This window comes from Lethenteron reissneri, unplaced genomic scaffold (genome assembly GCF_015708825.2).
Source record: "Lethenteron reissneri isolate LAM-NWPU_2019-01 unplaced genomic scaffold, ASM1570882v1 scaffold_1864, whole genome shotgun sequence".
NCBI lineage: Eukaryota > Metazoa > Chordata > Hyperoartia > Petromyzontiformes > Petromyzontidae > Lethenteron > Lethenteron reissneri.
In genome coordinates this window covers 1,393,731-1,465,819 of record NW_026891624.1, presented here as the reverse complement: position 1 = coordinate 1,465,819, position 72,089 = coordinate 1,393,731, and the positions used below count along the sequence as shown (strand labels likewise).

Here is a 72,089-nt window from a genome sequence, read left to right as displayed (position 1 = left end):
TAGTGAGAGCAGAGGGTGGGGCCGGCCCGCGTCAGGTGACCGCCAAGGGCCAAGCAGAAGCCGTGACATCATCAACACCGGCCAGCGCGTCGACAACGGAGCGACCGGCGATGCCATACGCGCAGCCCGCCCCCACTGTACCGAGTGCCGGGAACGACGGAGCGCGATCCACAACCACGGACGTCGCGTTACAGCAGCGACTGCCGCCTCTCAAAGAGTTTGTGGGCGCGGACGGGGACTGGGGTGGCTTCAAGAGACGGTTCCTAGCTCATCAGGAGATGGCGAACTGGACGGACGGCGAAGCACTACGTGCGCTGCCGGCGATGCTGGACAACGACGCCCTGGCTACCCTCACCTCGGCGCCTAAGGAAAAGCGCGCCACGCTGCACTTGGCGCTGCAGCTGCTGTCCGCTGTCTACGGCCCGCCTTCGGACTGCAGGCAGCTGTTCCACGATCGCCATCGGGGTGCCAACGAATCGCCTCTGGCTTTCCGGACGGCTCTCCTGGCCCTGGCGAAGGCAGCTTTTCCACGGATGGACGAGGAGGGAGTGGACGCTATGGTGGCGGAAAAGCTGTTACTACTCGCGGACGAGCTGGACGTCGCCATCTTGACTCAAGATGACAGAGATGTCTTCCTTGCTGATCGCGCGCCACATCCACGGGGGCTTGCGGTCCCTGCGTCGCAAGGCCGCCAAGGGGGTGGCCGGCCATGCCATGGCGGCTCCCACCCTCCCATCGGAGGAGGTCTGCGGGGTGAAGTGGCGGGGGGAATGGAGATCTGCGGGACCACAGGCTCGGAACGGACCGAGCCGCCAGGAGCAGCCCAGGCCATCTGGGGCGCTCGCACGCTGCTACAACTATGGCCTTCAAGGCCACGTGGCTTCAGGATGCCGGGCTCCTCGTCAGCGCGGGGCAACACCTCGTCAGGACGCCGCGCCGCCTCCACCCAAGCTCCAGCAGAGAAATACGGCGAGTCGTGGCACCTCACACGTTTGGCCCGTGCACACATCTGTCACACACTCACTCGCTGAAACAAACAGGGCTCGAAAATCGCCGGGCGTTGCGTCGGAATATTCTGAAATGCGGCGAGCGCTCCAACCGGGCCAGTGGTCGGAGCTCGCCCATCGTGTCGTTGCAGCGTCGGCGGGGTCGTCGGTCGTGGTCGGTCACATTGATGGGGTTGAGGTGCGGATTTTAATTGACACGGGAGCATCGGCGACCATTATATCTGATTTGATTCATAACATCCTTCCCGTTCAAAGCCATCCTTTGCTCCCCGTTGACGTGCCATGCTATGCTGCTAACGGGGGCTCGCTGGGCATCATTGGGCAGATCCGCGCCAAAATTTGCATTGGGGATATCAAATTATCCGGCCCGGTATTGGTTTCCTCCTCGCTGGCGGTTCCGTGCCTGTTGGGGACGGATTTCTTGGCCAAAATGCCTATCCGTATATTGATCGACCAGGGGTGCATCGAACTCCCGTCGGGCCGACGTGTAACGTTTTTGTCTTCCCCCGCCTCGGAGCGTCGGGCATTTGCGACCGTGCAGGCGCTCGTGGCAAGGACTGTACGCGTACCCCTGGGAGCTCAGATACTCGTCCCTCTTAGGTTGCATCGACCGTTTGCTGAGGGGGTTGCTGATCGGGGGGTCTTGTTGGGACCATCTCGAGCCGGGGTCAATGGACCCGATTTGCTAGCGGCTCAGACCATGGTGAAAGGGGATGGGGACCCCTTCATTGCAGTCCTTAATGTGGGATCGCGAACAGCCGTGGTTCCTCAAGGGACCGTGTTTGCACACGCAACGCCGGCACCCTATGAGGAACCGCTCGTGGGTCAGGTGAGCACCGATCCTCCGTCGCGACCTGCATTCGGACTGTGATGACGGATGGCTGGATGCGCTTTGCGCGGGATCAGTGGACCTGTCCGACTCACAGCGTGAGAGGCTGCGAGTTCTCCTGAAAGAGTTTGCCGACGTTTTTAGTCAACACAAATTTGATATTGGTTGTACTAAATTGCTGCGACACCACATTGACACGGGTGACAGCGCGCCAATCCGCCAAAATCCCTTTCGGTTGAGTCCCGCCGAAAAGGATCATGTCAAATCGGCCGTTGACGACATGCTAGCCGCCGATATCATATCCCCTTCCAACAGCCCGTGGGGCGCACCGATCGTTTTGGTGAAAAAACACGATGGCTCACTGCGGTTTTGTGTCGACTTTCGGCGGTTGAACAAAATTTCAGTAGCCGACGCGTACCCGCTTCCTCGAATGGATGAGTCGCTTGATGCCTTGGCGGGGGCGCGATTCTTTTCCACCCTGGATTTACTTTCTGGATTCTGGCAGCTTCCTTTGGATGACGAATCTAAACCTAAGACTGCTTTCCGTACACCGCACGGCCTTTTCCAATTTAACCGCTTGCCGATGGGCTTACATTCCGCGCCGGCAACTTTTCAGCGGTTAATGGAACTGGTCTTGGCGGGCTTGCAATGGGATTCGTGTTTAATTTACTTGGACGATGTCATCGTCTTTAGCAAAACATTCGATGAACACCTCCAGAGGTTGCGTGCTGTTTTTCTCAAAATGCGGGCTGCCAATTTGAAATTTAAACCGCAGAAGTGCCATTTGCTCCCGCGAATCGGTGCAGTATTTGGGTCATATTGTTGGACGCTCGGGGATATCCACTGATCCCGCCAAAACGAAATGCGTCAGCTCCTGGCCGACTCCCACCTCGGTGGGGGAGGTCAGGAGTTTCATTGGGTTCGCGTCGTACTACCGACGGTTTGTGGCTGACTTCGCTACGATCGCAAAACCCTTGCATGCCTTGACGTCCAAGGGAGTCAGGTTTCGTTGGGGACCGGAGGAGGAGGCTGCTTTTCACTCCCTCTGGGATGCCCTGGTGGGGGCTCCGCCGTTGAATTATCCCGATTTCTCACAACCTTTCTTGCTCGATACAGACGCAAGTAACATGGGCATTGGGGGCATGCTGTCGCAGCTCATTGGTGGCGTAGAGCATGTGGTGGCTTACGGTAGTCGGGTGTTGTCTCCGGCGGAACAACGGTACTGCGTTACCCGTCGTGAACTATTGGCGATCGTTTATTTCATTTAGCAGTACCGCCCGTATCTGTACGGTCGGCGTTTCACTGTCCGTACAGATCATGCGGCGCTGCAGTACGCCTTGCGGATTCAACAACCATCGGGACAGTTATCTCGATGGTTGGAGATTCTCCAAGACTACGATTTTGTCACCACATATCGTAAGGGCGTCCGCCACACGAACGCTGACGCTCTGTCGCGGTTGCCGCCCACTTCAGAGTGCGCTTGCCTCTTGGGTTCGGGGTGTTGTAGGCCTCCGAACGTGACCACGGATTCGGTCCTTGTGGCCGCCGCCGATGCGCCTTCTACGTCGGGTCCTATCGAGCAAGAAGGGAGGGATTCCTTGCTGGGGTTGTCCGTTGCGGAGTGGGGACGCCTCCAAATGGAGGACACCTCCCTTCTCGCTTTGCGCCGTCGCATCGGGGGGGTTGGTCAGGGGGCGGCGAACGTTGACTCGTGGGGGTTGTTCCAGGGGCTTTTAATGCACTGGGACGGGAAATCCCGCCGCCAACGGCTGGTGGAGCCTTCAGCATTGAGGGGTAAAGTGGTGTGGGCTGCGCATGAGCGGCTCCTGCACTTGGGGACTCACAAGACCCTTGCCATGCTCCAGCTCGATTTCTTCTGGCCGGGCATGGCAAAGGACGTGGGGGATCTCCTGGGGTCGTGCACTTAATGCGCGCAGCGGAAGCCACCAGCGAGGGGGTCCAACCCTCCGCTGCAGTCGATAAAGGTTTCCCGGATTAACGAGCTCGTTGCTCTGGATATTCTCGGCCCATTTCCCGCTACACCCAGGGGAAATAGGTACTTGTTGACAGGGGTCGAATATTTCACGAGATGGCCCATGGCCTGGCCCCTGGCCAACCAGTCGGCAGCAGCCGTCGCGGAGGCCTTTGTCCAGGGCTACGTCCTCGACAAGGGTGCTCCGGAACGGCTTCTGACTGACCAGGGTAAAACATTTTCGGGGAAACTCCTCCGCGAGGTGTGCAACCTCTTGGGTACGGAGAAAATTCGGACCTCCCCATATCACCCACAAACTGACGGGATGGTGGAACGGCTGCATCGGACTATCACGTCCATACTGTCCCAGCAGGTATCGGAATCCCAGACCGATTGGGACCTTCACATTGCGGGGGTGTTGCAAGCCTACAGGATGGCTCCCCATGCGGCCACCGGATTTTCACCTTTCTTCTTAATGTATGGCCGCGAGGCTAACCCGCCTGTGACAACTCAGCTGAAGCTCTCTGCGCCTCGGACAAATTCTAAATTGTCCGACCACGTTAAATTTAACATCGGGAAATTAACAGAGGCGCGGGAAGCGGCCGTGCAAAATTCGGAACTCCGCCAAAGGGCGAATGAGAGGCTTAGGCTGGGGCGGGCACATGTGTTCCAATGGAAACCGGGGGACAGGGCATGGTTGCACTGTCCCCAGGTGCTACTGGCAACCTCGTCAAAGCTGGTGCGGCCGTGGCGGGGGCCCGTAGAGGTCATTCAGGTCTTGCGGCCGCAATGTGTACACGTCAAGTGGGGGAAGCGTCGGTGGTACGTGCACCCCTCCAGGTTGAAACCGTTCGTTGCGCCGCCCCGTGTTCCTCACACACACATGCGTGGCCAAACGTGTTAGCGGTCCGCCCACTCCCCGACTTCGCTGCTTTCCCCTAACCTGACACCGACTGTTCCATCTCCAGGTGCACCAGGAGTGACTGTGCTCACGACCGCCAACCCCTCCCGGGGGGGTCGGAGGTCACTCAGCAGCGAAGCCAGATACTCTCACACCCGGACTGTCGACACCCGCCACTGGGCGAGCCAGGGCGGCCCCTTGTGACGGGCCCGCCGCGAGAACGCGCGCCAAAACGCGCAGACTTTTGTGAGGTCGGCCGTTGGGGGGCCCTTGCGGAAGGAGGGGGGGGGGGCGTCCGGGGTATGTGTATATATGTTGGTTTTACGGAATGGGGTATTTATTCAGGGGGGTGCGTCGGGTTATTTTTCTTTTTTTCCTGTTATTGTTGTTGTTCTTGTTAAAATTACGCGAGGCACACACGGTTTTGCGGGGGGATGCACCTTTATTGTGATTTTGTTGCAGCCGGGGATGGCTGCGGGCTGTACAGGGGGGGGGGGTGATGTAGAGGTGTAATTGTAAAGATGTATGGGCACGGATGGGTAACAAACACAAGGGGCGTGGTTAGGGCCGTACACAGAGGAGGTGCTCACACCGACGTCCGCACCTGCATCCCCCACGGGCCCCTTCCGGGGGCCGAGTGCTATAAAAGGTGGTGAGCCGGAGCGCTCGAGGTCGAGTGTTAGCTTAAACCAGCGAAGAGTGAAGACCAGCTAGAATAGGCCCTGGAGCTCCCCTGGCTCGCTGTCCTTGTCAGGACCGACCAGGGAAAGCCGGTGGCGTGGCCCCGAGAGCCCAGACTGACGTTCTTATAAGAGCCGGTCTGGAGACTCAGGGTGCCGGGATCCCAGCTTGAGCAGGGCTGGGATAGGTAGCCTCCCCTAGCTCTGTAGTGGAGGACTCGGGCGTAGGTTAGCGGGGTTAGACGTGGTGTCTCCCTGTTAGACGAGTGAAGGGGACGATACCCCTTCAAGTGCTGTGTATTCCCGTTACTGTACACAAGTTGGTGTTAATAAATAAGTGTGCCTCCAACCACGTCGTCCAAGCCTCCTGCAACTTACTACACAGGTGACGAGCTGAGATTAGAAGCACACTCTTAAAGGGAGTGCTCCTAATCTCAGCTTGTTACCTGTATTACAGACACCTGGGAGCCAGAAATCTTTCTGATTTGAGAGGGGGTCAAATGCTTATTACCCTCATTAACATGCAAATCAGTTTATAAGATTTTTGACATGCGTTTTTCTGGATTTTTTTGTTATTCTGCCTCTCACTGTTCAAATAAACCTACCATTAAAATTATAGACTGATCATTTCTTTGTCAGTGGGCAAACATACAAAATCAGCAGGGGATCAAATACTTTTTTCCCTCACTGTATGAAGTTATTAAGTGTCGAAGTTAAATAGTCGATATGCAGAGCATTATGCTGCCTTATAAAACACGAATTAGGAATGTATTTTGATTGTTACGTATTAAATAAATATAGGCGTATCTCGTAATTGCTCCTTATGGACCAGAGCACTGCAATACACTGGAAATAGAAATAAAGTGAGTCACATGCTTTCTTTTCACTTGCGAATGCATATAAAAGCATTCAAACATGTATAAACTACACTATATTCAACGCACAATGCAGCTATAGTATTGTGATGTCGCCGCCACGAAGCCGTTTGGCAGGCGCCCCACCCCCGACCTCGCCACCACCAAGCAACGGAGCCAACCCCTCGTCCCCCTCACCTCACCTCACATGAACACACCCGCACGCATCCCCCCCCCCCCCCCCATAGAGCTGGAAGGGAAGGTCACCTGATCGACCGGTTTTTATCCGAGAAACCCTTATCGGGATTAACTCTCACGGTTTCCGGCGATCAGGGAATTGGACGACCTCCCCCGACACTACTTTGCACCGGCCTTAAGATGGTATGGCCGCGGCGAGGGGCATTCGGCCACCACGGTTGAAACGCATCCCCCCCACACACCCCCCCCCCACGGTTCGACGAGACAGGCAGAGGAGGGACGGGGCGGCATAGTTTAGGGTGCGCAATTGATAGGGCAGGTGGTGGGGACATGCGGAGGCTCCGCGCTTAACTTCCGCAGCGGGCCGTGGTGATGGACGCCGCTGCATGATGCGCAGAAGCACGGCGCCATGCATGAGAAAGGGATTAATTAGAATTTACGCCGCGCACGCCGCACATTGATTAGCATATCAAAGGCGCCCGGAACCGCCGTGCGCGTGCAAGCTGGCGCGAGCCCATTGTTAGGGAAGGGCTGAGGGCCGCCATCCCGCTCAGAGCCACATCCCTTTGATGTAGGGAGGATAAAAAGGGGGCGCAAACGAGAAATCGCTCTCTTACTCCAGCGCCTGAGGACCAGACGCGGCTCCAGCCAGCGACCCGGACGTCCGTGCGACGCATCGAGGTATGCTGTTAGCACAGGGAGCAGCAAACCGCCGTGGGCACCCAGCAGTGAGTAAGGAGGTGAAGTAGAGTCATAACCGATAAATAGGGAATAGGTACAGGTTTAGTGGAATTGGCCAGCCTCGTCGACTCAAACTGATTTAACATCAATTCGCGGGTAGCAAATAATAAATAATTAATAGCGAAGCGTGGCCTCGCGTGATCTTGTCGAGCAGTGTAAGCGTGTGGGTGCGCGTGTGTACACAGTGGTTCGCCACGTGAGTGAGCGCTGCGCGGAGCTGAGCGTGTGGGTGCGCGTGTGTACACAGTGGTTCGCCACGTGAGTGAGCGCTGCGCGGAGCTGAGCGTGTGGGTGCGCGTGTGTACACAGTGGTTCGCCACGTGAGTGAGCGCTGCGCGGAGCTGCGCGTGTGGGTGCGCGTGTGTTCAATACGTGTATGATACAGGTGCACGATCCCAACGTGAGTGCTCGGTGGTGAGTGAGTGCCGCGGGGAGCTGTGTACGTGAGTGCGCGTACGTTCACTACGTGTCGGATACGGGTGCGCATTGGTCACGTGGTTATTCGACGTGGAGGCGAGTGCCGCACAGGGCTATAGACGGGCACACGCTCGCAGCGTGCGAGAGCTGTATGTAGCTGTGTAAAGAGGGGGAGTATGGCACTTGATTGACGATGCGGTGCGCACGTATGCTCGCAGCGTGGGAGCGCGGCGCGAGGCTGTAACAGTAGGGGCGTCGCGTTCGAATGCCGGCGAAACCGTAGCGGGTAATAGGGCGGTGCGGCAACGCAACCGGAATAGGGGATGCAGGCGGAGGGGACCCCGGGGGCCAACGGCCCCCACAGTATGCCTAAATAACGATGTACGTAATTAAATCGCAAAGTTTAAATTTACCCGACTGATTCGCTAAATTCACATGCAAAAAGCGGGAGTTACAGATGATGATCAGCCAATCAGATTGTAAATGATGGATGTACGTATTTATTCATCTAATCTTCTCTTGCTCATTTGAGAATCTTGAGATCCGACATTTTAAAAAAGTGCAATTATAGCGAAGCGCAATAAAGCGAGGTACGCCTGTAAGTATGAATTGTAACTGTTGGACATTACTATTAAAGTGGCTGTCAGGTGTGACCATGCTTTTCTGCATGCTCCCAATCTGTTTTTGATTGCTTTTTAAATGTCCTTTATTTGAAAAAAAAGGTAAACATTGTTGTCACATTTACATTTGGCTTTATACACTAAATATATATGTTCATAATATCAAAACAATTTAATGTCAGGCCTACTCTATGCACTTGTTTTGCTTTTAATCCCTTTGGGTTTCATTTAATTGGTCTTAGCCTGATGTAACATTTTAAAGTGACTACATGCAACAGAAAAATCCAGGAAAAAACAGCAAAGTCTTCCAGAAAAAGCACCGTATATCAATGCTGTGTGCAAAAATCCCATTGGGATGCAAGTCAAACAATAACAACCATACGACAATTTAGATTCAAGTTATCAGTCTAACTCTACTACAACAAACAAATATGGCTAAACCAAAAGTTTTTTAAATCACAAATAAAGCTATAAAAACAATGTAACGGTGATCATAGGAACTGTGATTGAAATTTTATAATAAACGATGTACATAACATGTACTACCAAATTTTGCAGCCATAGCTGGCTGCTTGAGTCACTCCATAACAGCAGGAGTATCAGTAGGAGTATCACAATTTTGCAATGCACCTTTAAAGATCAGCACACTATAATCAAAACACAAGATCATACTTTGCAGTGGGGATCCGGAGCGATACATTTGATTTCAGGCCACTGAATAGCTGGTAGCTCGGGGTGTACAATTCCTCTAGAGCAGTTTTTGAGTGAAGCTCTCACAGGTAGTGATCCAAGTTGCAGTTTATTGGCGATAGCAATCCAGACCCTGGGGGCATCAATAGCAAAGGCCCTTCCTCCATTAGTACAGAAATAAGGATTGTGAAGCTGGTAAATGAGCGAAGACCTTAGATCACATTTGTTCTTCAAAACAGGAGATCCAGCAAGTAGTCTGCGGATTTTTTTTGTAAGTACATCGTGAATGAATAAGATCTGATGCACAAGCCGTCGATCATTAAGATATGTTAAGTTTGACCCAATGCAGAGATCACAGTGGTGGGTCCTATATGGGCAGTTCAATGCAAATCTTCAGGCCGAGTGATAAATTGAGTCAAGCTTCTTCAGTACGGTACTGGGGGCTGATTTATATACGATGTCACAGTAATCAAGTAGATGCAGTATGGTCGCTTTCATCAATTCCAAACGGAACATGGGGTGGAAGCAGTGCTTGTGTCGATACAGAAAACCAATTTTTGTATTTTTGCCAATATAATCAATGTCATCTTGAAAATTCAGTTTTGAATCAAGCATGACCTCAAGATACTTATAGATCTTGACTTGCTCTATTTGATAATTATTTTTAAGAAATGTAAATGGGAAAAAAAACTTCCTTCTTTAGTCCTGGTGAGAAACATAACACCTTGGTTTTGCAGGTATTCAGGACTAGTTTTAGAGCAACTAGCTGATGTAGTTTGTTGAAATCACCCTAGAGCTTAGCAATCACGTCATCCGGAGAGCGGCCAGCAGTAATCAGTGTCGTGTCATCTGCAAAAAGATTTACCCTGGAATGATCCAGGTCAGTGCCCAAGTCATTGACATAACCGGAAACGAGTGAACCCGGCCGGATACGGGTAGCCGGGTATCGGGTAGGGTACGGGTATCGGGTACCCGATTGCGACCTCTGATCTCTCCCCCCAGCTCTCCCGTCGCCGGTAAACAAAGTGCGCCCACTTCATACATTGTCGTTTCACTGTACAAACAATTATAATAATTTAAAACGTGATAACACGTGCAATTTTAGTGTGAGTGGTTTATTCGGCAGTGCTTTAGTCAAAGGTAAGTGTTGCATAGTGGATAGTCCTACCATGAAAAAAATTTACGAGTTATGACATGTCACACGTGTAAAATATTTTTGGGATAGCCCGCACCTCCATACACCCCGCAGGGTCTTGTTTTGTAAAAAGTGGTATACCCCACGGGTATACCACTTTTTTGCATGCCGTATTTTTTTATGCATATATTCACCTTAAAATCCTGTATTCTAGCCAGTCATTGACCAAATTACTTTTCTGAGCACATGCCCAAGCCTTGTCCCTTGTTTTCATGAGCTTAGTAATCAAAGGATCACACCATGGTGGGCGGTTGCCTTTAATTTTAAATCTAACAAATGGAGCATGTTTGTTAAGAATTTGGAGAAACGTGTACCTGAAGGTCTCCCAAACCGTAGTCAGGTTGGGGAGTTCACAGACCTTGTCAATATCCGAGTGAGGCACATCATTAGTAAATGCCTGTATGCTGAAGTGTCTCATTGAGTGCTTCTCAACCAATTTAGGGGGGCTTTGGGTCTGGCTGATGATCTCACCCCAAATATGAAGGAGTGATCACTAAGGTTATTATCCAGAACACCAGTCAGTGTGAAATTGTGAGGGGCATTTGTCAATAGGACGTCAATTAAGACGCCCACCTAAGGGCGCCTTACTTTAGCGCCTACGGAGGGCTTCTCGGTACTTGGCGTCTTGCCCGTGGCCCCCACTGATGTCCTTTTCTTTCCCCCCCACCCCATGTGTGCAGATACTACTGAGTTTAACACGTAGCCTTTTTTATCCAATATCTTCCATAATACAGATTTTTTTTGGGTTAGATCGCGTAAATATATAAGTATGTCGTGAAACCAGCCACCATCTGACACAGCCAATTAGTAAGGTTTGTCACGTCAACAGAACATGCCAATTCGTTACTAGTGCAGCAAAGTGTTGGAGAGCCAAGCCACAATATTTACTGAGTACGATGTTTTGGCAGTAATTACAACTAGCTTCTAGCTTCATGAGGCGACAGCCAAATTTATGGAGAAGTCCACCTGTTTCTTTAATTAGAGGGGTCAATGTGATGATAACACTTGTGTGCTCTTCATGCGCAAAGTGGGGGGGGAGGGGGGCACATACACCTACAAACATTTGAGGGGGGGTTAGGGTGTGTTGACAATTTTTGTGAACCTGTTTTTATCAACCTTTTACCCCCACAACTGGGGGTGGGGGTCCACTTTATATTACTTTTTGATTCAGTCCTTCTGAAAGGCGCTCATAATTTAGTTGGCAAACGGAACGCCGGGCTTTCATAACAGAGGGCACCGCCCTCGTGGTGATTGTTATTTTTTAAATAATATTTACAAGTGTTCATAACTTGCTTATTTTGAACCAATAGATATAGCATAATAGGAAGATGATTGGAATGTTTTGGTGATGATAATATAAGTTGGTATGTGACAGTTGATTACATTTAGTATTATTGTGTATTAAAAATGCACAAAATGGCCGGCATACGGTAAGGAGTCTAAGTTGTTTATTAATAAAGCAGCTGGATGACGAGTCGCCACGTGGTGGATGGAGCTGGCCGGGCGGCAGCGACGGGGTCCTCTTCAGTCTTCGACACACCAACCCCTTCGCATTGCTCCGTGTCCCCTTATATCCCCCTACCCAGGTCTAAGGCCCGCCTCTGGCCACGCCCCTTCTGAAACCTTCCCGACCATTCGCGAAGCCTCCCTGGTGGAACCGCCTCTCAACTTTCACCCCGATATAAACCCCACTATGGATAAGTATGGCTGTAGAATGAAATACATGCCCCCTGCATAATCCAGGCGATGGCGCTCTCATTACATCACCCCCCCCCCCCCCCCCATATATATTTTTTTAGCCGTCCTGGCTAAGGAAGGGCAACAACAAAAACGCCATCAGCGGCATAACACAACGAGAGAAGAGAATGAAAACAACTTCGGGACCCCCCCTCCCACCACACAACGCCGCGGAACTACGCAACCTGAGTAAAGAATGGTTTAAGAAAATGTTAACGACTTGGAGCGCGTCCGCATAGCTGGTCCGTCCGTCGGTAGCGAGACAGGAACACCGTTTGGTGGGGGTAGTGGTCCAACAATAAGCGGTCCCGCCGGAACTCCCGACGATGGGCACCGCGAAATGGCGACGTCCTCCGGACTCGCCGCGACCTTCAGGGGCGCTATGAACAGCAAAGAAATAGGTTGCGGAAGACCACTCTTGACAGGGATGACAGGTTTGTTGGCAACGTCAGGCACCGGGGGATTTGGAGATGATGATGGCAAAAGAGCAATGAACGTCTTTAACCGCGATGGGTGGACAAACCAACGCCGGCGAACGTGACGGACACGAACACTGCGGGCGCAAAACCTCAACAATCGTCACAGGGCCCTGCCATGGCCGGTGAAGTTTAGCAGAGGTGCCAACCGGCACCTGTGGGCAATGAAGCCACACAGCATCTCCAACCGACCATGGCATGTCCCCCTTTGACCGACGCGCAAAACGCTCATTCCGAGCTTGAGTCTGAGGTATTCGCCTTGGCGTCCTCACACGCCTCCAAAACCCGCCGAAGGGACTGTTGGATGTACTCAGGGAGAGTCTATTTAAGAGGTAGAACAGGGGAGCCCAACTGGGCATCCACCGGCGGCATATTCTCTCTTCCATATGTAATGTTCTCGAAGGAGACGGAGACTTCTTAGAGGCCACACGCTTTTATTCTCTAACAGTTACCACATCTTAACACACTGGGGAAGGGCCCCTTTACCTCAACTTAGGAAGGTACAGCCTTCGGGCTATTCTAACCACACTCCCTACTTAAGCCCTCCGGCTCTTTAGCCTAGGGGAGGCTAACCCACGCTGGCACCCCGCTCAGCCCAGCCCTGTCGGAGGACATTGGCGGCTTGGGGTCCAGGGTCTTCGGGCGGCTTCTTGCTTCAGCTTGAGATGAACTAACTCCCGCTCTCCAGGAGCCATCTTATATACTCCCTCTCTGAGGGGCGGGGGTTCTGGGGGCCCCCAGCTCTCGCCAGCCCCCTCCCCTCAGAGCGGTTCCAACCGCCTCTTGCCCGACCGGTTCAGACCAGTACCTACCCCTCCCCTAGGTTGTGGGGCGTGTGTCAATCCTGACCACCACACATAAAAAAAACTGTGAATAGCCCGTAGAGGCATGAGGTGCCATTCGATAGGCAGAAAGAATTTTGGGAATCTGGAGATCCCAGCCAACTGTCTGGAGCAACATAGTGGACAAGGTGCAGTTCAATCGTTCCACCATACCATCAGTTTGAGGGGGGTAAGGAGACGTAAATTTTTTCCTGGTACCCAAAGCAACACACACCTCCCAGAACAGTTTAGACGTAAAATTCCTCCCCTGATCGGTAAGTAACTTATCCGGCGCCACCTTATCCATGACATAGCCGTTCACAACAGCATTCACAATGGTCAAAGCAGATTTATCTGGCAGGGCCTACGCCACAGGCCAACGGGAGAGGTATTCGACCCCGACGAGATATTTATTCCCTCGACCCATGACAGAACGGCCCCAACAAATACAGCGCGACTAATTAATTTTTCCCACGTGACGGAAACCGACTGCAATGGTGGAACATACCGCTGCCGGGAAGACTTACGTCACACACATTCTGTGCACGACCGAAGTGACTTGACATTGGACCTCATGCCCTGCCAGTAATAATCCCTCTGAAGGGTAAGCTGAGTTTTCTGAACCCCCAGATGTACGAGGCGTTCACAATGCAAGATGCGGATCAGCCCTGCCTGAAGGGAAATTGGCACCACCAACTGTAGCCGAATTGGCATGGCATTCTGCCACATCAATAAGCCGTCGTGAACAAAAACACGACCGTCCTTACAGGGCCCTGCATGACCCTCGCCCCGTTCAGCTCGATCCCGCAAGAGGTCAACGAAGCATCCAATAATTGTTCCCGCATCCACGCAGAACGCGAAAGCCCCAACACACTATTGGCAGACGGAACGACCGTGTCGCCCGAATCCATGGCACCTGCGGCCGCAGCCACAGTGTGGGACAGGTTGGAAGGAGTGCAGCGGTTTATTCAGGATCGGCATGCACATGGAGACACAAGTGGCAACCGCAACAGCGCGCCAGCATTCGCGTGTCGAATCCCTTTCTGGTGAGTGACATCAAAAGCATACTCCTGCAAACACTCCAGCCAACGCGCCAACTGACCACCCGGCTGCTCAATCTTCAACGAGTATTGGAGGGCCGCGTGATCAGTACGTATGACAAATCGCCTGCCATACAAATAGGGCGGGAAAATTAGTACAAAAATGAACAAAATTTCTTTTGATATGCAAATTACTTTGTCAAGGCGCCCAGCTTATATATATGCTCCAAGCTCGTGTGCTGTTTCATTCAGACTCTGTCGCCTCGACGGACCTGGTTTTCACCTGAGGACGGCTGCTTGCGTTGTGGCCGAAACGTCGTGAGAATAATTTTATTATGTTTTATTTTTATTATTTTATTACTTCCCTTCTACGTGACTTTACCGAAAGAACCAAGAAGATGAACAAAAGCAAGCAACTGCCGACGAGTAACACAATATCGGGTCTCCGCCGGTGACAGTACCCGACTACCGTATGCCATGACGCATTCAAAGCACCCCTTCACCTGTGATAGGACAGCCCCGATCCCCTGTCGCTGGTGTCAGTGTCAAGGATGAAGGGGAATGAAAAATCTGGATAGTCAAGAGTAGGCGAGTCGGCCAAGCGTTCACAGAGGGTATTAAAAGCAGCATCCTCCTCCGGCCCCCAATGTAATCGCTGATTTTTCCCCGTAAGCATATGTAATGGCCTAGCGATAGGCGCGAACCCTGGGATGAAACAACGGTAATAAGAGGCGAAACCGACAAAGCTCCGAACATCCCCTACACTCACGGGAACTGGCCAATCACGTACGCAATCTGCACTTACGATGTGACCCAAATACTGTACCGAAGTTTGCAGAAGATGGCATTTTTTTGGTTTAAGTTTTAGATTTGCTGAACGCATTCGTTCAAAAACAGCACACAGGCGGAAGAGGTGATCGTCAAACGACCGGCTGAACACGATGACATCATCCAGATAGATAAGACAAGTATCCCATTGGAGACCCACCAAAACAAGTTCCATGAGCCTCTGGAACGTGACAGGAGCAGCATTTAATCCCATAGGCAAACAGTTAAATTGAAAAAGGCCTTGGGGAGTTCAGAACGCGGTCTTCTGCCTTGAGGAATCATTGCGAGGCAGCTGCCAAAACCCAGAAGACAAATCAAGCATGGAAAATAATCGAGCGCCAGACAACGCATCCAAGGAATCATCCATCGGGGGCAAAGTATATGCATCTGCCACGGAAACCAGAACTACTGGCGTGCCTCACGGACTGTGGACAGCGAAATAATGTCTGCAGCCAACATGTCATCTACAGCGCGGTGCATACTTTCCTTCTCAGATGGCCCCACACGATGTGGATTAAGCTGAATGGGGGCTGCATCGCCCGTCTCTCTATGATGAGACAGCAAGGATGTACGACTCAAGTCGTAATCGTCCTCGCTGAAAACGTCCACAAATTCCGATAACAAAAGGTGCAATTCCTCCCGCTGAGTCACTGACAATGAGGTATTTTCGGCACATATGTAGGGCTGTTACAGAGGGTCTGTTTGTGTAGGGCTGTTTGCATAAGGGCTAACGGAAAACAAACACAGTGGGCGGGGACTCCGTGAGCACACGGGGTGGTGCCCGCAACGACGTCCGTACTGGACGGCGTGAGGGGGGTTTCGATCCTCTAGGGGGGTATAAAAAGGGTTGAGCCAGAGAGCTCGGGGCTCAGTCTTAGAGTAGTTAAGGGAAGAGAGAAGACCGGCCAGATAGGCCCTGGACTCCCCCTGGGACACCGCCCTTGTAAGGGCAGTGCAGGCTGGAGCCAGTGGCGTGGTCCCGGAACCAGAGTCAGACCTCTGGGATTCCGGGTACCGTAGCCCGACTAACCAGTGTCGGGCCAGACAGCCTCCCCTAGCCCGTTAGCGGAGGACTCGGCTAGGAAGGCTAGCTAGGGGTGAATTCCCAGTTGTACGGGTGAGGGGGCCGATACATCCCTCCAGTACTGTAAAGACATTGTGTAATAAATACGTGTGCCTTACCCCGTTGTCCACGCGTCGTCAAGAACACTTCATCTGGCGTCAGAAGAACCAAGAACATGGACACGCGCCAATCAGCTCGAGCCAGGGAACAGCGGACGGAAGACGCCACCGAAATTGTCGAGCCCGAGATGGCTCAACAAGACGACGTGCAGCCGGGGCCGGACGCGTGCTTACCGGAGCGTCGCCATGAAGAGGAGCAGCGGTCAGACAACCTGAGGCTGGCTCACGAGAGGCTGGCGGAACTGCTCTACGCCGCTGCCGCTACGCTGGAGAACATCACACGGCTGGGGGCTGGTGGTCCACCGCGGGGCGAGGGGAACCGGCGTCTGGAGCGCCTTCCCGCCATTTCTGAAGATTCAAATTTTGAATTTCCCGCCATCGACGCAGCGACCGCTAGGGGCGTGGCCAACCTCAACCTGGGGTCCGACATCGGCCGCGCTGGGGCTGCCGCATCAACGACGGAGGAGGGCGCGTCATCAAAGCTGCGACAGGCGATGCCATCTGCCATTCGCGCCGAGACGCAGCCGAGTCGGGGAGGCAGCAGCCCACGGGACTCCACGGCAACCGCGGCACTACATCAAAGGCTGCCCCCGCTTAAAGAATTCGTGGGCGCAGAGGGCGACTGGAGCGGCTTCCGAAGACGCTTCCTCGCCCACCAAGAAATGGCTAAATGGACAGACGAAGAAGCTCTCAGCGCCCTGCCGGCGCTCCTGGACGGCGACGCGCTTGCCGCCCTAACATCGGCACCGAAGGAAAGGCGCTCTACGTTACCGATGGCGCTGCAGCTGCTGGGAGGGGTCTACGGACCATCGGCGGAATGCAGACAGGAGTTCTACGACCGCAAGCGGGGAGAAAAGGAGTCGCCCCTGGCGTACCGAACGAGCCTCCTGGCGATGGCCAAGTCGGCCTTCCCCCGTATGGATGACGACGGCATCGACGCTATGGTAACGGAGAAGATACTCCTCCTGGCCGACGATCTTGACATCGCTGTCGTCGCACAGGAGGACGCGGAAATGACATCGCTCCAGGCGGCGCGGCTCCTCCACGCAAACCTCCTGTCGATTCGGCGCAAAGCCAGCAGGGCATCGGCGGGGCGTGCGGTGGCTGCAGCCACCCTTCCGACGGAGGAACTCTACGCCGTCGACCACCGACGGCAACAGGCGACGAATGCACGGCCGGGCCAGGACGGGTCGGGCCGTGCCGACCATTCGTCACCTCCGACGTCGCTCCCGCGGTGTTTTAACTGCGGCGTCCGGGGCCACGTCGCCTCGGGGTGCCGCTCTCCTCGTCAGCGCGGGACGACACCTCACCGGGACGACGGGCCTCATCCCAAGCTCCACCATCAAAAACCGGCGAGTCGCGGCACCCCACACGTTTGGCCCACACACACACCCGTCACGCACTCAAACACCGCGACGAGAGGGGGGCCGGTATCACGCACCATCGCACCATCACGCACCACTCCGGGTTCCCATATCGAACCCGGCCAGTGGTCCGTGCTGGCCGATCGTGTGGTTGCCGCATCGTCGGGGTCGTCGGCCGTTGTAGGATATATCGACGGGGTGGAAGTGCGCATCCTGGTCGATACGGGGGCATCGGCGACTATTATTTCGGAATTAATTTATAACATTCTCCCTGTCCGGAGTCGTCCCTTGATGCCAGTTAACATACCATTCTATGCGGCTATCGGGGGCTCACTTGGCATCATCGGACAAATTCGTGCCCAAATTTGTATCGGGGAAATAAAATTGTCTGGGCCGATTTTTGTTTCTTCCTCGCTGGCGGTTCCGTGCCTGCTGGGGACGGACTTCCTGGCCAAAATGCCGATTGTAATTTTGATCGACCAGGGGTGCATAGAGCTTCCATCGGGCAGACGCATGGCGTTTCTGCCATCACCGGTTGCGACTCGGACGGCGTTCGCGACGGTGCCGGCGTTCGTGGAGAGAACGGTACGCGTTCCTCCGGGAACGCAAATGTTGGTACCCTTGAAACTTCGGCGGCCCCTCGTTAAGGGTGCTGGGGCACAAGGGGTACTGTTGGGACCGTCTAGGGCCGGGGTTAGTGGACCTGACTTACTACCGGCCCAGACCATAGTGAGAGGGGATGGTGAACCCTTCATCGCGGTCCTGAATGTGGGCTCGCGGACGGTGGTGCTCCCACAGGGGACCGTGCTTGCTCACGCAACGCCGGTGCCGTGTGAGGAACCCGCCGTAAATTCCGTCAACACTGTCCCTGCGTCGCGACCGCGTTCGGACAGCGATGAAGGGTGGCTCGAGGCGCTTTGTGCGGGATCGACGGACCTGTCCGATTCAGAGCGTCAACAACTTAAAACGCTACTGCGAGAATTTTCCGACGTTTTTAGTCGAAATAAATATGATTTGGGTTGCACTCACTTGCTGCGTCACCATATTGACACGGGTGACAGCGCGCCAATTCGCCAAAATCCGTTTCGGTTGAGTCCCGCCGAAAAGGACCATGTCAAATCGGCTGTTGATGACATGTTGGCCGCGGACATCATTTCTCCTTCCACCAGCCCTTGGGGAGCGCCGATCGTCCTGGTTAAAAAGCAGGACGGTTCGTTGCGGTTTTGCGTTGACTTCCGGCGTCTTAATAAAATTTCGGTTGCCGACGCATACCCGCTCCCTCGGATGGATGAATCGCTTGACGCCTTGGCGGGAGCGCGATTCTTTTCCACACTCGATTTACTTTCGGGATTCTGGCAGCTTCCTCTGGATGATGAGTCAAAGCCTAAAACTGCTTTTCGTACACCGCACGGCTTGTTTCAATTCAACAGGTTGCCGATGGGCTTACACTCAGCGCCGGCAACTTTCCAGCGTTTAATGGAATTGGTTTTGGCTGGACTGCAATGGGAGTCGTGCCTCATTTATTTGGATGACGTTATCGTCTTTGGTAAAACTTTTGATGAGCATCTCCAGAGGTTGCGGGCGGTTTTCCTAAAGATGAGGGCTGCTAATTTGAAATTTAAGCCCCAAAAATGCCATTTGTTGCGTGATTCGGTGCGTTATTTGGGGCACATCGTGGGACGCTCAGGTATTGCTACCGATCCCGCCAAAACGCAGTGTGTCAGCTCCTGGCCGACTCCCACCTCGGTGGGAGAGGTCAGGAGTTTCATTGGGTTCGCGTCGTATTATCGACGGTTTGTTGCTGATTTTGCAACAATTGCTAAACCCCTGCACGCTTTAACATCTAAAGGGGTTCGTTTCCACTGGGGTCAAGAGGAGGAGGCTGCGTTCCGCTCCCTTCGGGACGCCCTGGTGAAAGCCCCTCCCTTGATCTACCCTGATTTTTCGAAACCCTTTTTGCTCGACACCGATGTGAGCAACACGGGTATTGGGGGTGTGCTTTCCCAGGTGGTTGATGGCGTTGAACGGGTGGTCGCGTACGGTAGTCGGGTGTTGTCTCCTGCGGAGCAGAGATATTGTGTTACCCGTAGAGAACTGTTGGCAATTGTTTTTTTCATCCAACAGTACCGCCCATATCTGTACGGTCGGCATTTCACCGTCCGCACAGATCATGCGGCACTACAGTATGCCCTGCGGGTTCAACAACCATCGGGACAGTTGTCTCGATGGTTGGAGGTTCTCCAGGATTTTGATTTTGAGACCACTTACCGTAAGGGCGTTCGCCATACCAACGCGGACGCTCTGTCACGCATGCCAACCACCTCGGAATGTGCATGCCTCCTGGGGTCGGGACGTTGCAGACCTTCAGGGGACGCATCGGTTCCGATCCTGGCAGCCACCGACGACGACGAGCCACTGCCTGATAATTTGATCGAACAACAGGGAAGGGATTCCCTGTTGGGGTTGCCCGTCACTGAGTGGGGGCGCCTCCAAATGGAGGATACCTCCCTCCTCGGGTGGCGTCGTCGCGTCGGGGGTGCTGGCCGGGTGAAAGGTGATTCGGGTGCATGGGAAATGGTACAGGGTCTGCTCATGCATTGGGACGCAAAATCACAGCGACATCGGCTGGTCGTCCCTTCGGAGTTGCGAGGCAAAGTGGTGTGGGCCGCGCATGAGCGTCTGTTACATCTGGGGACTCTAAAGACCCTTGCACTGATACAACTAGATTTTTTTTGGCCTGGTATGACAAAGGATGTGGGGGATCTTTTGAGTTCATGCCCGCGGTGTGCGCAACGGAAACCGCCGGCGCGGGAGTCTAACCCGCCTTTACAATCAATCAAGGTGTCCAGAATAAATGAGCTTGTCGCACTGGACATCTTGGGCCCATTTCCCGCCACCCCCAGGGGCAATAGGTATTTGCTGACAGGAGTCGAGTATTTTACGCGCTGGCCCATGGCCTGGCCCCTTGCCAACCAGTCGGCAGCAGCCATCGTGGACGCCTTTGTTCAGGGATACGTCCTGGACAAAGGTGCTCCGGAACGGCTGCTGACCGACCAGGGTAAAAATTTTTCCAGCAAATTACTTAAACAAGTCTGTGACCTCTTAGGCACAAAGAAAATTCGGACCTCCCCGTATCACCCACAGACCGACGGAATGGTCGAGCGCCTGCATCGCACCATTTCGTCAATGATGGCACAGCAGGTCTCAGATTCTCAGACTGATTGGGACCTGCATATTCAGGGGGTCTTGGCGGCATACCGGATGGCACCCCATGCAGCTACGGGGTTTTCCCCCTTTTACCTTATGTACGGTCGCGAACCCGACCCGCCTGTTCGCGCCCAGCTGCAGATCCCCGACCCGCAAGGAAAAACTAAATTGGCTGACCACGTCAAATTTAATCTGGCTAAATTAACAGAGGCGCGGGATGCTGCGAGGTTGAACTCGGACCTCCGTCAAAAGGCGAACGAGCGCCTCAGGTTGGGTCGGGCGCATGTCATACAGTGGAAACCGGGGGACAGGGCATGGTTGCACTGTCCCCAAGTACCCCTGGCTACCTCCCCTAAGCTGGCGCGGCCGTGGCGGGGCCCTGTGGAAGTGGTCGAGGTCTTGCGACCACAGTGCGTGCGCATTCGTTGGGGGAAGCGGCGATGGTTCGTGCACCCCTCTCGGTTGAAACCTTTCGTCGCGGCACACAAACCCACTTCACACATGCGTGGCCAGACGTGTGGGGGGTCGACCGACTCACTAGGTCCGTCTCCACCGCGCTCACCTAATGCCTTGCCGGCCGTGCCACCTCCAGGTGCATCGAGACTGACGGGCTCACGCCCGACCACCCCTTCTGGGGATACCAACAGTCACGAGGCATCAGAGGAGGCCTCGCTCCCGGACGGACGATTACCACCTGACGGTCCGCCACCCGGGGTTTCCCCGTGTGAGGGGCCCGCCGCAAGGACACGCGCAAAAATGCGCAGACTGTTGTGAAACCGCAAGATGTGTATATATGTTGTGTTCATTGTGTGTTGTGTGGGGGGGGTGTGTTCCCTGCCCATTGAATTCACATACGTTGGGCTCACCTGCTGTTGTGTGTATGGTGGCTTCGCTACAAATTGTATATAGCTTGTTCTTACGGTATCCGTATTTATTCAGGGGGGGTGCGTCGGATTGTTCCCTTTCGGGGTTGAGGGTTTTGTTGTTGTCATTGTTGTTGTTGTCGTTGTTGCTGTTGTTCCTTCATGTTAGCGTTAAAAACGTTTTTTTAAGGCACACGCGGGGGGTCCAGGGGTTAAATAACCTTTATTGAAAGTTGTTGCAGCCGGGACGGCTGCGAGCTGTACAGGGGGGGGTGATGTAGGGCTGTTACAGAGGGTCTGTTTGTGTAGGGCTGTTTGCATAAGGGCTAACGGAAAACAAACACAGTGGGCGGGGACTCCGTGAGCACACGGGGTGGTGCCCGCAACGACGTCCGTACTGGACGGCGTGAGGGGGGTTTCGATCCTCTAGGGGGGTATAAAAAGGGTTGAGCCAGAGAGCTCGGGGCTCAGTCTTAGAGTAGTTAAGGGAAGAGAGAAGACCGGCCAGATAGGCCCTGGACTCCCCCTGGGACACCGCCCTTGTAAGGGCAGTGCAGGCTGGAGCCAGTGGCGTGGTCCCGGAACCAGAGTCAGACCTCTGGGATTCCGGGTACCGTAGCCCGACTAACCAGTGTCGGGCCAGACAGCCTCCCCTAGCCCGTTAGCGGAGGACTCGGCTAGGAAGGCTAGCTAGGGGTGAATTCCCAGTTGTACGGGTGAGGAGGCCGATACATCCCTCCAGTACTGTAAAGACATTGTGTAATAAATACGTGTGCCTTACCCCGTTGTCCACGCGTCGTCAAGAACACTTCACATAGATCAGCTATCCACCGATCAAACTTGATTTTAAGCTTTCGTGACTGCAGGAATTACTCTTCGGTTCTTTTGGTGAAGTCACGTAGAAAGAAACAGAGAGAGACAACACAGACACAGAGAGAGACACACACAACATAGACACACAGAGACCCAATGGGGGTTGGGCAGAGAGAGAGGTGGGTCTGCTGGTGGCTGCTGCTGGAGCAGAGAAATTAGCATGTCAATGAATCCACCCCGAAGCGACCGAGGGAAAGAAGAAGATCGAATGGCCGTATGAGAGCCTGGTAAATTTTTAGAGAGAGAAATAGTTTGAGAACACTAAAATTAGCAAATATTTTAGAAATGTAATGTTATGCAACACAGAGTCGGCTAACACAATTAATGCATAGCCTGGTTGATTGATCTCCAAAGATTGCCAAAATTAGAAGTTAAGTGTGAAATTTGACAAACAGAGACAGAGAGATGTGTGAAAATCCACCCCGAAGGGGCTGGGGGAGAGAAAGAGCGAATAGACCTATGAGAGCCTGGTAAATTTTAGAGAGAGAAATAGGCCGTTTGAGAAAACAAACTTCGAAAAAGTTTTGGAAATGTAATGCAATGCAGAGAGTTGGTTAACACACAGTTAACGCATATCCTGGTTGATTACGATCTCCAAAGATTGCAAAATTTGAAGTTGCGTGAAATTTAACAAACAGACACACAGAGAGAGAGAAAAAACAACTTACATCTTCCCCGTAGAGGTGGTTCAAACTTGATTTGAAGGTTTTGTGACTGCAGGAATTACTCTTTGGTTCTTTCGGTAAAGTCACGTAGAAAGAAAATAAATAAAATAATAGAGTACGACGTTTTGATTCCAACACAAGCAACCGTCGATCTTCTTTCCCTCGGTCGCTTCGGGGTGGATTCATTGACATGCTAATTTCTCTGCTCCAGCAACAGCCACCAGCATACCCACCTCTCTCTCTGCCCAACCCCCTCCCCCCTCTCTATTTAAGGCCTCGACACAGAGGCATTGGGTCTGTGTGTGTCTATGTTGTGTGTCTCTCTCTGTGTGTCAGTGTTGTCTCTCTCTGCTTGTGTGTGTCTGTGTGTCTCTGTGTCTGTGTTTTGTCTCTCTCTCAAATTTAGTTTTACCTGATGACGGTTGCTTGTGTTGCAATCGAAACGTCGTACTCTATTATTTAAATTATTTTCTATCCACCGATCGTCTGTCGAACCTCTCTGACCGACAGCACAGGCGATATGCGGTGGCAGTGCGCTCTACGCGATCGGTAAACACGATGGTAGCGTGAGCAAGGACAGTGCCTGCTGGCACGACAACATCACCTGGGCCCCCGTTCAAGACTTGCAAGAACGGGGCCTGACCTGCTCTCAGGATGGTCTGAGCACACACCAACGTCAGACCCCGCGTAGCAGCATTCAAGGGTGTCAAGCAACACCCTATTATCCCCAACAACGCAATTGATACGCTTATGATAACGGAGCGGAATCAACATCTACGAACCCGACGGGACAGTGACTGGTGGTGTCAACCAACACCTGACCCGTTTTTACGGACGCCGGCTGAGGCAAATGTGACTGACAAAAACCGCAATGTACGACCCGACAGGAGCTCCAAACAACCCTGGTCGACCACGATTTTAACCGACATCCGACACAAAAAATCAGTGCCCAACAGGCACAGCACGGCCAATGTGCGTGAAATCAACAGTGGTCCCGACGTGCAAACGTCTCCAATGGCGATACGCGCGTCAACCTGGCAAATAATACCCATACTACCCCCGTTAGCCGCGACGCACACATCATACACAGGCCGAACAAGCAACGCAGGAATATTCAATAACTAGGAAAACAACATCAGAGATAATCGTAGCCGAGTCCCTTGTGTCAACCAGAGCACGAACCTCAACACCCTGAATAGTGGCCGCAATCGTCAATGATCCCGCCGCTGCAGCAACAACCCGACGGGCCAACTTCTTCCACTGAGTCTGCAACGCCGGCCAACCATCGATAACAGTACTTGGCCGTGTACGCTGCAGCGACCCGTCCCGATGTGATGAACCCATCCCGGTGGCATGGGATGAGCGAGGTAGTGAACATGCCCGGGTGCCTGACGTGTGCTAACTCGCCTGTGTGGAGGGACGTGCAGTCGGATGGTCGGCAGCCGGGGACATCTGTGGCGATGTAGACGATGACGGAAGATGAACTGCAGGCACTCCCTGGAGTAATGGCCCACACGACCACATCAGAAACATGTGACAGGAGGCCAGCTGATGGAAGCAGATTGTCATCCCGGCGCGGTCGGAAGACACTTTGACGACACAGTCCATCCTTCCGACGCGGATGCCATGGAGTAACAGCTGCCGCTACGTCGGCCGCCGATGGCGCATCCTCAGGAATGACCACCACCTGCGAAGGACTCCAGCCGATCTGTTGACCATCTTTAGCCAAATCTCCCATCCACGCGGCCATCTGTGCCCAGCGCTTTAAGTTCTCATGCGCGTTGAGGCAACGGGCAGCCCACTAGGATGTCTTCAACTCGTGGCAGCTTGTGGGCAGGACAACATCCATCTCCCTGGCCAAATCCAGCATTCGTTCCATCACCAGCGGATCCAAGTGCTCACGTTTCACATTGGGGTAGGCGTCAACCGCCAAGGACCATCAAGGCGCTTCTGTAGGCGAGGGGCGACTCAGTGCTCCCCCGCCTATGGTGTTGAAATTTCCTCTTTCTGTCATCGGGCGGCTCGTAGACCTCCGCCATCTCAGCGAAGGCTTGTGTGAGCGTCGCCTTCTTGCCCGGGGAGATGGAGCGGAAAACAGCCAATGCATCGTCGTCCAACATGGTGGACAAGGCGATGAGCGCCTCCTCTTCCGACCAGCGAACCAACTTGTAAGCTGCCTTGAAACGCCAACGAAAAGTGCTCCAATCGCCACCCGCCGCCACAAATTCACGCACGTGGGGCAGGCGTCGACCTTGATCGGCGCTGTCTTTCGCAGCGAGTGTCGCGATGTCCAGTGACTCTTCGCGCCGCAGCGATGAACCACCGGCCGACGCAACGCTCCCCGTGGCAGCCCCCAAAATGGCGGCCGCCACCTGCGCGTTTGGCGGGAACTGTGAAATGGCGGTCGTCTCCACCCCACCCGGAATGACGGCCGTATCCACCAAAGGAGGACCCTCCAAGGTGCCGTCACCGGCCCTCTGCTCGTCCACCCATGGACGGCCCGCCACCGGGTTGCCTCCAGCGGCGATCGGCATGACGAGAGCAACGAGGTGGAGGAGCGCCGTTGTCAGGGCACTCAACTGCGTCTCCACCCTCTGCCACGGGTTGTCAGGGCAAAGTTGGTGTGAATCTCCCGCCCCGCCGTCTGCCACAGGTGCCCCATCGGCACCCATCATGGGATTCATCACTGGGCCCACGGCACCCGAGGTCGGCGGAAGCTGGACCCCCGTCTTGTCGTCGTCGGAGGACACTGCAGGCAGGTTATTTTTCTTCTGATGTTTCGACATCGTCTTCAGTACTCCAACTGGAGAAGGTCCACTTGTCTCTTCCTTGCAGGCTTCCACTCCTCGTGTAGCTACACTGCCCCGCGCCACGTGGCACTCACCCGCTTTCCAGCGCACCATCAGTCCAGCTGCTGGGCGGCTCTTCAGTCTTCGACACACTGACCCCTTCGCATTGCTCCGTGTCCCCTTATATCCCCCTACCCGAGTCTTATACCCGCCTCTGGCCACGCCCCTTCTGGAACCTTCCCGACTGTTCCCGAAGCCTTCCTGGTGAAACCGCCTCTCAACTTTCACCCCGATATAAACCCCACTATTGATAAGTATGGCTGTAGAATGAAATACATGCCTCCTGCATAATCTCGGTGATGGCGCTCTCATTACACGTATTTAGCCTTACATTGAGTTAATGGGGTAGGCAGAATATAGATGTTTTGGCAGAGGTTACAGTCTTAATTAAAAAAGAAGGAAAGCTTTGTTTATTGAGAAGAGGTTTTCCCCTTTTTTCTGGCAACAAAACAGGTGTTAAGATCTTAAAACACCAAACTTAAACCTTTACAAGGAATAATGTCTGCATTAACCACAATACTTGTGGTCAGAACGCAAACAAATAACGTACTCTGATAATATATGCATTGTCTTTGAAACTGATTGATCCACACCAGAGACAGCTTTCCTTTGCGCCTAGTCTCAAAACGGTGTTAGACCAGAGGACGCCAAAAGGTGATTGAAACGTCGTGATTTTAAGTTATTTTTTTCTAACTACGTGGCTCTACCGAAAGACCCAAATAATATATGGTACATATTTCAATAATTAAATATTATTATTGAACATTTAGGAGACACTACAGATATTTTAGTCATATGTTTGATGTGGAATATTTACATGTTTATTGTAAAATAAGATGTTCTTGGTTTTAAAAAATCGGCTGTTATAATTCTAGATTTGAAGTTTTCGTGACTAGCAAGGATCCATACTCTTTGGTTTTTAATGTAAAGTCACGTAGGTAAAAAAATAAGAAAACATAAATTAAATCACGATGTTTCGGGCGCAACACAAGCTTCCTTCTTCAGGTGGGGACAACGTAATGTAAAAACGGTATTTGTGTTTTCCTTTTTTAGCTTTTAACATCTCAGTTTGAACTCCACATGCTGTTAGCCTGCGTTTGAATTTACCCACCCGGTAGCATAACAAAAGGCAGCTTAATCCTAGCTTGCTTATCTACTTCCACCATCTACTTCAAAACGCACCAGTTTCAGCTTCAGCCATTTGCCTCCCAGCTCATCCTTGTGTAATAAAGGTCGTGAAAGCAACTTCTGGAATCAGGTTCTTTATTCCTCTTTCGTTCACAGCTCTCTTCATATAACTCTATCACTGTCTTACTCCTTCACGCTGTTGACAGACAGCGTGAGAGGGAGGGAGAGAGAGAGACTCTTGCTGCCACGTGGCAGGCCTGGACCTCCGCTCCAGCGTGGCCTCCTCCTTCGTTCGTTGCAGATCTGACCACGTGTTGCCCATCTCCACCCCTTTTAATACCTGGGTCACGTGGTACCTTTCCACCAGTCCTGGGTAACCTCCATGGGATCTTCCAGATCCCATCCTACGATCCCAGGACCACGCCCCTAACTTGTCTCCCCATTGGCTGTGGCTAAAGCCAGCAGATCCAATCATCTCCTTCCAGGTGTCACCTTCCCATTACGTCAGGGCCACGCCCCTAGACCTCTTCCCATTGGTTATGGGCCTGGACCGGTAGAGCCAATCATCATAACGAGGTGTGATCAATCAACCACCCGGATATACCCTCACATTACACTTGCATAGCAGCTTTGCCTCCCAGCCCACATCCGGCCCCCACACTTACCATGCCCCCCCCCCTCCAGGCCCCGCGACTATATAATCCCTCATCACAGCCATCTCTGAGACACACTTAAGCGTTTGTGCTTTCACGACGTTGTCCCCACCCGAAGAAGGACGTTTGTGTTGCGCCTGAAACGTCGTGATTTAATTTATTTGTTTTATTTTTTATACCTACGTGACTTTTACCGAAAAAACCAAAGAGTACGGCTGTTATAATTTATATTTGCGGTGGATTCAGTGCGGAGGGATTGCTCTGAGGTGTTGTGTGACGTGGAAGGTAAGAGGGATATGTTTGGTCATGATTGCAGATATGCAAATGATCCTCCGAAGAACACTTTTAAATACAGAATTTCTGTTTCACAAACCTCTGGTGCCCATCTGTAGTGGAGTCGCCCACTGCTCATGACAGAAAACAATGCAGTAGTCTGCTCAACTTCTCTGAGCTTCATTTTTTATTTGGCCGACCTATCCCCTCGTTACGATTCACGGGACGAGGACAGGGTGGGCCGGCTACACATGTAATTTCTCTACAGATTATGTACCATTCTAGGTGCACTTTCAAGGCCACGTGAAATGTCAGGCCCTCTGGCAGATCACAGAACAGACCCAGGTGCCATCGATTGACTGAGATGACTGGCAGACTCACCACCTGTGCTCCCCACTGTGCCACATCGCTGAGTTTTATCTGCCTTGTTCTCTGCTCGTTATTGTGAGCGTTGGTTCTCTGCCCTTTGTTGCTGGAGGGCGACTGCCTCTTAAGTGTCAAGGAGTGCCCTTCATGAACCTCCTCCATAGGAGCTCATTTTGACACCTCTGGAACCAGTCATCGACAAGACCACTCAGCTCCATTGGTGACTTGGTCATTAACTAAATCACCGGAGAGGCACGATTCCAGACACTCAAGTACGTGGTGAAGAGGCGTAAACCGATCATTTGCTTGAGTTGCGATACCTTAACCAGGTTCATACACCCTTAGTCTTGTTCATATACCAGAAGCCCAGATGATGAGACAAACTGAGCTTCTGAATGGACTGGGCACAAACCACAGTGGGCACGTGATGGGCCGAGATGGGCAGGTGCAGTGGCTAGTTGGACAGGCAGTAATAGTAATACTGCCGCATCAACTGAACGATGAATTAGGCTGAGCTTCAGCTAGGGCAAGCTGGGTGCGGACTAGTCATGAGCCAGAACATACAGGTGGCAATGCTCTCGTGCCAATTAGGTGATGAGATGAGCTTAACTTAGACAAGCTGGTTGTAGATCACAGCAAACTTATCACAAGCCAAGACGGGCAGGTGTGGTGGTAGGTCAATGAGATAGTGGTTAATACTGAAGCACCAATCAAGAGATGAGATGAACTGGGTTTGAGTTAAGGTGCAGTTCAGGCAGATCCAGGGAGCATCATCTCTTGGTGGTGGGGATATTTTTCGAGTTCATCCAGCAGCTCATTATTCTCTTGGTCCATATCATTATACAAATCACTGCAATACTATGTTAATCTCTTTTTTTTATATCTCTTTATCGCTGTTTGCCTTGGTTGCCACTTCCTATTTGGGCTCTGGACTAGTTTGTGCACTTCCCTGGTCTTGTGTTCTCCATAATTTACATTGCACTTCATGTAATGTGTATTTGTACAGCCAGCAGGTGTAAAATTAATAAAGTAATGTCAGGTTACGATCAATTATATCAGACGCAAAGAGATTTAAACAATCTTGACTTAAAGCTTTGTGACTGCAGGAATTCATATTTTTTAGGTCTTTCGGTAAAGCCACGTCGATAGAAAAAATTATAAAACTAATAACAATATCACGTTTCGATCACAACACAAGCAATCGTCATCAGGTGAAAAAAGAGGGGGAAAGCTGCTGAGGCAGGCTGTTTATAATGGTTTTAGAGATGGGTGGGGCAGCTAATTTTAATGTCAGGAGAGGTCTCCGTAACCGGCAGTAGGTATACCCCAATCAAAGAGCTTCCGAGGAGCATTTGCATATCTGCAATCATCACCAAACACATCCCTATCACCTTCCACGTCACACAACACCTCAGAGCAGTCCCTCATCATGGAATCTACCACAAATATAAATTATAACAGCCGCTTTTAAAATCCAAGAACATCTTATTTAACAATTAAAAAGTAAATATTCCACATCAAACATATGCCTACAATATCTGTAGTGCCTCCTAAATGTGCTACATTCCATAATAATACAGGTAGGAACAACAGGTTCCACATTGCCCACCAGGGATTATTTGTCTGTCTTGCATAAAGATATGGGGGGGGGGGGGGGTTAGGGGAGGTGCCTAAGGGAGGATGGTCAGGGGAGGGGCCTAAGGAAGGGGGGGGGGGTCAGAGGAACCTCAGGATGTGGAGGGGGGGTCAGGGGAGGGGCCTAAGGGAAGGGGGGGTCAGGGGAGGGGCGTAAGGATATGGGGGGTTGGTCAGGGGAGGGGCCTAAGGGAAGGGGGGTCAGGGGAGGGGCGTAAGGATATGGGGGGGTGGTCAGGGGAGGGGCCTAAGGATAAAGGGGTGGTCAGGGGAGGGGCTTAAGGGAGGGGGGTCAGCGGAGGGGCCTGAGGGAGGGGGGTCAGGGGAGGGGCCTAAGGGAGGGGGGGTCAAGGGAGGGCCCTGTGGAAGGGAGGGGGGGGTAAGGGGAGGGGCCTAAGCAATGGGGAGGGGCCGATAGTTAAGAGGGCTGGCTACCTGGTTGGCTGCCTGGCTACCTCAAGTCAAGTTATCTTTATACAGGTAGGAACAACAGGTTCCACACTGCCCACCAGGGATTATTTGTCTGTCTGTCGTGTATATTTGTCTGTCGTGCACGAATGCGCTGTCCAACCAAGTTCCTACATGCCCACTCCAAAGGAACGTGTTTTTGCATTAATTAAATACGTACTTGTATTATTAATAAAGCAATAATACGTTACATTATAGTAACATATAAATTAGGGATATTTAACTGACAATAACCATGAAAGCTTTCTTTTTTAATTAAGACTGGAACCTCTGCCAAAACACCTATTCTGCTCACCCCATTAACTCAATATAAGGCTAAATCTGTATGCCGGCCATTTTGTGCATTTGTAGCGTCATTGACAAAGCATTGTATATAGCGTCATTGTTAGGCAGGGACACAAGGTTATCCCAGCCCCAAGAGAGGGGTTGGGGGATATTCCAGAGCCCCCGTGAGAGTTCCAGAAGGAGGGCGTGACCACGGGCGGAGAGACCCTGGTACGAGTATAATAGCCGGACCTCTGGACGAGTCCGGCAGTATTCATCAAGCTGAAGACCAGCTACGCTGGGACCCTGGGAACCCCCAGACCCGACGTCCTTCTAAGGGCCAGTACCGAGTGGGCCAGTGGTCGGAACCCATGGACCTTGGCTGGGTCGGGTCAGATAGCCTCCCCTGAGGTCCCATAGCCAGAGGGTTGAGAGTACTAGCCCCAGTCATAGGACACGCTAGCCCAGAGGCTATACCTCCAAAGGTATCGGGTAGACTGGCCGCTACCCCTCTGTGATAGGGACCCGTGTATCACGCAGTTGTATTAAAAAACGTGTTGCCTCAAGCGATCCGTCTCAAGTTTTCTTGGACCCACTACATTTGGTGTCACAAGTGGAGTATGAAGACACGACAGAGATTTCACACCAGGAGCCCGGACGGGGATGAAGATGACCAGGCACCCACGGGATCGGCAACCCTGGCTGGGGAGGGAGAAGCTGAAGGCCGGGCAGCTGCCCGCCCCGCCACCCGCCGTCTCACCGCCGCCAAGAACCTCACTGCGGGAGGCGCATTGCCGCCTCGCCGAGCTGCTCCACACCGTTGCCTCCATCCTTGGCGACATCCACTGCGAGGAGGCTGCAGCAGAGGTGGAGGATGCGGCATGGCGAGCAACGGATTCCCGCGCCATTGCGCCTATGACTTCCGTCAGACATGAAGTGCATCCTGGGGCGCACGTCACGTCCGGTCCCAGCGGGAGACAACCAGACGGCGCCGCGTCATCGGCGGGGAATCCATACTCTTTGGTTATTTCGGTAAAGTCACGTAGGTATAAAATTAAATAGATCGCGACGTTTCGGGCGCAACACAAGCGTACGTCATCAGGTGGGAAAGCATGGTCTGCTGCTGATGTAGACTTTTAAAAGGTTTGAAATGGGTGTAGCCCAAGGGTCATAAATAAGTGGCTGGGTCTAGTGATGTTAATGTGAGGAATTAGCATGTAACTGGACACAGAAGTGGCTATGTTAATGTGAGAGATTAGCATGAAATAACAGCTGACATAGACAGGTAGGATGGAAACATCATAGTCAGTTAAAACTTTACCTGGTTAATAACAACCTTCCAATGATTGCTCAGATTGTACCCATCATCCTGGTTGAAGTTGTGTCTGTGTTTATATATCTGGATGGCTTCATGAACAAATCTCTGAAGCGAGTAACTTGGTCTGCGAGTGTTTTGCAAGACCAGCACATTTTTAATAAAAATATTAATTTGATAAACGAGCGATGTCTTGCAATACGAGTACTGTAGTACATACAGTATACGCTTTGTCTGCCGAGCGTCACGTGATCACAACTGAGCCAATGGTTCTCTCTCTCTCTCTCTCTCGCTGCGGGATTGTGGGCAATCTTCGCCCATGCTCGGTCTCAGTCGGCGTGCCTCACTCGTCTTGTCAACATTCGTGCGAGCGTATATTGTTTATTATAATGTTGTGACCACGTGTGTGTGCGTAAAGCATTTTTATATTTTGTGTCCAAGTGTAGTGACTGTTCTTTAGTAACTATACTGAAAGTGAAAGTCGTCCAACACAATAACCCTCCTCCTCCTCTCTCTCGTCTACCTCACACCAGCCACGATTAAACGTAATTAATAAATGTGATTATTTTATATTAAATTTAAATAATAAAAATATATAAAGGTATTTTGTATGAATCATTTTATATGAATACAGTATTTTTGGGTTGTGGAACGAATTATCTGAGTTTCCATTATTTTTATGGGGAAATTCGCTTTGATATACGAGTGCTTTGGATTACAAGCACGTTTCCGGAACGAATTATGCTCGCAATCCAAGGTTTTACTGTACTTTGAATAGTCTACATCAGGCATGTCCAAAGTCCGGCCCGCGGGCCAATCACGGCCCGCGGTCAGATTTCATACAGCCCGCAGCTTCGGTCTTATAATGTGTTATTTATGGCTCGCTAGCTCCGTCAGAATGAATAAATCATAAAACTTTAAAGATGTAATTCCTCCTTTCACCACACGGTGGCAGCACCATTCGAATGCTATCTGGCTCTGCATCCGTGCCGCGAACCCTTCTCGAATAATTTCTGCCATGCGACTGCAAAAAAATAGAGAAAAGTTGACAGTTCAACAGTATGTAGACCAGGGGTGTCCAAACTTTTTGCAAAGAGGGACAAATTTGATAAAGTGAAGCTGCCCGGGGGCCAAGAGTTGCCTTCTGACATTTTTTTTAACCACAAAAATTACGTGAAAATACACACTGTTATAAAACGAGAATTCATTGTCATAATTACCTTTATTTTTCAAATGACAATGTAACCAAATATAAGCCACTCAGGCAGACGTGAACAACTCTAAAAACATAATTCTGCCTTTCATTCAGTCACATTACATTGAACAAACTGTATAGAATACCTTACATTTCCATGAGTTAAATATCTTTGCCTCATGAACATTTTAAACACGAGTTATAAGTAATGCAAAGTGGTCTGAAACATTAAACTTTAAAACAAGTGAATTTTGCCCTTGTCTTTAACAAGATCTTTCAGAAAGCAATAGTTTGCGTCACATTTACAGGTACATAACATCAACAGTTATAACAAAATCTTATTCAAGAGTTTAATAAAACAAGTGCCATAAGTCCAGGTGCATTAGTGTGCTTTAGGCTTTTCACTGTTAATAGTGACATACGTTACCGTTCAAAACACTCAATTTCAGATTGATCAAGGAACAGATTACTTGCTGACACTAATGAGAAGGGTGATACTGAGATCTAGATTTCAGTAAGAAGACCAGGTCTGGCTTGAGGGCAGTGGTTGAGATGTGTAAAATGTCACGCAAGTGGGAGTCACTCATCCTTGACCTCAATCGGTTCTTGTTTAAGTTCATGACTGAGAATGTTTGCTCACACAAATATGTGGAGCCGAATAAGCTCAGCATTTTCTTAGCGAATGACCGCATTTCTGGAAACCTGCTTTTGTCCAGCTGCCGATAAAAGTCAACAAGAGAACACTGCTGGTGTTTTCCGCGGCACTCATCGTCACACTGCAGCTCAATGAGCTCCAGCTGCAGCTGTGGAGGAGCATCATCAGGGTCCACGGAGAAGGGAGAAGAGAAAAGCAACATGTCCTTTTCAATAACTGCAAAGTCCCGAAAGCGTTTGTTAAATTCCACAGAAAGAGATGCGATAGCTGTTGCATAACTCTTCATTTGCGCACCGATGTTGTCCTGTGGGAAACTGTCAATGACCTTCTTTCAAAGCTGGGAAGTGTGCGGTGCAGGGCTCTGTTTGGGACAAGTGTCTTTGAAAAAGTTGCAGTGTGGTCCCAAAAGCCTTGATGTGAGCGTATAGTTGGCTCACCACTGCATCTTTTCCTTGAAGATTAACATTCAGTGCATTAAGATGCTTCATTATGTCAACCAAAAAAGCCAGATTTTCCAGCCATACAGGATCGGACAGTTCTTCCATTGGTTGTCCCTTCTCACCCAAAAAATGTCCAATTTCCCCTTTGAGAGAGAAAAATCGCTGCAGTGCAGACCCCGACTTAGCCACCTCACATTGTTGTGATATATTACGTCACCCTATTCAGCCTGGATGTCACGCAAGAACTGCTGAAACTGTCGGTGGTATAGAGCTTTAGAGCGAATATAATTGATTGCCTTTGCCACTGGTTTCATAACATCGTAAAATTTGAGATGTTTGGCGCAGAGAGCCTGCTGGTGAATGATACAGTGAAATTTAATAGCGTTACCTGCTTCATCACTTACTTTATTGCAGATCAGTGTGGACAATCCACTTCACTCACCAGCCATGGCAGGCGCACCATCGGTAATGATCCCAGAAACTTTACTCCATGGTAGTTTCATATCATCAACAGCTTCACAAACAGAAACGAATAAATCTGTTCCTCTGGTTTGCCCTTTAAGGCTTTTGAGGTCAAGCAGCTCCTCTGTCACGTTCATGTTGTCATCAACTCCTCTTAAAAAAATAAGTAGCTGTGCAGTGTCAGATGCATCGGTGCTTTCATCGCAGGCTAATGAGAAATAATCAAAAGCCACTCACTCCCCTGTCTCCCAATTGTCTCTGAATATCTGACGATATGTCCTCAACTCTCCGTGCCACAGTGTTGCGTGCCAGGCAAACATTCATACATTCTTGCTTCTTCTCGGGGCAAATGTTCTCCACCATTTTCATGACAACAGTCTTTAATAAGCGCACCTTCAGTAAAAGGTTTGCCATGTTTAGCTATTAACATGGCCACTTCGTAGCTGGCTTTGGTGATGTTTTCCTTTGACTCACAGGCCCGCGTGAAGAATCGCTGTTGCGATGCCAGAGCAGCTTAGAGTTGCTTCACTTTTTCAGCACGGTCACTCCCTGTTAGCTTGTCGTATGTTGTAGCATGTTTAGTGCCGTTGTGTCTCTTTACGTTGAAATCCTTAAACAAAGTATTGTAATTCCCACCGCTCCCGAAAGCGGCGGCCCTCACTGTCAACTTTTCTCTATTTTTTTGCAGTCGCCATGGCAGAAATTATTCGAGAAGGGTTCGCGGCACGGATGCAGAGCCAGATAGCATTCGAATGGTGCTGCCACCGTGTGGTGAAAGGAGGAATTACATCTTTAAAGTTTTATGATTTATTCATTCTGACGGAGCTAGCGAGCCATAAATAACACATTATAAGACCGAAGCTGCGGGCCATATGAAATCTGACCGCGGGCCGTGAATGGCCCGCGGGCCGGACTTTGGACATGTCTGCTCTATGTCATTTACCACTTCAGACAACACAGCACCAATCTTAGTGTTGCTCGCATCCGTGTCTAAGATAAAAGGTAGAGAAAAATCGGGGTAATGGAGGGGTGGGGCGGTCACTCAGCCGTCCCGTAGCGCGACGAACACAGCCTCCTGTTTTTCCCATCGAAACTCATGACCCTTGGAGGTCAGAACATGGAGTGGCTTTTAAATTGTAGCGAACCTCGGCACGAAGCGCCGATAATAGGACACAAACCCAATGAAATTTCACACGTTGCCCACCGATTTAGGCGTCGGCCAGGTGCGAACACAAGCAGTCTTTTCTGGGTCCATCGCTATCCCTGACTCACTGACCACGTGGCCGAGGTATCGCACACCGAACGTTGCAAAATATGACATTTTTGCGGCTTGAATTTGAGGTTTGCCGCCCGCATTTTTGGAAAAACGGCGCACAACCTGTCCATGTGTTCATCAAAAGTACGCCCAAAGACAATGACGTCATCAAGGTATATTAGACAAGAGGCCCATTGGAGCCCAGCGAACACCAACTCCATAAGACGTTGGAATGTAGCTAGGCTGAGTGGAGTCCCATCGGAAGCCGATTAAATTCAACACAACCCTTGTGGCATACGCAATGCCGTTTTAGGCCTAGAATCATCATCCAATGGCAGCTACCAAAATCCGGACAACAAATCGAGAGTGGAAAAAAACACGCCCCAGAAAGAGCATCCAAGGAATCATCCATCCTCGGGGTCGGATACGCGGAGGCAACTGAAACTTTGTTAAGATTGGTACACTATACTTCCATCCTGTTTCTTCACAAGCACTATTAGGGTACCCCACCGACTATTCGATGGGGAGATAATGTCCGCTGCCAACATCTTGCCGACTGCGACCTGCACATGATCTTTCTCCTTGGGGCTTAACCTGTAGGGGTTTTGGCAAATGGGGGCAGCGCTCCCCATATCAATATGAAGCTGCAAGAAGGATGTACGATTGATGTCATACTTCCCTTTGCTAAAAACGTCTGAAAGTTCTAAGAGAAGCGTGCGCAGCCTGCCTCGCTGGTCATTCGATAACGCGGGGCTCTCAGAACAACGCGCTGTCCAGCCATGAGTCATCATGCCCCCCTCTCTATTCAACGGCCACTGTCACTAGCCCCGCATTCACCTCCCCACCCCACAACTCGCGGGCAATGCATGCGCAAGAACCGTGCCCGCCTGGATAACAGAAGTTTCTATGCCAGCGTTTAGAACCTGAATGAAAGGCTCTTGGTCCCTCGCGACCAAGGTCTGCGCTTCCACCGAAGTCAGCCCACGGTACAGCTTATTAGAGGGGACGAATAACATCCCATCAGTGGTCGCCTCCCGCCCCAGCTGCTAACGCAGTCGCAGGGGGACTAACATTTGGGCCCCGGGGGGAATTTTAACAGTTCTCTTTGCTAGGGCTTGGACGGTGGCATAACCTGAGACAAACTGCGTAGGGGAGGACAGGAACACCATCCACCGGCTTGATGGTATCTCAATACAGCTCTGATCAGAGTATTTTCAAGGGTATCTTACCCAGGAAGTCTGTGCCCAGAAGGCACGGACTTCCTGGGTCGAGAGATGAGTATGGGCCCTGTCAAGTGGATGCCACCAATACACACGTCTGCCAAAACCTGACCTATAACACCCAGAGATCCCCCGTTTGCCGCAAAACACGGTACCACAACGGGACGCAGCAAATACGAAGAGGGTGGGAGGATATTAAAAATCAATTCCGAAATCATGGTTGCGGACGCAACCGCATCAATCAATATCCGCACCTCCACACCTTGAACCATGCCAACAACCGGCAAAGCCTCCGCTGCGGCGATCATACGGTGACTCAGTGCTTACCACTTGATATTTCCTCGCGGCCACCCATCGTTCCCTACAGGAATCCAAGCCGTTCTCATCCATTCTCGAGTAGGCAGCTTGCGTCAGGGCCATGAGTGTGCTGCGGAAGGCGAGGGGGCATCTCGGCCTCCCCCCGCCGTCACGCAGAAAACTTATGCCATATGTTAGATGGAGGTTCGAAAATACCAGCCATCTGAGCAAGTGCCTGCTGGAGCATCTCACGATCTTTCGGCGGGATGGCGTAGAAAGCAGCCAAAGCGTCGTCATCCAGGGTAATCGGCAATGCACGTAACGCCTCGGCATCTGTCCACCCTGCTAGCTCGCAGGTAGCCGTACATCGGCGAGGGAATGCCGCCCAATCCCCCCATGCTGCAGGGGAACTCCTTGAGGCAGGGAAGGGTCTTCTTCAAAACTGGCACCTTCGCGTGTAGTTGTGGGGAGAGATTCGTTGGACGAACCCCGTCGTCTCGTGCTGTCGTCGCTGTGGCGCCCACGTGCGCTGGCTGCGGATTCGCCACCTCTAGCAGGTCCACTGAAATGGCGGCCGCATGCGTGGATGGTGACCCCGCTGTCACCTCCGCATCTCCGCAATGGCGGCTGCGAGCGTGGGCTGCGCGTCATCTTGGTCATCTCCCCGCAGCGCTTGCCCGCCGGCCCTTTCCAGAGGTTCTTCCAGTCCCATCGCCCAACAACTGGGCTTCAGCGAACGTTTCCTCGAGGATTGTTTCACCCAGGGCTGTTTGTAGAATCAACCCATCTTCTTCGTCTTCCGTGACGTCTTGGTATGCTGTCATCGCCTTGTAAACACATTTCTACCCTAGGATAGCATCTAGTAAGTTTCGCACATTCCGACACCAATTGTAGTGGGTTCTAATCAGGCACAGACCAAGACTGGGAGGCAACACGTTTATTCTCTAACACAACCAACACTACTCTACGTTCCAAGGTTAACTATGTACATTCCGAGTGACTATTTACATTACAGGTTAACTACATAAGGTGGTGGTCACTGTTCCTAACCACCTAACCACTTAAAAGGATTCCCTATACGGGTGAACTAGAACTGCCGACACGCCGTCGTATCGTCGCATACTGAAGAGCGAAGCTCGGGGAAGACGACTTCTTCCCGGGTTGAACAGCCACGCTCCCTCTCGGGGCTCAGCTTACATTTCCTGCGGCGTGACCTGGCTCTGCCTCTGGTTACGCCCCATTCTCGATCCTTCGTGAAGAATCTGGATCCACATCACATGGCCCGCTAACCCCCTTCTGGGGGCCCCCGTGCCCTCTCGTCTGGTCATGTGCTCTCGCGGGTTCACCCAGACTGTCATGTCCTGACCCGACCTCCGTGACATCCGGAATCTGCCCTCTAGTGAGCCCTTGTGTATAGTATACGCACTGTCGCCATAGAACGGCCCATTTATGTCGTTACACACGTATAAAAAAAAAACACCTGCACCTGGCTATAGGTAGCAATTAAAGCAACATTGCAGAGTGCACAATTATACGTGCGATTCATCACAGGCAAGCACACACCAGCTACAGCAACTGCATGGCGCATAACACACCTCACTGCAAGTGGCATGAGCATCAAGATGCAGAACTTTACTCTCATTCGACACCTTTGGACTGCAACTCGCGACGGAGTGCAATGATACATTGCGTGCGATTCTCCACGTGAAAAAGTCCTAAGCCGGCTTCTTACACTATGCACTGTACACATACTATGCATCACCATACATACACACATTTCACACCACAAAATTTACCACGTACTATTATTCACTATGCACTGCACACTTGACACTACACTGCGCTATAAATCACAACTACACTATGCAAGGTGTGTGCATAGCCATCAGGTGGGATGTACAGTACACTTGCAGACCTCTGCTGTTACCATCAAAAAAATTAAAAAGTAACATCAGGCTAAGACCAATTAAATTAAACCCAAAGGGATTAAAAGTAAAACAATTGCAGAAACTAGACCTGGCATAAAATTGTTTTGATATTATGAACATATATATTTAGTGTATGAAGCCAAATGTAAATATTACAAAAATGCTTTGATAAAAGGGCATTTAAAAACAGATTGAGGGCATTTAAAAACAGATTGGGAGCATGCAGAAAAGCACGGCCACACCTGACAGCCACTTTAATAGTAATGCCCAACAATTATAATTCATACTTATTAATTTAATATGTAACCATCAAAATACATTCCTAATTCGTGTTTTATAAGGCAGCATAATGCTTTGCATATCGACTATTTCACTTCGCCACTCAATAACGTCATATGTACAGAAAGCCCATCTCTGCTTGGATGACAGCTAAACCCCTATGCATTCTTGAAATGACAGAAGCCTGTGAATAAGGCGAATGCTATAAAAAATCGTCTCAAACTCCAGGTTACACATCTTCCAAGGTGCCATTTCACATGTGCTGGCCCCTCCTATTCAGCTTTGTCCAAAAACTCTACCCACACCTCCACATCCACAAACTGCTGGGTGTTGTATATGCCGGGTCTTGAAAAAATAATAAAAATAATAATTAAATTAAATGAAAAAATGCGTAGTTATCCGAAATTATTCTGACGGAGGTAATCATATTTCGTTATGCAAATGTATGCTATTATGCTAATATATGTAGTTATTATAATTAGGCTTAGCTTCGTTGTCTTGGGTCGTAACAAATTCCTGCGGAGGGAGCTGGTAGGAACATTGGGATGCTCGGTCAATGGCCAGGGTCAAAGGTGGCGTGGTGTATTCTGCAAATATGGCCGACTGTGAGGGTGGGCACAAGCCGGCGTGAATAGGTTAAACGTTGAGTTTTATAAGGGCACCACGGGGTGGCCAGCCCCTCCCCACCCACCCTCCCCACCCAGCCCCACCCACCCTCCCCACCCAGCCCCACCCACCCTCCCCACCCACCCGCCCCACTCAGCCCCACCCACCCTCCCCACCCACCCTCCCCACCCTCCCCACCCAGCCCCACCCACCCTCCCCACCCAGCCCCACCCACCCTCCCACCCAGCCCCACCCACCCTCCCCACCCAGCCCCACCCACCCTCCCCACCCCCCACCCTCCCCACCCCCAGCCCACGCACACACACCCCACCCAGCCCCTCCCCACCCTCCCCAACCATTCTCCCCACCATCCCCTCTCCACCCAGCCCTCACATTTTTGGATGCACGACGGACGGACACAATAGTCCCCTGTGGGCTGGTGGAACCAGGTGGTTCCTGCCAGTCTCAATCGGAATACAATGAATTGTATGAAGTTATGCAAGTGTGCTGTAATTATGCTAAATTAAGCTCAGCTTCATTGTCTAGGGTCGTATTATCAATCGGGATAATACAATTATTCTCGCTTTAACATTTACGGATTATGTCTTAGTGTGTTTATGTCAGGTCTCCAAATTCAAATCTCACCGCAGGATACAGTTCTTATAATTAAGATTATTACGCATGAACTTAGGAAGGCACCACTCAGACTCTTCTGTGTTAAGCAACTTTAATTCTAAACAAAAACACACTCTAATATGCAAACTCTTATGCTTGAAATTGTTAACACAGTACTCCTGGAGATGTTCTCCTCATTGATCCTACATTTAACCCTCAATGGTTACGTTGTCAAACTGGGTAATCAGAACAATCAATTAATTCCTCGGAGTAACGCGAGCATATACGGCGATAGGAAAAGTCCTTAACAATGTGTGCGACGATATTCATACGAACGGCAATAAAGAAACATATCCCGAAGGCGAAGTATGTGTCAATTAATTCATTGGCAAGATTATGCAATTAACGAAAACGAATGACTAAAAAACTTCTAACAATCGTATTCATGTAACTCGACGGGCAGCAAATCCTTTTCATGATCAAATGATATTTAATGCACCACCTTGAATGGCAACCCTTCTTGAAACACAAAGATAACTTTTTGGAACAATCTTATTCGTCCCGATATGCGTGTTGTGTGCGTGTCTTCTTTGATAAATTATTTTCGTGAAGCAGACGCCGAGGTTGGGCATTCCTTGTACCAAAATTTAGTGTGTTCCCTGCGGAACAGTGAGCGTGAGGGTGGCGTGTTATAAAAATGGCTTCATTACTCCCTCTCGCTCGGGACGTGTCTGCTGGCAGCTGCCGGCTCCTTCCACTGCTGGATGAGTTGGTTGCACGCGCTCTCTCCTGCCCCATGCTCTTTGCCGATGCACCAGCTTGTTTGCCGTTCCTCACTCTTGTCTTGGTTCTCAGCTGGTGCTGGTCGGTGTGTGTGTCGAACCCACGGCGCTCTTGCCGGCGCTCTCCTCTCCCTCACGGGCGGCTGGTCAGGCTCTTTCTCCTGCTGGATGAGCTGAGTCGGCACAATGCTTGTCGCTTGTCTGCTGGCAGCTGACACCCTTGCACGGTGGCGCTCGGTGGCGCTGCTGCGTGCTCTCTCTCCTGCGCCGTGCTCTCGAGCGGCACACAATTACGCGTGCAGCTGGTTCTCTGCGATGCTGGCTTGGACGATGCTTGGCTCTTTCCGCCCTTTCTTGAGGTTTATTGCTTGACGTTGCTCGTCAGATTTCGATTTAAAGCTTTCGTGACTGCAGGGATTCATATTCTTGGTTCTTTCGGTAAAGTCACGTAGAAGGGATATTATAAAATAATAAAATAAAACATAATAAAATCGAGACATGACGTCACTAGCGGGGTACACCTCCCAGGTCTGTCGAGGCGACAGACCTGGTTTTCACCTGCGGACGGCTGCTTGCGTTGTGGCCGAAACGTCGTGAGAATTATTTTATTATGTTTTATTTTTATTATTTTATTTCTTCCCTTCTACGTGACTTTACCGAAAGAACCAAGAAGGTTGCTCGTCAGTTCAACTCGAGCTGCAGCTGATCGTGGGAGCTGGGACTCACTCTCAAAACTTGTCAATTGTATTCGCACCCTCTTAAGCAACTGTGAAAGCTTAGTACAATACAACTCAAAGCAATCCTTGACTTTGCAAGCGACTCAAAACATCAGGTTAAATGTAGAATAAAACTTTTAACTCAGCAACGAGCATCACCTCGCCCCTCTTCTCTGCGAGACACCACACCCATTGGTAATGTCGAGGCTAAGCCCCGCAGCCTGCTCTTTTGCAAGACTGAATTGCATGATGTGTTCGTGCTTAAATGTGAAATTCTCTCCCGACTTTGCGCATCTCTTGCGAGAGGAAAAAAAAAAGATGCTGTCACCGTCCTCTCTCCGCGGCCGCGCCTGATTGCCACCCCCCTCTTCTCTTGATGACCTCGGATGGGCTGTTTTCCATCAAAGTTTATGCTTGTTTGCATTTCCCCCCCTTCATAGTGTTTGTTATCTCGAGGCCCGACACCCTTCATACATATTTTATGGCTACCATGTGTTTGTGTCAAATTGTTGGAAGACAAAGGTGGCCGGGGAGGCTCTGATTTCATGGAATACATATTATCTAGTCTGGTGTGTTTAACCTATTTTCTTGTTTATCTTATGAGTTACCCCCGTTTAAATATCTCGTGGTTATTATTTGGTTTATGTTTAACCAAGATTCGTAATGCCCCTCGTTGTTACCACCATTATTCCGAGGGTTTTGCCAAGCTTTGTTATAAGTCTATGTCGCCAGGGATCGGTGTTTTATTCTCGAGTTATATTTTGATATCGGGAGGTTGGAGAGATAGCTTTAGTTTCGACTTAAGTTTTCGTGATTGCAGGCGCTTATGTACTTTGGTTCATTTGATAAAGTCACATAGAAAGATACAATAAAAAAATGTATATATGCGGTGAATAAGAGTAAATTAAGGGAATTGATAATAAAGCCAATAATGTAGACTGTAGGCTATAATATCGACTTATTCTTATAGTCAAGCTTCGAACTTTAACCGTATAAAAAATATATTCCAGTTATCATGTCCGTTTGTGGCTCTGGAGATTTGTATGTGAACTGTCCAACACTTTAGGGAGGTCACGGCATATGGTCGTCTGACAACCTGGAGATTTTGCAGATCGTCGTTAACCCCTCTTTGCCCCAGGAATGTATTTTTTTTATGACCTCCAGATGCCTGGTGTTTGTGGGAGGTAGTGGGTTTGTAAGGTGTTTTTATATCGATTATTATTTTTTTAAAATATTGTCAGAATTATTTTTAATATCAATTTTTGGAAAAAGGCCTATATTACAGCATGGGGATTGCCTCGCTCTCCCTCAGAATCGGAATGCTCCTCCTGCTTCACGCTGCCTCCATTCACTTGTAGATAGGGTCCTGGAGTCCAATCTTGATCTTCACATTTCACCGTCACTTCTTCATATTTAACTTCTTCACATTTCACTGTCACTCCTGGCCATGTTGCCAAGTCGGAATTTTCTTCTGATTCTCGTTTCATGAGAGATGGGCTCATTGCAGCATGTTGACTTTCACAAGTCGATTTCACTTTCTCCTTGTGGATCTTCTCATGCCTCTTTAGGTTTCCTGATAATGTAAACTCCTTCCCACACACAGTGCACTTGAAGGGCTTCTTGCCTGTGTGTGTTCTCTGATGAATATGAAGAGTTAATGGTTGAGCAAATGCCTTCCCACACACAGTGCACTTGAAGGACTTCTCACTGGTGTGTGTTATCTGATGAATATGAAGAGTTTTTGAATGAGCAAATGCCTTCCCACACACAGTGCACTTAAAGGGCTTCTCACCAGTGTGTGTACTTTGATGAATATGAAGAGTTTCTGAACGAGCAAATGTCCTTGCCACACACAGTGCACTTGAAGGGCTTCTCGCCAGTGTGTGTTCTCTGATGAATATGAAGAGTTTCTGAACGAGCAAATGTCTTGCCACACACAGTGCACTTGAAGGGCTTCTCGCCCGTGTGTGTTCTATTATGTTTCTGAAGATATGCTGACTCAGCAAATGCCTTACCACATACACTGCACTTGAAGGACCTCTCGCCTGTGTGTGTTCTCTGATGAATTTGAAGAGTGCTTGAATGAGCAAATGACTTCCCACACTCAGTGCACATTGAAGGGCTTCTCACCCATGTGTGTACTTTGATGAATATGAAGAGTTTCTGAACGAGCAAATGCCTTCCCACACACAGTGCACTTGAATGGCTTCTCACCGGTGTGTGTTCTCTGATGATTATGAAGAGCTTCTGGACGAGCAAATGTCTTGCCACACACAGTGCACTTGAAGGGCTTCTCACCCGTGTGTGTTCTATTATGTTTCTGAAGATATGCCGACTCAGCAAATGCCTTACCACATACACTGCACTTGAAGGACCGCTCGCCCGTGTGTGTTCTCTGATGAATTTGAAGAGTGTTTGAATGAGCAAATGCCTTCTCACACACAGTGCACTTGAAGGGCTTCTCACCCGTGTGTGTTCTCTGATGAATGTGAAGATATGCTGACTCTGCAAATGCCTTACCACATAAACTGCACTTGAAGGACCTCTCGCCTGTGTGTGTTCTCTGATGAATTTGAAGAGTGTTTGAATGAGCAAATGACTTCACACACACAGTGCACTTGAAGGCTTCTCACCGGTGTGTGTTCTCTGATGAATCTGAAGAGTTAATGGTTGAGCAAATGCCTTCCCACACAAAGTGCACTTGAAGGGCTTCTCACCGGTGTGTGTTCTCTGATGAATATGAAGAATGTCTGAACGAGCAAATGTCTTGCCACACACAGTGCACTTGAAGGGCTTCTCGCCCGTGTGTGTTCTATTATGTTTCCTAAGATATGCTAACTCTGCAAATGCCTTACCACATACACTGCATTTGAAGGGCTTCTTCGCCCATGTGTGTTCTAGTTATGTTTCTTTAGAAAAACTGACTCTGCAAATGCCATACCACATACACTGCACTTGAAGGACTTCTCGCCAGTGTGTTTTCTCTTGATGTCTCTTCAAGTTACCCATCTGATCTGTGCTGTATGGACACTGGATGCATTGGTGCCTTGTACTTCCAGCATTTGCCGAGCCTTTCTTCTCCATGTGATTGATTCTGCAAATACATACAAATTACACACAATTTTCAGGCAGACCTCGCTTAGCGCGACCCTTAGAGTGCCGATTTATTACAGCGCTCTTTGTCCTGGATATTTGTTCCTAATTATTTTTATTTTACAAAGTGCTCACGAGTGAAAACACGCAGCAGCGCTAGCCAAGCAAACGTACCCGGCCCCAATGTTCACTCGGCCAATGCGAGCGACGCATGCTCTAAGGCCAACCAGACCCCACCCGCCGCGATTTAATGATCACGATTCGTGGTCATGATTAGATTTTAAAAATATGACTCGTTTAGCCAGTTGAGAACTCACACGACCAGGATAGAGTCTCAGGCTCCACCTAAAAAAACCTCGCCACACAAATTTAGATGGAGGGCTTCACTAAGTTTCGATTTAAAGCTTTCGTGACTGCAGGGGTTCATCTTCTTGGTTCTTTCGGTAAAGAATGAAGGCTTCACTAAGATCAGGAAGGTCCTGAAGCCTTTCTCTGAAATGACCCGGACTGGAAGGGCAGCAGCTCCTTCAACCTTGTCTCCCTCCACTACCTTGTAGGATTAGTAAACTAGAATGCACTCGAAAGTATAGTACATAATACTGATGTTATAAATAATTCTTTTTATTAAATCTTTAGCATCTGTATTATTATTAGCGCTATTACCAATACCCAAATGAAGCCCTCATATTATTCAAACTAAAGATATAACATTGTCAGAAACGCATCCCTATATAGTAGCGCTGATTGATTGGCTCAATTCTACAGGAACAAAGCATCTGGAGGAGCGCTAAGCGAGTTTTGGGTGCAAAGGGCAAGGGCACTCACACCGACTTGGAAGCCACTGGTCAGTCTGCCTCTCTCTGTGACAGGGCAGGTTTTGCCCACGCACTGTCCAAGCAGGCTGAACCCACTGCCGTGCAAACTGTCACCAATCCAGCATTCCAGGTTCACCACTCTGGTCAAATGAAGCGGTCACCCTGATTAGTAAGACAGAGTCGATAGAATTAAATTCGTCTTGAAAACTCACCTATTTAAAATTCGTCTTTGTGTGTGTGGGCGAGTGTGTGTGTGGGTGGGCGATAGCGTATCGATTACCGCGCTGTGCTATGATCCCGGCGACCCGGGTTCGATTTCCCGTCAAAGCCAACACTAGTGACACATATCTGAACTGGTCCTAGGTCTCCCCTAGGTCAACTCAGCCTCCAATGAGGACCTGCTGCGGTGTGTAAACATCGCCACTCGGGAGACAAAGGCAGTCCGGGTGTGGTGCTGGTCACCTACCACATCGTGTGCCGTGCCGGCCTTCATAGATACTCGCTGACAGTGGGTGAGTGTGTATATGTATGAGTGGAGAGCGTGTGGGTGAGCGTGTGGGTGGGCGAGTGTAATTGTGTCATGCTTTGATGTCTCATTGCGACTAAAAGCAAACGTCTGGGCTGGTATCGTCCGAATATTCCAATGCTGAAACCCGGCCTGCAGATTACTCAATCGGAAATACGCGAATGCAAAACAAAAACTCGACGATCCTGAACTAGAGAATGGAGACTCTGAGAGGTGAAGTAGTCAGCCAGGTGAAGACAAATTAAACTTATGAGAATCAAAGCAAAGTCAGTCAGGCAAGGGCAGGAGGCAAGGCCTGCATGGCTCGGCCCCACGTAGTAACGTTCCAACCTGGACATCGATTGCATACTTGCCGCTACTCAATTGCTATCGCTACGAGAGAGAGAGAGGGAAGAAGCGAGGCTGTACCTGGGTAAACAACAACAACAACAACCAAATCACGATGTGAACTTCTCACCTCCGATCCGAGGGAGTTGCGCGCACAGAAGCAGCTCCTGGGATTTCGTGACGTCACACGGAAGCGCGCGGCGAGATGACATGACGTCACTAACACACGCACCGCCTCCCCTCAAGTTAACGCGGATGTGTATGAGGAAATTATGTTAACGAGGCGTGCCCATATATGGAGTGATTGGGCGTGGCCGCTGAACCGGACATAATGAATGTAATGGTCAGGATTAATGGGTAAATTACGTTAATGAGCCGCCAGTGGTATTTGTTTTAATGGAATTTAAATAGGAAGCAATCAAGCAGACTCAACATACGTCACCCGGGCCTTTGAAGTTAAGGGAATAATAAAAGTTTACACTAATTCGTAAAAATTGGTTCTGCTGAAACAGAAGTTTTCAGTTTCAATTTCATTTATTAGGCATAACCCTGTGAGCCATGCGGCTCTTGACTCGGGTGCAACCACAACAAAAAAACACATGAACAAGAAACATATTAAAGTGACTACACGCAACATAAAAATCCTGGAAAAAACAGCAAAGTCTTCCACAAAAAAACACAGTACTTCAACGCTGTGTGCAAAAATCACTGTGGGGTGCAAGTCAAACAATAACAACCATAACACAATGCAGATTAAAGTTATCAGGCTAACTCTGTACTCCAACAAACATAGCTAAACCAAAACTTTTCAAAATCACCAAAATAAAGCTGTCTTGTATCTTGGTCCACTTGTGAAGGATGAAGGCAAAATAACTAAACTCCCCACATTCTGAGCGTTTGCATCTCCCTCAGCATTGATAGCGTCCCTGAGATGAGCATACTGTTCTACACGCAGGCGTTTTTGATTCAGTTGAATGTAAAGAAGGCGTTCACTCTTAATTTTGGCATACTCATCGACAACATACAACAGGTTATCATTCAGAGAATCGTCATCGGTGTTGGGGACCGTCCATAAATGACGTCACGCACCTAGGGGAGGGGTGGTCAGACATTTGTGATGATGTGTGATGAGGGGGGGAGGGTTTGAGAAATGTGACGTCACATCAAAATGCGCAACTTTAAATAAATATATAGATTTTCCACTGATCTGTGTAATAAATATCATTTCTATATGATTCCCATCCTTTTTTCTCGTCAAAATCGCAAAATTTGCGGAGAGCGTCGCTGTAAATACAGGGAGAGACGAGAGGTGAGGCAGCGACGCGCTCAGCCTCCCCTCTGATTGCGCAACCCCTCAGAAACTGTATGGAGCGCGGGCAATAAGCGCGTGCCTGTTACTATCTCAGTATGTCACCCATGTAATGTTTGTAGACCCCTTAATTACATGTCCTCGCCTTCCATAGTCCAGGTAACTTATTTCACGTATGTGTATAAAGATATTTAGGCTCGCTGGTCTCGTCATAAAACTGCAATGGAAAAGCACCAGGGGAGGCAGCTATCACATCTGCCTGTCAAACACGCCTCCCTCACTGAAGACACGCCCCCCTCAGTGAGGACACGCCTCTCTCAGTGAGGCAGCTATCACATCTGCCTCACTGAGGGGGGCGTGTCCTGAGCCCACGTAATTGACGCTCGCTCTCCCTCCACGTTAGCCAGCTCTAGCAAAAAACATTCAGTGGCTGCAAAAACGGAAAACGTATATCTAACCTTAAAAATTTCTCAAAATTGGACTTTCAATCAAAACAGGAAGTGATAAACAATGGAAAACAAATGCCTGAGCTTAAGGACTTACTTCAAACGAAGGGACAGAAAATAACATTGTCGTTTCAAATGGAGTGGTACCAACTAAAAGACTGGCTGTGTGGCTGTGCTACGAAGAATCACCTTTACTGCTTTCCCTGCCTTCTGTTCTCCACTACCGACAATGTTTGGACTAACGCGGGATTTTTTTACTTGAAAAATCTACCAAGGAACCTCAACAAACATGAAAAATCGACAACTCACATTCAAAGCCAAATTTCTGTAAAACTTTTGGATAGATCTGTCTTTGAATGAACAGCGGAGATTAAATATCAGCATCCACAATGCTAAGCTAAAGGAAAACCGTGAGGTTTAAAAATACATTATTAATGTGACCTGCTTCCTAGCCAAACAGGAATTAGCATTTCATGCTAACGATGAGAGTGCAAGCTCTTCTAATTGTGGCAACTATGTGGAGCTATTGTATGCGCCGTCTTCCGATGACGATGACGACTCGCTCACTCAAGACCTGCCGACCCTGGGTGCCGTGGACCCGGTTACTGTAACCACGTCTGGTGCGACCATAGCACCGAGGAAGGACGTCGGGGCAGAACCGTCTTCGTCTCCGTGCACGGACGACGGCTGGCGGCGTTTTGCAGAGCAGATCGACTCTCTCCGCACGGTTCTACTCCAACTCGTGATGCTAGTCGCGTCGTCTGCGGCGCCGGGACGGCCACAGGACGTGCTGCTGAGTGGTGACGAGCAGGGCTCTGTTCGGGGGCCTCGGAGGGTCCCTTCGCGCAATACACGGCCGCCATTATGGCCACGTGGTGCACTGCCGGGCGTGACGGAGCCCGCCGGAGACGGTGGAGTGAGGCGCAGCCATCGTCTTTCCCATATCAAAGAATTCGTCACGGGCAGCGACTGGAGTGCTTTTACCTGGCGTTTCGAGTTGGCATTCCGTTCGGTGTGGTGGATGGAGGAGGAGACTTTGGGCGCTCTACTTACCCTTCTCGACGACGTGTCGCTAGCAGTATTCCGCTCCTTTTCTTCCGACAGGAAGAAGACATTGAAGGACGCATTAGCCGAGATGGCGGAAGTTTACGAGCCAGCTTCAGACACTCAGCTGAAGTTTATGCATCGTAGGCGAGGCAGTAATGAATCTCCTCTTGCCTACCGGGGTGCTCTGTTGGCGCTTGCGATGGCCGCTTACCCCGCCACCAGACCTGATGTGCTCGACCCTCTCATCTTGGGCAAGATGCTTGAGTTGGCGAAAGACATGGGCATACATTGCCAGTGTGCGGTCATGAGCCGCTGACGTCCTGATGGGCCGCTAGATGCCTCAACACGCAGGACAACTTGCAGCGTTGGGCACAGATGGCTACCTGGACGGGGGACTTGGCTCGAGACGGTGAGCCGAAGGGATGGGTGCCATCGAAGGTCACCCACATCCTGGACGACATGGGGATCAGGGATCTGGCCGCTGCCGCTCCTCGCTGGGATCCGCGGCGGAGGCCAGACTCGCGTCGTGAAGGGTCCTACAATTTGCGTGGAGCCGACGACAGGGCTACTGTGACGTGTTTCAAGTATGGATGCTTGGGCCACTTCGCCCGGGATTGCCGGAGTCGCCCTCGTCCTCCACCGCCTCCCGAAGCTTCAGCTCCAGCGCTGACTCCTCCGTTGGTGGACCATAACCCCGGCCAGGCAAGTCGGCACGCATCAGACACCCGGCATCAATTGTCATCTCACACATCTTTCAACGTGCGGAGTAATCTACCGCTCCGCGATTCAGAAAATGTTGTTGGGGATTGGCCGTTATCAATAACACAATGGAGAAAGTTGGCGCGCTGCGTCATGGCCGTGGCAACGGGATCCTCCAGGGTGCCGGGTTCCATACAGGGTGTAGATGTTCAGGTGTTAGTGGACACTGGGGCATCTGCCACTATTATCTCCGACGTGATTGTCCAACTCCTTTCTATTCCCGTCTCACGGGTGCGGCCGGGCTTTGATGCTTGTATTTCTGCCAATGGGGGTAGTATGGGTATCATCGGTCAGGTGGACGCACATATTGCCATTGGGAATGTCGCAGTGTCGGGGCCAGTTTTGATTTCCAGGTCCTTGGCAGTGCCCTGCTTGTTGGGCACTGACTTTCTTCGAAAGATGCCTGTTAAAATCCTTGTCGATCAGGGATGTCTAGAGTTGCCAGCAGGCCGTAAGATGTTTTTTTTGCCGTCCCCGCTCAGTCGTTCTCTGCTATGCGCTGCAGTGCAGGCGCTGGCAGATATTACTCTTGAAGTTCCTCCGGGCTTTCAGATGCTCATTCAATTGCGATATATCGGAAAGGCTACGGCAATGCAGATGCGGCGGCGGGTATACTCTTATCCCCATCAAACACCGCTACCAAGAGTCTTGCTCTTGTGGGGGCCCAAACGATTATCCGTTCCGGAGAGGCCCCGTTTTTGCAGGTTTTGAATGAGGATCCGGAAGGAGTTTTAGTCCCGGCTGGTATGGTCTTGGCTCATGCCAATACCGCCTTTACAGACCACGATGGGAGCGAATCTGGTGGATTGGTGGGGGCGATTCATCCCAGCGCGTTGTCCGACGATCGTTGGATTGCAGAACTGTGCCGGGAGAATTCGGTCGTTGGCCGCTAAACAACGCGGCGAACTACGGGCGTTGCTGTCCGACTACGCCAATGTTTTTAGCAAGGATGACTTCAATTTGGGTCGCATGTCGCTCTTGTCCCACCATATTGATACCGGGGAGGTGAGCCCTATCCGACTGCATTCTCACCGTTTGAGCCCCACGGAGAGGGAACGCGTGCGGAGCGCGGTGGATGAGATGCTGGCCGCTGACATTATCTTTCCGTCTAATAGCCCGTGGGGAGCACCTGTTGTTCTTGTTAAGAAAAAGGATAGTAACCTCAGATTTTGTGTCGATTTTCGTAAGCTTAATAAGGTATCCGTGGCAGATGCGTACCCTCTGCCCCGGATAGGATGATTCCCTCGGTGCGTTGTCGGGTGCGCAACACTTTTCCACTCTTGATCTTTCTTCTGGGTTCTGGCAGCTGCCCCTGGACGATTCTTCGAAGCTGAAAACCGCATTCCGCATGCCTCAGGGACTTTTCCAATTTAACTGTCTTCCCATGGGACTGAAATCTGCTCCCGCCACATTCCGACGCTTGATGGAGCATGTTTTGGCTGGGTTGCAATGGGACACGTGCTTCATATATTTGGATGACATTATTGTGTTCAGTCGTACATTCGAAGAACACCTTCGGCGATTGAAGGCTGTTTTCGACAGGATGCGGTCTGCGAATCTCAAATTTAGACCTAAGAAATGTCATCTGTTGCAACGTTCCGTGCGTTACTTAGGACACAATGTTAGCTCTGACGGTATCGCTATGGACCCTGACAAAACTGTTTGTGTTCGTGACTGGCCGAACCCTACTTGCGTGGGGGACGTGCATAGTTTTGTCGGGTTTTCTTTTCCTACTACCGTCGGTTCGTTCCACATTTTGCTACTATCGCTAAGCCTCTGCATGTCATTACGGCAAAGAATCAGAGATTTAAATGGGGACCTGAGGAAGAGGAGGTGTTCAAGGCCCTTCGTGATCACTTGGCGACCGCGCCGAAGCTCGATTATCCTGACTTTTCCTTGCCGTTTATCTTGGACACTGATGCCAGTGGTACAGGCCTTGGCGCCGTCTTGTCCCAGTCCAAGAATGGTGTGGAGAAGGTTGTTGCGTATGGTAGCCGTGTCCTCTCACTGGCTGAGAGCCGCTATTGTGTGACGAGGAGGGTACTATTGGCGACCGTCCACTTCGTACGTTAATATCGACCTTACCTGTACGGCCGGAAATTCATTGTGCGTACTGACCATGCTGTCTTCCATTACTCCTTGAAAATTTCGCGGTGGCTGATTCCGCGGAGCATGCCAGCCCAGGGCCGGCTGACAGTGCGTTGCACCTGCTGCGCTCGGTATGGGTGCGCGAGCAACTACTGGGCGACTATTTGGTTTCCTTGCGATATCAGGCTGACGGCTTGCATGCGTCCTCGGCAGCGGACGACTCACCACAAGCGGTGTTCCAGGACGGTCTGTTGATGTGTAGGGAAGATTTGCTGGGCCGTTGGCGGTGTGGTGGTTCCCGTTGCGCTTCGGCATGAATTGATTCGGGTGTTGCATGCTGAAAAATTGTTACACCTGGGCGTGCAAAAAACCTTGCTCACGCTACAGAGAGATTTTTTTTGGCCTGGCATGACATCCGATGTCGCCAATGCTATCCGAGCCTGCCCAGAATGCGCTCCATGGAAACCGCCGCACCAGAAATATATTCCACCCTTGAAGTCTATTCAGGTTACACGGATTAACGAGCTGGTGGCCCTTGATATCCTCGGGCCTTATCCTCCTACGGCCTGAGGCAAAAATTCCTGTTGGTGGGGGTGGAATATTTTTCACGGTGGCCGATGGCGTGGCCTTTGCCCGATCAATCGGCGTCTTCCATTTTTGAATGCTTATGTTATGGACAAAGGCGCCCTGGAACAATTGCTTACAGATCACGGTCGGAATTTTTCGTTAAAATTACTACGCAATGTTTGTGATGCGTTATGGATTTCACCCTACCACCCGCAAACGGATGGGATGGTCGAGTGATTGAACCGTACCTTGTCCGCCATGCTCTGCCACACTGTGAGTGAGAAACAGGACGATTGGGACCTACAAATTCCTAGCGTGCTCTCCGCCTATCGTATGGCCCCACATGCTTCCACCGGGTACTCAACGTTTTTCCTCATGTATGGACGGGAGAATGTACCACCAATTGGCGTGCAGTTGGGAACGCCCATGAAAGGGCCCAAACAGACCCTTCCTGAACACGTCTGCGACTCCGTACTGAAGCGCGGGAGGCGGCGCGAATCAGCACGGCCAAAACCCAGGCTCGTAACGAGCGGTGTGCTCGCTGGTCGAATCGCGACATGCCGTGGTCTGTGGGCGACCGGGCCTGGCTTCATTGCCCCCAGGTGCCGGTGGGCACCTCTCCCAAATTGCACAGACCATGGGAGGGGCCTGTGGAATTGATATAAATTCGACATCCTCAATGTGTGCATATCCGGGCAGGTCCACGCCGTTGGTTCGTGCACACGTCCCGGTTGAACCCTTCTTTCCTACGTGCGTCGATCCGTCATCCCCAATGATTACCTTGCCGGTGTCTGATTCGTCCGACGCACCACCCCAGTTGCTGGTTGATCCCCCGAAGGGCCCTGTTTTTCCGCCCACAGACGCGTGGACCTTGAGGACTCCTTCTGCTGTTGATGACCCCGCTTGGGCCAGCGCTTCACCGGCCGCGTCCTGCCTCCCGCTGTGTCGAAGGCAGCGGGGCCTCACGTGTTTTATTGCACATGTACCAATCTGATCTGCGTGCTGTGTTCCGGATTATGAGCGAAAATCCCGATGGTTGGGACAATGACACCCTGATGATGGCCGCCGGATATGATCTCTGGCTGTCAACAGCATCAACATGCTTATTCATAATGACATATGAGGGCATTTTCAATGAAACCGATGCACTCTTTCGTGTACTGCGGAATAAAGTAATGGGCATTGGATTCTGCTGTGCGCGAATCCGTGACATAATTGGAGTTGTGGAACGCCAGAGACATGAGTTTGACAGTTTCTACGATCGATTCGAGCAGAAATTCATCACACTTGGCCTGACAGACAATGCCCGAAGTAAACAACTGATCAAAGATGAGAGGAAAAGATTGATTATTTCGGTGAGCTAACTTTCCTTGGTTTGGTTGAATACATGAAATTGTATGAAATGTCACAACATTTCGATGACACCAAACTGCAGAGCCTATCAAAATACGCAAGACACTTTGACTTTGATAGACTAAAGGCTGACCTTATCGGATTGTATAGTTCACAAATAGAGAGGAATGAATGCAAATCACCCGGACAGTTCCTCAGCTTTTTGGCCCAGAATGATCTGATGCAGACGGTTCCCGAGGCGACAAAGTTGGTGCTCACTATATCAGCTACAACAGCGTCCGTTGAAAGGTCGTTCTCTGCTTTGAAACGACTCAAAACATACAGTCGGAATCGGACTGACCAAGGACGAATTTCATCCCTGGCAATCATCTTTATTGAGACGGAGTGACTTTAAAACTAAAAGAGAATAAAGAGGACTTCTACAACAAAGTCACTGACATATTTGTCCAGAAGGATAGGCGAATGGACTTCATTTACAAGGTAAGACCATGCAATATATTTTTTCATTTGTGTTGAATGAGTATGAAGCGAGGATCTGCATTCGCCTTTAAAACGTGAATCGAATACGTAACTGACCTGTGTGCGTGTGTTGTAAAGAATGCTGATATGAAATATTAAAGATACGGCCGCCTCACCAATAGTCATTGTGCAACCTGCCAATTGAATGGTGAATTTAAGCTACCTCTATCGGGTTCATACGTGTGCAAATCTGGCGCTGACACGAGCCAGTGCCTCCCCCAACCATTGACCGCACGTCACTGATACATACTACCGTGTACACAAAGATTAAGATTTCCCCCCAATAGCAATAACAAACTGTTGGGGCAAATCCTGTTGGCAGACGCCTATGAAAGCCGGCACGGCACACGAGGGAGTGGGTGGCCAGCACCATGCCCGGCCGCCTTTGTCTCCCCAATGGCGATATTTGCACATCGCACCGGGTACTCATTTGAGGCTAAGTCGACCTTAGGGGAGGCCCGAGACCGATTCAGATAATCGTCGCCGGTGTCGGCCGTGAGCAGGAATCGAACGCGGACCTCCGGGATCGTAGTGCAGCGCTAACCGCTGCACCACCGCTCCCCTCACCACAACTCGCCGCCTCTGACGTCACCCCTCCACGTGCCGTCTTCGGCGCGAGACCCGCAGAAGGGTGTACCCCGCTAGTGACGTCATGTCTCGATTTTATTGTTTTATTTTTATTATTTTATATCCCTTCTACGTAACTTTACCGAAATAACCAAGAAGATGACGTCATGTCACCAAGGGAACTCCCCGTCTGACCAAGCAGACGTGCCGTTGAGTCTGCTTGGTCGCTTCCGATTGCCATTCCGGTAAAACAAATACGACTGGCGGGTCATTAACATAATTTACGCAATAATTCCGTCGCCGGTTCATTATGTGGCGTTAAGCAGCCACGCCCAATCACTCCATATATGGGCACGCATCGTTAACATAATTTATGCATAAACATTCACATAAACTTGTGGGCAGGCAAGTGGGTGCTAGTGACGTCATGTCATCTCCCGTCGCGTGCTTCCGTGTGACGTCACGAGATTCCAGGAGCTGCTTCTGTGCGCGCACCTGCCTCGGATCGGAGGTGAGAAGTTCACATCGTGATGTTGGTTGTTGTTGTTGTTTACCCAGGTACAGCCTCGCTTCTTCCCTCTCTCTCTCTCGTAGCGATAGCAATTGAGTAGCGGCAAGTATGCAATCGATGTCCAGGTTGGAACGTTACTACGTGGGGCCGAGCCATGCAGGCCTTGCCTCCTGCCCTTCCCTGACTGATTTTGCTTTGATTCTCTTAAGTTTAATGTGTCTTCACCTGGCTGACTACTTCACCTCTCGGGGGGAGGGGGGCGATGCTTCTGCGCGTATTCCCAATTGAGTAATCTGCAGGCAGCTTTTCAACACTGGGATATTCGGATACCAGCCCAAACGTTTATTTTTAGTCGGAATGAGACATCAAAGCATGACACAATTACACTCGCCCACCAACACGCCCACCCACACGCTCCCACTCATACACTTACACACTCACCCACTGTCAGCGAGCATCTATGAAGGCCGGTACGGCACACGAAGTGGTGGGTGACCAGCACCACGCCCGGACTGCCCTTGTCTCTTGAGTGGCGATGTTTAGACACCGCACCAGGTCATTTGAGGCCGGGTTGACCTAGGAGAGGCCTAGGACCAGTTCAGGTATTTGTCACTAGTGTTGGCTTTGAGAGGAAATCGAACCCGGTCAACAGGTCCGTAGCACAGTGCGTTAACCGCTATATTAACGCCCACACACACTCGCCCACCCACAACAACAACCGCCATTCGCCACTAAGTGGCGGTGACGTCACCACTACGCTTGTGCCAGGCCATGTGCACCTTGAGGCCATGTGAAGTGTCGAACGCCCGCTGGCAGGAGGTCACGGAGCAGACCCAGGTGCCACGGGTCGACTGAGACGACTGGCTGATGCACCACCTGTGCCCCCTACTGTGCCAACTTGCTGTGCTTTAGCCATCCGGCGCTCCGCTCGTTGTTGTGAGCGTCGCTCCTCCGCCCTCTGTTGTTGGGCGACTGCCTCCAACTGCCCAGTATAGTCCTTCACGAGCCTCCTCCACAGAGGTCGATCACGACACCACTGGTACCAGTCATCGGCAAGTCCACTCAGCTCCACATCCTCCTGTACCACATCACTCCATCTCTGCTCTAGCCCGTGCCGCGTCCGTTTAGCCCCCTCGATCCGGCCGAACAAAAGCTGTTTAGGCATGCGGTGGCTGGGCATGTGGGCTACATGACCCAGCCAACGCAGCCTTGCCTACCGGAGGAACTAACCGATGGGACTTTGTCCACATTCAAGGATTTGTGAGCTCTCACAATCCAGCCTGGTTAAACCCAGGATGGATCGTAGGCAGGCCAGCCTAAATGTTTCTAACTGGCGAAGATGTACCATTAGGGAGGTCCACGTTTCGCAAGCGTAGAGAAGGGAGGGAATGACCGTGGCCGAGAAGACCTGAAGCTTCGTGCGGAGTGATAGATCAGGTAGCTTCCACATAGCGTTACGCAACCGATGAAAAGATAATGCCGCTCGACTGATTCGGAGTGAGACATCTGCTGTTAAACCGGAGCCGGTCATGAGCACACTGCCCAGGTATGGGAAACTCTCCACAACTGCCCTATCACCAATTGGATAGTTGTGGGGGTGGAGTGTCCAATGATACAAAATACCCAGGCAGGTGCTTAGTTTTGGTGGGGCTGATGGTAAGGCCCCACTTCTTGGTGGCAAGCTCCAGGTTCAGTAGCAGTGCCTCCAACTCCTCCTCTGAGTGAGCAGCAATTACCAGATCATCGGCATACATAACATGGTTGAGCAATAGGGAGCCATCCCTTGACCGCACCCGGGCATCGATCAGCCTCCCATTGTATCTGTACCAAATGGAAATTCCTCCGGGACAGCTATTGAAGGCTTCACTAACTACGTGGTCAAAATATATGTTAAATAATGTGGGAGCCAGAGGACATCCCTGTCGCATCTCAAGGTGTACAGGGAATAACTCCGACTCCCGGCCACGTAATTTTACCCTGGACAGCTCCCCATCATGAAGGTCCTTAATAATATTGAGCAGAGGGTCAGGGACTCCGAAAGCACGAAGAACAATCCAGAGCCCAGGCCTGATGGTATCATAGGCCTTGACCAGGTAAATAAAGCAGAGATGTAGGTCTTGTTGGAATTCCCTACACTTCTGCTGTAGCAGACGGACAGAAATATATGGCATCTGTGCAGGACCGCCCTTTTCTGAAACTGCTTTGGGGCTCCGCAAGCCTCTCCTCAGCATGCCTAGCAAGGCGATGTTGAATAATCCTTGCCAGGACCTTTCCCGGCACACTGAGGAGTGAGATTCCCCTGTAGTTGTTACATTCTGTGCGGTCCTTCTTAAAGAGGGGGACCACCAGGGCATCCTTCTAGTCCTGCGGAACCCGTCTAGTGGTCCTGACTTTTGTTATGATGTCAAGTAGGGCAGTTTGTGCACAAATGCCACCCTCCCTCAGCATTTCGCTTGGAAGATCATCTCGGCCCAGTGCCTTTCCTGGTCTCAGACTCTGGATCGCCCTCAGTACTTCCTCAACAGATGGCACCTCAGACAGCCACTCACAGGGGGTGACTTCCTTCTCCAATATTTGAGGCACCGCAGCCTCAGCAGGATCTTCCCCACTTTGTCTCGCGTTATTTTCCTGGGTGAGGGGTTTGCCCTCCCCCAGGACCTCACAGAAATGCTCAGCAAATCTGAAATCCTGTTCCTCGGGGTTGGAGATTGGATCACCGTTCTTTCCCCTAATGACGGTAATAGGTGTGGCGCTGCAGATAACATTTTTTATGGAATTAAAGAGCGATTTGTGATCGCAGGCCACTGAGGCAGACTCCATCTCCTCAGCAACCCGCGACCACCACCCATCCTTGCAGCGCTTCACGGCTGTCCAAACCTCCGAGCGAAGGTTGCGGTAAGCCTCCTCATTCTCTGACGTGGGATGCTGTAGCCGATGAGAGTGGGCCTGTCGCTTTTTCTCAGCCAACTTGAACACCTCCTCTGTCAGCCAGGGTCTCTGGGGAGGTCTGGACCATGTACCCAAAGCAGCCATAGCAGCTGCATGAGCAAGTCATAAACCTCACCTCGACATCAGCAGGAGTGGTGAATGACGCCAACTCCAGCCGCAAGCGATGATGAAATTCATCAGCGAGCTGAGACCATGCCACTAAGGGTTTGATTGGGTCCTGGGTGTACACCCACCACCGGAGTGGAAGAATGGCAGGCGCATCTTACAGATAACAAGTCGCTGGTCAGTGGGCAGATCAGCTCCATGGTAGGTCCTGGTGTCAAGGACATGGGCCCGCATCCGTTGCTCCGACACTGTAGTCCAGCAGATGTTCTTGCTTGGACCTGGCATATATCCATGATGTGGTGTGGATACGCCGATGCCGGAACAGCGTGTTGGTAATTACAAGCCCATGGGCTGCACAAAAATCTAGCAGCCTCCTGCCGTTGTTATTGAGATGAGCTGGCCCATGCCTTCCCATTACTCCAGACCAAGTACCAGCATCATGACCAACTCGGGCATTGAAGTCACCCAACACCTGTGACACACTCACCCACCCACACACTCGCCCACACACACAAAAAGACAAAGTTTAAAGAGGTGAGTTTTCAAGATGGACTTAATTATGTCTATCGACTCTGTCTTACTAATCAGGGTGACCGCTTCATTTGACCAGAGTGGTGAAGCTGGAATGCTGGATTGATGACGTTTGCATGGCAGTGGGTAGAGCCTGCTTGAACCGTGCGTGGGCAAAACCTGCCCTGTCACTGAGAGAGGAGGCAGACTGACCAGTGGCTTCCACAGTCGGTGTGGGTGCCCTTTACACCCAAAGCTCGCTTAGCGCTCCTCCAGATGCTTTTATTCCTGGAGAATTGAGCACCAATCGTTCAGCGCTACAAGGGGTCATCATAAACCCATTGTATACTACATAGGGATGCATTCCTGACTGTTATATTTTTAGTATGAATAATGAGGGCTTCATTGGGGTGTCGGTAATAGTGCTAATAAGAAAACAGATGCTAAACATTAGTTAATAAAAATGATTTATAATATCAGTATTATGTACTATACTTACGAGTGCATTATACTTTACTCATCCTACAAGGTAGTGGAGGAAGACAAGGTTGAAGGAGATGCTGCGCTTTCAGTCCGGGTCATTCTCAGAGAAAGGCCTCAGGACCTCCGTGATCTTAGTAAAGCCCTCAATCTAAATTTGTGCGGCGAGGTTTTTTTAGGTGGAGCCTTAGACTCTATCCTGGTCGTGTGGGTTTTCAACTGGCTAAACGAGTCAAGTTTTTTAAAAATATAATCATGACCACGAATCGTGATCATTAAATCGCGTGGGGTAGGGTCTGGTTGGCTTAGAGCATGCGTCGCTCTCATTGGCAGAGCGAACAATGGAGCTGGGTACTTTTGCTTGGTGAGCTCTGCTGCGTTCTCACTTGTGAGCACTTTGTAAACTTACAAAAAATTACGAACAAAAATATCCAGGACAAAGAGTGCTGTAACAAATCGGCACTCTAAGGGTTGCACTAAGCGAGGTCTGCCTGTATAGTGTGTGTAATATGTATGTATCTGCAGAATCAACCACATGGAGAAAAGAGGCTCGGCAAAGGCTGGAAGTAAAAGGCACCAATGCATCCAGTGTCCATACAGCACAGATCAGATGTGTAACTTGAAGAGACATCAGACAAAACACACTGGCGAGAAGCCCTTCAAGTGCAGTGTGTGTGGGAAGTCATTTGCTCGTTCACAAACTCTTACAATTCATCAGAGAACACACACAGGCGAAAAGCCCTTCAAGTGCAGTGTATGTGGTAAGGCATTTTCAGAGTCAGAATCTCTTAAGAAACATAATAGAACACACACGGGCGAGAAGCCCTTCAAGTGCACTGTGTGTGGCAAGACATTTGCTCGTTCACAAACTCTTCATATTCATCAGAGAACACACACCGGTGAGAAGCCCTTCAAGTGCACTGTGTGTGGGAAGGCATTTGCTCATTCAAACATTCTTCATGTTCATCAGCGAACACACACCGGTGAGAAGCCCTTCAAGTGCACTGTGTGTGGGAAGGCATTTGCTCGTTCAGTAACTCTTCAAAATCATCAGAGAACACACACCGGTGAGAAGCCCTTCAAGTGCACTGTGTGTGGGAAGGCATTTGCTCAACCATTAACTCTTCACATTCATCAGAGAATACACACCGGTGAGAGGCCCTTCAAGTGCACTGTGTGTGGGAAGTCATTTGCTCATTCAAAAACTCTTAAAATTCATCAGAGAACACACACAGGCGAGAAGCCCTTCAAGTGCAGTGTATGTGGTAAGGCATTTGCAGAGTCAGCATATCTTAAGAAACATAATAGAACACATACGGGCGAGAAGCCCTTTAAGTGCACTATGTGTGGGAAGGAATTTGCTCATTCAAAAACGTTTCGTGTTCATCAGAGAACACACCAAGTGCATAAGTCATACAAGTGCTTGGTGTATGGGAAGGCATTGACTCATTCAAAATCTCTTAAGAAACATAAGACAACATATTCAGGTGAGAATCCTTTCAAGTGCACTCTCTGTGGAATGGAATTTACATTATCAGGAAACTTAAAGAGGCATGAGAAGATCCACAAGGAGAAAGTGAAATCGACTTGTGAAAATCAACATGCTGCAATGAGCCCATCTCTCATGAAACACGAATCAGAAGAAAATTCCAACTTGGCAACACAGCCAGAAGTGACAGTGAAATGTGAAGAAGTGAAATGTGAAGAAGTGACGGTGAAATGTGAATATCAAGATTCGACTCCAGGACCCAATCTGCAAGTGGATGGAGGCAGCGTGAAGCAGGAGGAGCATTCCGATTCTGAGGGAGAGAGAGGCAATCCCCAGCAGTTTGTGGATGTGGAGGTGTGGGTGGAGTTTTTGGACAAAGCTGAGTAGGAGGGGCCAGAATGTGTGAAATGGCACCTTGGAAGACGTGTAACCTGGAGTTTGAGACGATTTTCCATAGCATTCGCCTTATTCACAGGCTTCTGTCATTTCAAGAATGCATAGGGGTTGAGGTGTTATCTAAGCATAGATGGGCTTTCTGTACATATGAAGTTATTGAGTGTCGAAGTGAAATAGTGGATATGCAAAGCATTATGCTGCCTTATAAAACACGGATTAGGAATGTATTTTGATGGTTACATATTTAATGAATAAGTATGAATTTTGAACTTTTGGGCATTACTATTAAAGTGGCTGTCATGTGTGGCTGTGCTTTTCTGCATGCTCCCAGTCTGGTTTTTTTTATTGCTTTTTAAATGCCCTTTAGTAAAAGAAAAGGTAACTTTTTGTAAAATTTACTTTTGGCTTCATACACTAAATATATGTTTATGATATCAAAATAATTTAATGTCAGGCCTACTTTCTGCACTTGTTTTGCTTTGTCCCTTTGGGTTTCATTTAATTGGTCTTAGCCTGATGTTACTTTTTTAATTTTACGCTAACAGCAGGGGTCTGCAAATCTACTGCACATCCCACTTAATGGCTATGGTTTATAGTGCAGTGTAGTGTCAAGTGTGCAGTGCATTGTGAATAGTATGTTGTAAATGTGATGTGGTGAAATGTGTGTATGTATGGTGATGTATAGTATGTGTACAGTGCATAGTGTAAGAAGCCGTCTTTGGCTTTTCATGTGACGAATCGCACGCAATGTATCATTGCACTCAGTTGCGAGTTGCAGTTTATAGGTGCCGATTGAGAGTAAAGTTCTGCATCTTGACGCTGCATGCCACTTGCAGTGAGGCGTGTTGTGCGCCATGCAGTTGCTGTAGCTGGTGTGAACTTACCTGTGATGAATCGCATGTGTAATTGTGCACTCTGCAATGTTGCTGTATTTGCTATGTAGAGCCAGGTGCTGGTGTTTTTTTATGCGTGTAGGTAATGTTCAGCATGCCATGCCCAACAGTGTGTAGATTTCAAAGTACCTGTACAGTGAACACCCTCGTTTCAGATTTGAGGTGGACTGGTGAGATATTGCATTATTCAAATAGAAAATCAAATATAACTTGAATAAAGATTTTTTTTATGTTAATCGAAAGCCATGGATTAGGTAATGTTTGACTGTTGATTGAGTTATTGGTGGTGAACATATTCACAATTAAGACGTTGATACTATTAAAGTAAATTTTAATATTTCAACATAAATTGGTTATAATTGGGTCTAGAAAATGAACACTGGTGCTAAATCCCATCAAGAGGTACTGTGCGAAGTGGAGGGTGATAGGTTTGTGTCTGGTAATGATTACAGGTATGATACGTTCACGTTTTTCCAGTTCTATTGTGTTTGCCGTTTTTTGCAGGAAGTTTAATATTCGAATTTCGCCAACCAAAGGCCGACTTACTCTAGCGACTACGACGGGTTTCTCGGTGTCTCGCCCATTGCCCCCACTGATGTCCTCTTCTCCCCCCCCCCCCCCCCCCCAATCTGTGCAGATATTGCCGAGTTTAACACGTGGCCTTTCGCAACTAATATCCATAATAGTTTTTTTTGGGTTAGATCGCGTAAATAAAAAAAAGTATGTCGTTAAACCAGTCACCATCCGACACAGCCAATTATTAAGGTTTGTCACGGAAACAGAACATGCCAATTCGTTACTCGTACAACAGTGTTGGAGAGCCAAGCCAGATCATTTACTATCCGAGTACGATGCATTGCCAGTAATTACAACTAGCTTCATCAGGCGACAGCCAGATTTGTGCATGTAAAATGCACAAAATTGCCTGCATACGAATTTAGCCTTACATTGATATAATGGGGCGAGCAGAATAGGTGTTTTGGCAGAGGTTCCAGTCACAATTCAAAAATAAAGCTTTTGTGGTTATTGTCAGTTAAATATCCCAAATTTACATGTCACTATAATTTTACGTGTTATTTCTTTATTATTCATAATATAAGTACGTATTGATTCATTAATGCAATATTAATTTGGAATGTAGCACATTTAGGAGGCACTACAGATATTTGATGCATATGTTTGGTGTGGAATATTTACATTTGTATTGTTAAATGTTCTTAGATTTGAAAAGCGGCTGTTATTTATGTTTGCGGTAGATTCCGTGCTGAGGAGCTGCTCTGAGATGTTGTGTGACGTGGAAGGTGCTAGGGATATGTTTGGTCATAATTGCAGATATGCAAATGGTCCTCGGAAGAACAATTTGAAATAAAGCATTTCCGTTTCACAAACCTCTGGTGCACATCTGTAGTGGAGTCGCCCACTTCTCCGGAGGACAGAAAACAATGCAGAGTATATGCTCATCCTCTCTGAGCTTGTTTATTTGGCCGACCTATCCCCTCGTTACGATTCATGGGAGGACAGGGTGGGCCGGCTACACATGGAATTTCTCTAGTTTATGTACCATCTTCTTGTTTCTTTCGGTAAAGTCACGTAGAAGGGAAGTAATAAAATAATAAAAATAAAACATAATAAAACAATTCTCACGACGTTTCGGCTACAACGCAAGCAGCCGTCTTCAGGTGAAGAATGAGACACTACCAAACTAGGAGCTTATATATAAGCTGCATTGGGGGTTGAAGAGCGCCTTAACAAAAAGAATGTGCATGTGAAGAGGGATTTAGCATATTCATGGAAAATGCGTAGGCGTTGGGCGGGGGGGTGTCAAAGTCATATTATGCCCATGCATTATGCAGGATCAGCAGCAACCAAGGGGGGTGCAGGGATTAGCAGTAACAAAGGAAAGGAATGTTAATGATATGTAGCTGCAGTTACTCAACAACCACGTAGAAAACTAAAGTATAAACTACATAAAAAACTAAAGTATAAACTGCATCGCACCATCAGTATACTTACTATACTCTATAATAAGCTGAGTTACTAACAGCAAGTAATACATTACAATTTTACCTCGTAAAAATTCTATAATATGCTTCCATCTAAACCTTATTCTCTTACATCACACGAGCATATACCGTACTATATACTGCCATAGATAAACCCAACATTAAATTATATACTGTATTGCTGTAAACCAACCTATATCTTAAACATTTAATATCACACTATGTATTATTCTACACACCCTAATGTGTATCGAAATGGTTTATTACGTCCTTCCAATGATTGCTGAGCCAGAATCCATCTTCTCGGTTAAAGTTGTCTCTGTGTTTGTATATGTGGATCGCCTCATGAACGAATCTCTCATGATAGCCAGATGGCTTGCAGAGAACCTCTGTCTTGGAGAAGTCAATATCATGTGAGCCCACTGAGTTGTAACAGTGATCTGCCACGGCTGAGGTGTTAGTCCTACCGTGTTTCAGGTCAGCTTTATGTTCACGGATGCGGTCCGAGACATGTCGTTTGGTTTCCCCAATGTAACTGCTACCACAGAGGCAACTTAGTTTGTAGACGCCAGGGTACTGTATGTCTGGAACCACATCTTTTACAGACGGTACCAGATCACGGATTTTATGTACTGTGTTGAATCGGACCTGGATCTTGTGTTTAATCAGGATTTTGGAGATCTTTTTTGTGACCCCAGCAATGTAGGGTAAGGTGATGGTCTTGAAAGGCTCCTCAACAGGATCCTTCTTGATGGTTGGAGTGATGGCTTTGCGGATTGTATAGTCGGAGTAACCATTTGCCTTAAGAGCTTGGCGTACGTGTTTGAGTTCACTGGAAATGTGTTCATGGTCGGAGATGCATTGGGCTCTATGATATAGAGTCTTGATGAGGGAATTCTTCTGAGATGGATGGTGGTGGGAATCCGGTTTTAGATAAGCATCCGTGTGGGTGGCTTTCCTGTAGACAGAGTGGCTCATTGAACCATCAAGTCTCCTTTTGATTAGGACATCCAAAAAGGGTAGCTTGCCATCATTTTCGACTTCCATGGTGAAAAAAAAAAAATGATGGCAAGCTACCCTTTTTGGATGTCCTAATCAAAAGGAGACTTGATGGTTCAATGAGCCACTCTGTCTACAGGAAAGCCACCCACACGGATGCTTATCTAAAACCGGATTCCCACCACCATCCATCTCAGAAGAATTCCCTCATCAAGACTCTATATCATAGAGCCCAATGCATCTCCGACCATGAACACATTTCCAGTGAACTCAAACACGTACGCCAAGCTCTTAAGGCAAATGGTTACTCCGACTATACAATCCGCAAAGCCATCACTCCAACCATCAAGAAGGATCCTGTTGAGGAGCCTTTCAAGACCATCACCTTACCCTACATTGCTGGGGTCACAAAAAAGATCTCCAAAATCCTGATTAAACACAAGATCCAGGTCCGATTCAACACAGTACATAAAATCCGTGATCTGGTACCGTCTGTAAAAGATGTGGTTCCAGACATACAGTACCCTGGCGTCTACAAACTAAGTTGCCTCTGTGGTAGCAGTTACATTGGGGAAACCAAACGACATGTCTCGGACCGCATCCGTGAACATAAAGCTGACCTGAAACACGGTAGGACTAACACCTCAGCCTTGGCAGATCACTGTTACAACTCAGTGGGCTCACATGATATTGACTTCTCCAAGACAGAGGTTCTCTGCAAGCCATCTGGCTATCATGAGAGATTCGTTCATGAGGCGATCCACATATACAAACACAGAGACAACTTTAACCGAGAAGATGGATTCTGGCTCAGCAATCATTGGAAGGACGTAATAAACCATTTCGATACACATTAGGGTGTGTAGAATAATACATAGTGTGATATTAAATGTATAAGATATAGGTTGGTTTACAGCAATACAGTATATAATTTAATGTTGGGTTTATCTATGGCAGTATATAGTACGGTATATGCTCGTGTGATGTAAGAGAATAAGGTTTAGATGGAAGCATATTATAGAATTTTTACGAGGTAAAATTGTAATGTATTACTTGCTGTTAGTAACTCAGCTTATTATAGAGTATAGTAAGTATACTGATGGTGCGATGCAGTTTATACTTTAGTTTTTTATGTAGTTTATACTTTAGTTTTCTACGTGGTTGTTGAGTAACTGCAGCTACATATCATTAACATTCCTTTCCTTTGTTACTGCTAATCCCTGCACCCCCCTTGGTTGCTGCTGATCCTGCATAATGCATGGGCATAATATGACTTTGACACCCCCCCGCCCAACGCCTACGCATTTTCCATGAATATGCTAAATCCCTCTTCACATGCACATTCTTTTTGTTAAGGCGCTCTTCAACCCCCAATGCAGCTTATATATAAGCTCCTAGTTTGGTAGTGTCTCATTCTTCACCTGAAGACGGCTGCTTGCGTTGTAGCCGAAACGTCGTGAGAATTGTTTTATTATGTTTTATTTTTATTATTTTATTACTTCCCTTCTACGTGACTTTACCGAAAGAAACAAGAAGATGAATCCCTGCAGTCACGAAAGCTTTAAATCGAAATTTATGTACCATGTTAGGTGCACTTTTAAGGCCGCGTGAAATGTCAAATGCCCTCTGGCAGATCACAGAACAGACCCAGCTGCCATGGATTGACTGAGATGACTGGCAGACTCACCACCTGTGCTCCCCACTGCCACATCATTGCGTTTTATCTGTCCTGCTCTCCACTTGTCATTGTGAGTGTTGCTTCCCTGCCCTTTGGTGCTGGAGAGCGACTGCCCCTTAAGTGTCAAGGAGCATCCTTTATGAATCTCCATAGGAGCTCATCTTGACACCTCTAGAAGAGTCATCGGCAAGTCCACTCGGCTCCAGTGGTGACTTGGTAATGAACTACATCACCAGAGAGGCAAGACTCCAGACACTGAAGTATACGTGGTGAACGGGCATAAACCGCTATTTGCTTGAGTTGCGATACCTTAACTAGGTTCATACACCAGAAGCCCAGATGATGAGACAAACAGCTTCTGGATGGACTGGGCACAAACCACAGTGGGCACGTGATGGCCGAGATGGGCAGGTGCAGTGTCTAGTTGGACAGGCAGTAATAGTAATACTGCCACATCAACTGGACGATGAAATAGGCTGAGCCAAGACGGGCAGGTGTGGTGGTAGGACAATGAGAGTATTTAATACTGAAGCACCAATCAAGAGCTGAGATGAACTGGGTTTGAGTTAAGGTGCAGCTCAGGCAGATCCAGGGAGCATCATCCCTTGGTGGTGGGGATATTTTCGAGCTCATCCATACCCTTATACAAATCACTGCAATACTATGTCCATCTTTTTTATTTCTTTATCGCCGTTTGCCTTGGTTGCCACTTCCTATTTGGGCTCTGGACTAGTTTGTGCACTTCACTGGTCTTGTGTTCTCCATACTTTACATTGCACTTCATGTAATGTGTATTTATACAGCCAGCAGGTGTAAAATGAATAAAATAATGTCAGGTTAAGATAAATTATATCAGACGCAAAGATATTATAACAAGTTCAGCAGGCAGGCCCGGCAATTAACACTTTTGTTACGCATGTTTACCCAGGAAAGCCTCGCCTATTTTGTTTGAATATCAATTTAGTAACTGTTAATCGATGTCCAGGTTGTAATATGAATATAACAATGTGGGACCTGGCCATGCAGGGCTTGCCTGCTGAACTTGCCTGCTTTTCTGGTTTCTCATATAATTTGTCCCAGCCTGGGTTATTGCTTTATTTGACCGAGGAGATCCTCGCTGAGTTTCAACACTTTATCAGGAGGGTCCTTACAAGTTTTTTGCAATAGGGAGATATTTTACTGAATGTAACCCCAATTGAGTAGTATCCGGGAAATTACTTCAGCAGTAGGATCTTTTGAGCAAAACCAGCTATGTTGTTTATGGGTTTAGCTGCAAGAAGACACCAGAAAACCTGGACAAATCCCATGCAACATGGGGCAAGAACATGCAAACTCCACTCCCTCACACAAGATAAATAAAAATATGAACCCTACAGCTTGAACAGACTATTGGACCAAGTGTTGTTCGCGATCACCCATGAAGGTCGGCATAATACACAAGGGGGTAGGTGGCCAGAACCACACCCGACCGCCGTTATCTCTGGCTGTCTATAGACCGTGAGTGTGTCATTGTGTCTCTGTGCATGTGAGAGGTTAATGTTGGGAGTGGCGGCGGAGTGGCGGCGGAGTGGTTCATGTGACCAACTCCATGGAGTTTCATTCTCATTCATGACACCAGTTTGTAAGCACCGTTGGAGAGATAATGACAGCCAAGTGTGGTTCTGGCTACACTGCATACTTGCGTGTTATACCAGCATTAATAGGTGTAGGCTATCAACAATTGCATTAACAGGATATTTTTCCTCGGTTTAGTTTTTGTTTAAGTGTGTAATGAGTCCGTATATTGTGTGTCGGTGTTGGTTGGTGTGCTGCACTACGAACCCGGAGACCCGAGTTAAATTCCCGCTCATGGCCACCACCAGTGATAGATTATCTAAACCATTCCTGGGACTTCGAGGTCAACTCAGCCTAAAATGAGTACCTGGTGTGATGCATAAGCATTGCTATTGTAGTGTATGTCGACTGAGGTGCGCACACACACTGTTGTAGGAGGCAACACGTTTAAAAAAAATCACTGTACACCGGATTCTGTTGCTAAGTCGGGCGCACCCAACACACTGCCCTCGGGTAGTGGAGATGAGGGAACGCTGCCAAGTTGACAAAAGGGTTTTAGGCGTGATGAGTGCACGAACCAACCCCTCCGACCAAAACGGATGCAGATGCATTATGGGCTCTTGACCTCCACAATTTCCATGGGGCCCCGCCAAGGATTATATATTTTGAGGGACGTTCCCACCGTGACCTGGGGGCAGTGAAGCCATGCCCTATCCCCTGCTGACCATTTGGTACCTGTTTCTCGGGCCCCGACCCGTCGCTTGTTATCAGCTTGGCATATGGCCGAATTTCCTTTGGAAGCTTCCTTAGCTTCAGCCAAGTGCTGGAGGGTAAGCCGTACAGGGTCGACATGGTCTTACTCCGCAGCCCCGGTTTAATTGAATTTAAATTGGCGGATCCTGTTCCCTCCCGTACATAAGGAAAAACGGCGAGTAGCCGGTGGAAGCGTGAGGGGCCAACCTGTACGCAGCAAGAACACCGGAGACGTGCAGGTCCCAGTCGGTTTGTTCCGAATTAACCTGCTGACATAACATTGATGTCAGGGTCCTGTTGAGGTGTTCCACCATGCCGTCACTTTGTGGGTGATAGGGCGAGGTGCGGACCTTCTTGGTACCCAACCGGTCACACACTTCCTTGAGCATTTTAGATGAAAAAATTTGGCCCTAATCTGTGAGAAGGCATTCCTGGGCTCCCTTATTCAAGAGGAAAACGTCTGCGATGGTGCAGCCGACTGATCCAACACCGGCCAGGCCATTGGTCATCGTGACAGATAGTCCACACCCACCAACAAAGTTATTTCCCCGCGGTATAGTGGGGAAGGGGTCGAGCACGTCGAGAGCGACGAGCTCATTCACCCGGGACACTGGAATCGATTGCAACGGGGGGACAAGTGCATTCAGTACATCCCCTCGACACATTTTGCACATCTGCCATGCCGGGCCAGAAACAGTTGAGGCGAAGAGAGGACAAGGTCTTTTGGACCCCGAGGTCCATCAACCGTTCGTGTCGCCCAGATCAATTTCCCTCGCAAAATGGTGGGAACAACCACATTGTGTTTTTGCAGTTCCTTGTCCCATTTCATCAGTAGACCCTCCCGGAGAATCACCGTGGATAAGACCCGCCAGTTCCCGCCATCCTCCGCCTGGATTCGCCCTCACTCGGTGTTGGTGAAACCGAGCGTGTGATCCTGCATATCAGCCGTGTCGGTGTGTGCAGCGTCAGCTACAGTACCGCGGCAGTACTGTATCAGCAGACTTGCATCGTCCTGCACCCGACATACACGCGCACTGGTCACTCGGTGGCAATCGTGACAGTGTGTCGGCGTTTATATGCCTAATGCCCTTCCTATAGGAAACTACGAACACATAGTCCTGAAGGACTTCAAGCCAACAGGAAACGTGACCTGACGGTTGTTCAACACGCAGCGCGTACTGCAGAGCCGCGTGATCGGAGCGCACCTCGAACTTGTGTTCTTAGAGGTTAGAACGGTATTGCTGGACAAAGTAATCTATCGCCAGCAACTCCCGGTGCGTAACGCAGTAGTGCTGCTCTGCTGGAGACAGCATCCTGCTCCCGTACGCAACCACACGCTCGACTCCTCCTACGACCTGCGATAATACAGCGCCAATACCCATGTTGCTGGTGTCCATGTCGAGGATGACAGAGAAAATCTGGGTACCGCAGAGCAAGCGCATTGACCAGGCCGTTTCACAGCGCGGTAAACGTAGCCTCCTCCTACCCCCACCGAAATTTCTGTCCTTTGGCCGCGAGAACATGAAGAGGCTTAGCAATTGTGGCAAACCCGGGGACAAAGCGTCGATAAGAGGCGAACCCTACAAAACTACGCACTTCACCCACCGACTTGGGGGTTGGCCACATGCGTATGCACGCAGTTTTGTCCAATTCTGTCGATATTCCAGATTCCCCAACGATGTGGCCTAGGTATCGGACCGATCTTTGCAACAGATGACATTTCTGTGGTTTGAACTTAAGTTTCGCAGCCCCCATTTTGAGGAAAACTGCCCGCAACCTTTGTAGGTGCTCC

The 72,089-nt window shown here is 49.7% G+C and overlaps 2 protein-coding genes, 1 long non-coding RNA gene and 1 pseudogene across 4 annotated transcripts in view; 2 read left to right on the top strand and 2 right to left on the bottom strand.

Moving 5' to 3' along the window:
* Positions 1 to 1,048, top strand: part of LOC133339425 (zinc finger protein OZF-like) — a 9,720-nt gene extending 8,672 nt beyond the window's left edge. The window contains exon 3 of the mRNA XM_061547571.1: positions 1 to 1,048. This exon is cut by the window's left edge and continues 4,039 nt beyond it. The gene's annotated coding sequence lies outside the window, so the exon portion shown is untranslated.
* A 39,913-nt stretch (positions 1,049 to 40,961) lies between these two features.
* On the bottom strand, positions 40,962 to 44,843 carry LOC133339448 (gastrula zinc finger protein XlCGF7.1-like; annotated as a pseudogene).
* Positions 44,844 to 45,280: 437 nt separating this feature from the next.
* On the bottom strand, positions 45,281 to 47,556 carry LOC133339450 (uncharacterized). The gene is made up of 3 exons (XR_009754741.1): positions 47,453 to 47,556; positions 46,480 to 46,609; positions 45,281 to 45,655 (listed from the first exon to the last, which is right to left on the bottom strand). It is a non-coding gene; the product is annotated as an uncharacterized LOC133339450 (long non-coding RNA).
* An 8,852-nt stretch (positions 47,557 to 56,408) lies between these two features.
* LOC133339445 (zinc finger protein 501-like) lies at positions 56,409 to 63,931 on the top strand. Of its 2 annotated transcripts, none has more exons than XM_061547613.1 (2): positions 56,409 to 56,488; positions 61,058 to 63,931. In XM_061547613.1, exon 2 carries the CDS (start codon positions 61,068 to 61,070, stop codon positions 62,406 to 62,408), a length of 1,341 nt encoding a protein of 446 aa, XP_061403597.1. In that variant the 5' UTR covers positions 56,409 to 56,488; positions 61,058 to 61,067; the 3' UTR covers positions 62,409 to 63,931. The 2 variants fall into 2 exon arrangements, with proteins under 2 accessions (XP_061403597.1, XP_061403598.1); XM_061547614.1 differs by lacking the exon at positions 56,409 to 56,488 and adding an exon at positions 58,853 to 59,383.
* Positions 63,932 to 72,089: the final 8,158 nt, after the last annotated feature.

Bases quoted from the DNA above. Each gene is read 5' to 3' on its own strand.
- LOC133339445 (XM_061547613.1), top strand. From the start codon at position 61,068: ATGGAGAAAAGAGGCTCGGCAAAGGCTGGAAGTAAAAGGCACCAATGC.